The 72,089-nt window shown below is 42.5% G+C and overlaps 1 long non-coding RNA gene across 1 annotated transcript; it reads left to right on the plus strand.

Moving 5' to 3' along the window:
• The first annotated feature begins 1,566 nt into the window (after positions 1–1,566).
• Positions 1,567–45,357, plus strand: LOC108583569. The gene is made up of 4 exons (XR_002519314.2): positions 1,567–3,639; positions 11,718–11,797; positions 43,581–43,674; positions 44,500–45,357. It is a non-coding gene; the product is annotated as an uncharacterized LOC108583569 (long non-coding RNA).
• The last annotated feature ends 26,732 nt before the right edge of the window (positions 45,358–72,089 follow it).

The following is a 72,089-nucleotide window of genomic DNA, read 5'->3' on the forward strand; positions in this document are numbered from 1 at the left end:
TCAGTGAGCTGCAGATGGCTGTGGGCCGCCCCTTTAGTTCACCACAGTCTGCACTATTCCCTGTTTTCCTCTAGACATTGAAGCAGAGCATCCCTTGCCATTGACCCTATAACAAACATCAGCACAGGTGAATGGATACAGATGAGTGTAAAATATTTTTATTTACCCACACCACATCTCAAACTTTCTTGGGGGGAAAATATAAGTCATCTTTACTTCCACAAATACTCCCTCCCATTTTCTTGAAACACAGAATTCTCTTTAAGTGTATGACAGGCAGTGAATCATGAGGCTGTAAGTCATTCTGCTTCACTAGGATGCAGTCAGGGGTGATCTGCCTGATCCCTCTGGCTAAGGGAGTTATCCAGTTAGCTCATCTAACCAGAGTCCGACAGTTCCCTCTGCTTGTGGCATGTGTGATTCTAGCCCCTTTATGACTGTGAGAATGCCTGAGTAGTTAATTATGCTCTGAATCTTGTCAGCTTTTTTCAATAATTTTGTATGTCAGACATGGCTGAAGCCCTCTTAAGTTTGGCCAAGATATTCTGCTTCTACCAAGAGTTAAAACTGGCTAATTTAAATTTTTTGGGCCAGGCACGGTGGCTCATGCCTGTAATCCCAGCACTTTGGGAGGCCGAGGTGGGTGGATCACTTGAGGTCAGGAGTTCGAGACCAGTCTGGCCAAAATGGTGAAACCCCATCTCTACTAAAAATACAAAAATTAGCCGGGTGTGTGGTGGCGCAAGCTTGTGGTCCCAGCTACTAGGGAGGCTGAGGCAAGAGAATCACTTAAAGTTGGGAGGTAGAGTTGCAGTGAGATCACGCCACTGCACTCTAGCCTGGGCGATAGAGCAAGACTGTGTCTCAACATAAATAAGCAAATAAATAAATAAATTTTTTGAAAAACCAGACAATTACTTTGTCTTATACTTACAATCTGGGCTATACATTTGAGTGCCCTCTTAGCAATAAGCTGGGAACAAAACAAATTTCATGTGTTAGATTTAGGAGTGTCTTTGTTCTGAACCATAGACAACATTGATCATTATCATTTTGTAGGGAGTCTCTGGGATAATCCTATTCTTGGGAAAAGTAGGACTTCTAGAGTAAATCCCACTTGGGAGAAACACTTCCTATGTACTTATTGTCAGTAGAAGATCCTTAGTGTCAAGGGAGCTGGAGATATAAAACTGAAAGATGTGACTTGATTGTAACACAGTAGTGGAATCCCAGGTATCAATGTTGTGTTTGAAATGTTAAGAGTGTTCATCTTCTTTTGCTGCAAAAAAAATGACCACAAGCTTAGTGGCTTAAAATAACATTTGCTTTTTTGTTTGTTTGTTTGTTTTACTTTGTTTTGTTTTGTTTGAGACAGAGTTTCACTCTGTTGTCCAAGTTGGAGTATAGTAGGGGAATCTTGGCTCACTGCAACCTCCACCTCCTGGGTTCAAGTGATTCTCCTACCTCAGCCTCCTGAGTAGCTGGGACTACAGGCGTGCACCACCACACCTGGCTAATGTTTGTATTTTTAGTAGAGATGGGGTTTTGCCATGTTGGCCAGACTGATCTCGAACTCCTGATCTCAGGTGATCCTCCCGCCTCAGCCTCTGGAGGTGCTGGGATTAGAGGCATGAGCCACTGCTCCTGGCCACGACACTTGTTATTATCTCATAGTGTCTGAAGGTCAGGAGTCTGGGCACGACTTAGTTGGAACACTGCTCAGAGACCCACAGGCTGCAGTCAAGGTGCTGGCAACATTGCTGTTCTCATCTGGAGTTTGGGGTGCTTTTCAAACTCATTCCCGGTGCTGCAGGAATTTAGTTCCTTAGGGTCGAAGGTCCCCATTTTTCCAGGAGCTGTCAACAGGGTTATTCTCAGCTCTTGGAAGCCTCCCTCTCACCACATAGCAGTTTGTTTTCTTCAGGCCAGCAAGATCACATCTCTGATGCTTCACCTTCTTGTAAAGTCTGATTAGGTCAGACATACCTGGGATGATCGCCCTTTTGGTGAACTCAAAGTTAACCAGTTGGTAAACTAATCATAAGTGCGATGTCCATGTCCCACACTGAAGGGGAGGGGACATACACTGGCGTGGGGAGAAGGGGCAGACATCTTAGAACCCTATCTGTCATAGTCTGTCTTTTTGCCCCCAACAATTACTCCCTTCCAAGGGTGTCATGCCATTATAACACCAACTCGATGTCCAAGATCTCATCATCTAAATCATGTTCATCATGGTATCCCATTGTATTCACTGGTTTCACCCACACTCAGGGGGAGGAGATTACAGAGGTGTATATACAAGGTGGCACTTTTGGGCACTATCATAGAATGCCTTTGGTCACAGAGCATCTACCTATGACTCTTAAAATGAATCAAACATCATTTTTGCTTGCAATGTTCCAGTCATGGCATATTAGGCCGTTTCTGATGTGCTTGGGAAGCCAAACCCTCAACATCTTTATCTTCCATATGATTGGATTTCCTTTTCCCTGCTTGTTCAGTCACTCCTGAAAGAGTCTGAACTGCACACAACCAGCCTTATCAGAAAGAGGTCCCCAAAGTGGACTTTCTAGGAATGGCAGAAGTAATAGCACATGCACCTGTCCAAGTTGTGGCTGTTAAGCCTGGTGGATCAAAGATAGAAGTCCCTGCCCTCCTCCTAGCAGAGGAGAGAGGATTCTGTGTTTTTGCAGGTGTTTGGAAGTTGGAGCAATAGCCACAAAACTCAACCCTCTTCCCCATAGCATGTATCCACCTCTAGCTAGAGGAGTAAGAAATAAGAGCTCTTATTTCCCCTTTTTGCAAGGATCTCTCTCTCTTTGCTTCCAGGCTGGATTTCGAGAGAAATGAGACATCTTTAAGGCGTGCTTATGGTTTTTCTCATTATGTTTGAGTCTTTGATTCCACGTAAAGGTCATTTATCTTAGGGAGAAAAGCTGATTTCACACTCTCCTGGAACTAGGAAAATAGCCTTTGATCTTATTAATAAAGTTATAGATTGGACTTAATAGAAAACAAATACTGTTGCTTTTTCTTAGCCAATATGTCATATGGATTTCTACAGATTTAGAAATCTAGAAATAACATTAATATAATTTCTATTTGATTTTCAATAGCATATGTGTAGCTGTAAATGCATAGGTGTGTAGATTTTGAGATTAAACTTTTCAAATTAAAGAAATACTATAAATCTTTCTAGAAGACTTAGAAAACTGAGGATAATTCAAAGAGAGAATTAAAATAATCCTAAATACCATCACACAGAAGTAACTATGGTATTTACATTTTTCTGTAACTTTAAAATACATATTTCAGCTTGTATACTTAAAAAGGTTTTTTCTTATGAAAAATTGGAGTAGTCTATAATATGAACACAGTTTTGTGTCCTGCTTTTATGACTAAACATTTTATATCATAAACTTTTCTCCAGACCGTTTTTTTCAAAAATTATTTGAAATTTGGTAGTTGAGTTTTGCATTTTTGATGAATTGGTGTTGGTTCTTGTTTTACCAGTGGAGGCTGGAAATATGTCATTAAAATTATTATCTCTCTACATGATGATGACAATGATATTAAACATAACATCTGAAGAATTACCTTTTTCTCTTTCAGACACAGAGTAGCAGTCTTTGTAAGGTGAGTATTTGCTCATTTTTCATGTATTTAGTATGAAATATGAGGAGAAGGAGGAAATTTACTCTCACTGATGTTCTCTCTGTGGACCAAGTGCTCCCTCATTCCTTGATTGTCAGGGAGGCAACACAGAACAGGATTTTCCAGCATAGGCTTCAGGGATTTGAATCCCAGCTCCACCATTTGGAGGCTGTGTGACTTTGGGCAAGCTACTTAACCTCTCTGTTCCTTAGTTTTCTCATCTGTAAAATGTGGATAAAACCAGTGATTATCTCATAGGGATGTTGTATGGATTAAATGTGACAATAAACATCAAGCAATTTAGATGAATTCTAAAGTAAGAATGGCTGGGCGCGGTGGCTCAAGCCTGTAATCCCAGCACTTTGGGAGGCCGAGACGGGCGGATCACAAGGTCAGGAGATCGAGACCATCCTGGCTAACATGGTGAAACCCCGTCTCTACTAAAAATACAAAAAACTAGCCGGGCGAGGTGGCGGGCGCCTGTAGTCCCAGCTACTCGGGAGGCTGAGGCAGGAGAATGGCGTAAACCCGGGAGGCGGAGCTTGCAGTGAGCTGAGATCTGGCCACTGCACTCCAGCCTGGGCGACAGAGCGAGACTCCGTCTCAAAAAAATAAAATAAAAATAAATAAATAAAGTAAGAATGGTAAATATTTACAAATGTTAGATATTCTCCTTCTCTTTCTTCTCATTATCATCATCATCATCATTTGCATTATTTACTACTAGCTTTTCTCTCTCTCTTGAGTATGAAAACCCTTCAAGAAGCAAAAGTTTTATTGGGATGTGTATCTTGTCTTTTCCTCATCTACCATAGTGTTCTACACTTAAAGTTGCTTCATACATATTTGTTAATTATTTTGTCTTTTTCTTGCTCTACAAATAGATAAGCATTTTTACTCCAAGGACTATGCTCCAGCCATTGCTGTAACAAATCGAACAATTTTGTATACAATAGTTGCACAGTCACACACTTATTTTACAAATTTATTGCTCAATTATACCAACCTATTTTATCACATCATTATGTACATTTATGATGTGCAAGGCCTGAACCGAATGCTTTGTCAGCCACTGCCCCATCAAAAAGCCCAGAGTATACTATGTTTTTGTGTTTAGAATGTGCTCAGTATTTTGCTAGTCTTCTATTTTTAACACAGACATGTCAGAGTTTGCCTACCTGATTAGTTTTATTGTTTTTGGCTGGTAAGGCTCCAGTTTGGAGAACGGTGTTTTTCTGGTTTTACCAGTTTCAGTACTACCTGAATAAAAAGGAAAGTTTACTTGTAAGTGAATTCTGAAATTAAATATTATATACAAATCATGCAGTCCAGGCATGATTGTAAATTTGTTAGCCTAATGGGATTTGCTACAAGCTTCTTCTTTTCTCTTGTGGAGATAAAGGAAAATGAGCACTGAGGTGTCACTGAGTAACAGTGCCATGACCCAATCACGACAAGCAGGTTGGAAAAGTCAGTGCTAACTGAGGCCCAGCAGCATCTTTCTCATCATTCCCCTCCCTCTCACCTCCAGCCCTTTCTTCTTACTCTTCTTTCTACTCCTTACCTCTTACTAACATAAAGTAATGCTCCATGACCCAATACAAGATTATTCATGGAACCCTTTTTGATAGAGAAAGAGGGAAGGAGCTGCTTTGGGGCTCATGACAACTCTTGTTTGCAGTTCTTATTTATAATAGTCTAGATAATGAAATTTCCATAAACTAGCTAGGATTTCTATCCTATGTAAAGTAGTGATTCCCTGCTTTATTTTTCTTCATAGCCTATGACTACCTGAAATTTCATTATATGTCTTGCATTTATTTGTTCATTGTCTACCCCACTGGAATACAAACACCGTAGGTGGAGGGCTTATACTGAGTTTACTGCTATATTCCCAGTAGCTAAAACAGTGCCTGGTTCTTAATAATACTTGTTGAATGAATGAATACATATGCAAGAGTTGACTGGTGTACAATATAAAGATAGAATCCTGTCTCTTATCTCCCTCTTGCTTAAGAAAAGCATGGCAGTGGCAATGAAGACCAACATAAACCACAGAAAGGTGCTATGCTTACCCTTTGCTTCTCACATGCAGCCTGTCAGCAAGGCTGTAAGTTCTGTTTTGAAACTGTCTTGAACCTGACCATCTCTGTTGCTACCAGCCAAGTCTAAGGCATTGTCATCTCCATATGCAGCAATGCAAAAGGTTGTTTACAGACGTTTCTGCCTCCCTCTATTTCAATCCATCCCCTCACACAGCAGCATAAAAGATCTTAAATTCAAATTGCGTCGTGTCAGTATTTACTAAAAATTATCCACACCCAGAACTCTTAGTGGATAATCCAAACTGGTCTCCAGGCCTTTGCAGCCCAGCATGACCAGCTCTTTCCCTGCTCATCAATGTCATCTCATGCTTTTCCACTTGTGGCCTGCCATGCTCCAACCACTTTGGTTTTCCCTCTGTACCTGGCATTTGTCAAGTTCTTTCCCACCTCTAGGCCTTTGCATATGCAGTCCCCTCCATCTGGAATTCTTTTTCCCAAACCCCTTTTCTTCCTTTAGGCTGAGATGTCACCTTTGTAGAGATATGCGCCATCCTCCCCACCTAAATAAATGACTCTCTGTTAGTCTCTGTTAATCCTTCTTTCGTTTATGTTCATTGCCTGTGTTATAGCCTCTGATTGTTTGTTTCCTTCTCCTATCTGTATCCCTAGAGTGTAAGCTGCAGGAGGGCAGGGAGAGTGGCTGTCTTTTTCACTATTGTGTTCCCAGTACTGAGCATGAACCTGCTCATTAAGCACTAAGCAGGTGCTGACACAAGTTTTTCATTGCTGCTGCAAGAAATTGCCACAAACTTTGTGGCTTAAAGCAATGCCAGTTCTTTATTTTACAGTTCCAGAGGTCAGAAGCCCAAATGGGGCTTCACTGGGCTGGAATCAAGGTGTTGGCAGGGCTGGAGGCTCTGGATGTTCTAGGCAGGGGCATCTGTTCCCTTGCTCTTTTTGTGTTTTGGAGGCTGCTCTTGCTTCTTGGCTGGTGGCCTCCTTTCTCCGTCTCTCTGTGCCTTTCTTTCATAGTCCTATATCCCTTGGACTCTTCTGCCTCCAACCTCCACTTTTGGGAGCCTTGTGATTACATTGGGCCCACCTAGATAATCCAGGATAATCATCTTAGTTTAAAACCAGTGGATTAGTGCTCTTAATGCCATCTGTAACCCGAATTCCTCTTTGCCGTGTAATTAAACATGCACAAGTTCTGGGGATTAGGAGATGGACATCTTGGGGGACATCTTATTCTACCTTAATAAATATTTATAGAATATTTGAATAAATAAATGGCCAAGTAGTTTGGAAGTTCTTTGTGGACCAATGGCTGCATTTACATTTCTTTTGGTTGCCTTTTGTGCTTGCTCAAGCTAAGCCGATATTCAGGCTTTGTAATTACTCTGGGCCCTTCCTGATTCTCATAGAGGTACAGAGGACTCAAGGATACGTTTTTCCTTTAATTACCAGCCTCAGAAGAGAACCTGGAGACCCTTAAGGTACTAGGTGAAGAGGGATTTCAAGATCTAATTAAATATCTAATATTCTTTGGAAGGCATGAGATTTATAGATGGTGCCACTGTAATTGGCATGGTCTCTCCTGGAGTGACAAATGTAGACATTATAAACGTTTGTATGTAAGGTGATTCTAACCAAGGTGATTAATTTCTGGGAGATAAATATAGGGAAGCTGAAGACCATGTTTTGCAATCAAGTAGAGAGCGTTTGCTTCGATCTGAATTGAATTCCAGCAATAGAGTAGAAAAAATATGGAGGGAGATATTTCATGAGGACCATATGAATGGTGCCACCCTCATCTATAAGTGGGATGAAGCAGTGATGTGTCTACTGAGAAAAGCTGCAGACATCCAGCATCCCATAACTTTGTTTTCCCCAAGGACAACACAGTAAAGATAGTCAGTTGTACAAGAGGATTTTTTTCTTCCTGGATGAGACCTCATGTTTATCTGTCATCTCTTGGGCTATTTTTAGTGGCTGTGCTTTAAAAACTTAAGGAGCCTATCACCCTGCACCAGGCTCAAGCACAGGGTTGCTATGCAACAGGCTCATCTCCCTGGTGGTTCTCACACTCTTTTCTCTCAGATACTCAGTGAAATGGACCTTGGCTGAAACCAAACAATAGACTGAGACTGCCTCATGAGAATAAAGAGCAACAGCTTTGGAAGCTTACCTGCCAGAGTCCTCACTTCACCTGCTCCCAGTTGTGTGGCCATGGGAAAATCTCCTTATCTCCTCAGGCCTCAGTTTCCCTTTGTGTAAGATGGGGATGTTACTGGTATTTAACCCATGAGGTTACTGTGTGGAGCAAATGTGATTCTACACTTAAAGCATTGAAAACAAAGAGGTTTCACAGAACAGCAGACCACTTTCAATTTGCAAAAAATAAGTTTTGTAAAATCATGGAAATTGAAGAAATTCTATCTGTTAACACTTTGCCCCTCTACCTCTTGTGTTTGTTAGACTCTATCATAAGAGGCATGGTGGCTCAAGCCTGTAATCCCAGTACTTTGGGAGGCCGAGGCGGGCAGATCACTTGAGTTTAGGAGTTCGAGACCACTTGGCCAAATTGGTGAAACCGCATCTCTACTAAAAATATAAAAATTAGTTGGGCCGGGTGGTGCACACCTGTATTCCCAGCTACTCAGGAGGCTGAGGCAGGAGGATCGCTTGAACCTGGGAGGTGGAGGTTGCAATGAGCCAAGATAGCACCACTGCACTCCAGGCTGGATAACAGCTAGACTCCTTCTCAAAAAAAAAAAAAAAAAAAAAAAAAAAATCTATCATAAGATAGTTCTCTACGAAACTATACATAAAATAACAGCAATGTTAGCAGTTAACATTTGTAAGCATAAAATGAGCACAAACATTTATAATTAAACACCAGTTCATGGGTTTTTACAAAGAGCTCTGACTCCTTGGCTTTGCTATGTGAGCATAACAGCGATATCTTGAGTTACTCTAAAAGTAAACAAGGTCCAGGTACCTTTGTGTGTGTTTTAGGGCAACTAGGACAGAGGTCTGGGAAATTCTTTACTGAGCTATGGGTGACATCGTTAATTCTCACCTAGAGCTAATAGCCTGTCATGCTTCTCTGCCAATGGGAATGAACTCCCACATCTGTAGATTTCTTCAGTTTACAGCATCCTTTCACAGAGGCAATAGCGCTTATTGATTGCTTATTATGTGCCTACATAGTGCCATTTGCTTTTTAAAATGTTATAACATTTAGCCTTCACAACAACCTTATGGGAGAGGTACTATTATTATTATTATTACCGAGAGGGCAAGCTACTTACCTGAGGTTACTGAGCTAAGACGTGCTAGATGTAGACTTTGTAATTGGGTCTGCTTAATTCCAGAGGCCATTTTCTTTACCATGACACTGTGCTCCCTTCCGTTTGATAGTCACAGAAACACTGCCCCATGGGCAGGGAAGTTACATTGTGGTCTAAATGTCGGTATTTCTCCAAAACTCCTATGTTGAAACCTAATCCCCAATGTGATACCAACGAAGAGGTGGGGCCTTAATGAGGTGATGAGGTGATGAGGGTGAAGCTCTCATGAATGGGATGAGTGCCCTTATAAAAGAGGCCCAGGGGAGCAGGGAAGTTTGTTTGCACCCTCTGCCATGTGAAGACACGTAGAAGGTGATGTCTATGAGGACAGGCTCTCACCAGACACTGAATCCACTCATGTCTTGCTCTTGGACTTCTCAGCCTCCGGAACTGTGAGTGATGAGTTTCTGTCATTTGTTAATTACCCAGTCAAAGGTATTTTGTTACAGCAGCTTGAATGAACTAAGACAAGTAATATTCTATTTTGTATCAGAGGAAACTGAGCCTTAGAGAAATAAAGTGATCTGAAGGTAAACAGCCAGGCTGCAATGAAAAGCCAGGTTTTGGATGTTTAGAATAGCAGTCTTTTTGTTCTTTCATAATGCTTCATTAGATATATAGGAGAGGCTGGGTGTGGTGGCTCACATCTGTAATTCCAGCACTTTGGGAGGCTGAGGTGGGTGGATCACGAGGTCAAGAGATCGAGACCATCCTGGCCAACATGGTGAAACCCTGTCTCTACTAAAAATACAAAAATTAGCTGGGCGTGGTGGTGGGCACCTGTAATTCCAGCTACTCAGGAGGCTGAGGCAGGGGAATCACTTGAACCCGGAAGGCAGAGGTTGTAGTGAGCTGAAAACACGCCATTGCACTCCAGTCATGTGACAGAGCGAGACTCTGTCTCAAAACAAAAAAAAAAGGTAAACTACTGGACACATGCTCTGTTTGCATAAGACAGATTTAGAAATTGTCCTCAATTCCACAAGAACATGTTCTCTTTGCCATTTATTGAATTCTCCTTGTCTCTCTCCTCCTGTACATATGTTCTTTTTTCTATCACTAGTTGGAAAACTCAGTGGTTTTCTACTATAGGAGAATAACAGAGTAATGCGAATACAAATGAAAAATAACTTCTGCCTCAACATCAGGGACCAATCTGAGGAGTATAGAAATTGTGGCAAATGAGGTTGTTAGGGGCCCTTCTGGATAGCGACTACACAGCGCTAACTGTTGTGTCCTTAGGGGATGCAGCTGTATGTGGCTAAACTTCCCCATTTTTTCAGGAAAAGCTAAAAATCTGGAATTTGACTGGAAATCTCTTGGTTTAAAAATCTTGCCTATGTTGGTTTTTGTTATTTATTTTTCTTTTTTTTAATTACACTTTATGTTCTAGGGTACATGTGCACCACGTGCAGGTTTGTTACATGTGTATACATGTGCTATGCTGGTGTGTGGCACCCATTAACTCATCATTTACATTAGGTATATCTCTTAATGCTATCTCTCCCCCCTTCCCCCACCCCAAGTTATTTTTGAGACGGGGTCTCGCTCTGTCGCCCAGGCTGGAGTGCACTGCCGCCATCTCGGCTCACTGCAAGTTCCGCCTCCCAGGTTCACGCCATTCTCCTGCCTCAGCCTCCCTAGTAGCTGGGATTACAGGCACCCGCCACCTCGTCCAGCTGATTTATTTTATTTTATTTATTTATTTATTTATTTTGTATTTTTATTAGAGACTGAGTTTCACTGTGTTAGCCAGGATGGTCTGGATCTCCTGACCTCGTGATCTGCCTGTCTCGGCCTCCCAAAGTGCTGGGATTACAGGTGTGAGCCACCGCGCCCAGCCCGGTTTTTTGTTTTTAATACTGTATGGACCAAAGAAAACACATCTGCAAACCAGATTCTGCCAGGGGGAGGCCAGCGGTGATTTCTAATCCAGTCTGGCTACCTCATTTTACAGGTCAGGGTGCCATGGAGCAAAGTGACTTCTGTATACTTGGACAGTAAGTGGAAGTCTCCTGACTTCAATTTATATCTACTCCTACTCTGCCATGCTGTTGCATTAATTTCATTATTTCAAGACATTTTGACTTTGCACTGAAAGCAAGCAACACCCTTACATTTAAGTTACATGCAGGGAAATATGAATACTGGAGACATTCTTCAATCGAGTGCCAAAAATTCAAGGGTCTCTTCGGTGATATTTAAGTGCTTAGCAATCATATAATTTCAGGCAACAAGAACAGGCACTAAGAATCCTCAACATAACTTTCCTCCATACTCAACCCCACCATATCATTCCCTGCAGATAATTTGTCTTAGAACCTACAGTGTTTGAAAAGTCATTAAGCCATAAATCAGTTATTCTTTGGAGCACCCTATACTAGATTTATCCAAGTGAAATAATTTCAGTCGTCTGAAACCAGGCGCTCTTGCAGGCTGCAGAATTTTATTATAGTAGAAAACTTACAAAATAGCTCTTTAGCCTGATAAAATCCATGACAATGCAAGTATTTGTTAGTATTTTGATTTAGGGCTTTAATGTGGTCCAATGAATCGATGGAGAAAGAATAACTCCCTTTGAGGACACTCAGAACAACAATGTATTGATTTTTAAATTTTTTTTTTTTTTTTTTTTCATATGCTGCATATCATCTCTGGCCAGGCATTCAGTCCTAGAGGGATAAATGCAAAAATGAAGATTATCAGGAAGAATGGGCAAGAGGAATTCATGCAAGAATTAAGGTAAAGAAGAAGAGGCCCAGTGCTACTGTTCTCAGGAAATAAATGGTGTAACGCTGGTAGGACCCAAGTGGGAAAATCTTCCCTATTGGATAGTTTAATTGTGAAGATGTTTGGCTCACAATCAGGAAAGACCTTAACTGTAGGGTCTCCAGATCCAGGATAATGTCTAGTTTTGTCACTCATGTAATCCCAACCTTGTCATAGGACCTGGTACTTAGTAAGTAAGTGCTCAATATGTATCTCAGGTCTTTTTTATGTTTAACTTATTATGGGATTACTATGTGTTAAGCACATTCTTAAGACTAAGAAAAAGTGCACACGCACATTCACAAGAATTCTGCAAGGTAGATATAATTACCATCTTTATTTTAAAGTCAAGATAAAGGAGGCTGGGAAGGTTAAGAAGGATCACTAAGGCCACACAGCAAGTAGGTAGCAGGACTGAGTGGTCAGCCTCATTCTCAAGTCCATGCTGCTATCACTAACCTAGACTTCCCTGTGTTGAAGATATGTGAGAATGCATAAATGAATGTCTCAAGATCAAGACCTCCATAGAACCCGGGTGTGAGTTTCTCATATCTAGTAGCCTGGCAGATGTGAGCTTATCCAGAGACAATGAAATGCCCCAAAGTTGACATCCACTGCTTGGGAAAGGAAAGGTGGCACCAGATTGTCCAGGACCTCATATGCCCTGCTAATGTATTTGTCTGTAAGAGCTTAGCTTCCTGGCCCTGGAGCTAAGTATAGCCCAGATCTTGCCTAGAATGTTCACCATGTGTCAATTCACTATGTGTCTTCAGAAGGTTACTTAAATGTCCCAGTCCTCAAACTCTTTATCTAAAAAGTGAGACATTGTATACGGTGGTTATGACCATTAAGTGAGATAACATTTGCAAAGTTCTTAGCAGTGTGGCTGATGCTTAGTAAACATGTCTTCTGTTCCTGTGATGGCTCAACATTTACCCAAAGGATGAAGAAGGAGGGAGAAGGAGTGGCCTAGACACAAACTCCTCCCCAGCTTTTAAGGATGATGGGGATGTTGAATGTATTATCAAGTTCCAGCTCTGGAATTCAGGATCCGGCTCCACCTCTTTAGGAGTTTCCTGATGCTCTTGATGAATTCCTGGTTTCTTGACCTGGAAAGTGTGGATTTACAGGAGGATGTCCTAAGCGAGTGAGAAATACTGGGGAAATATTCTGATTGCTGACTCTGCAGACTGGAGACAGAAAGCTAAGTCCTTAGGCCGGGCGCGGTGGCTCAAGCCTGTAATCCCAGCACTTTGGGAGGCCGAGACGGGCGGATCACAAGGTCAGGAGATCGAGACCATCCTGGCTAACATGGTGAAACCCCGTCTCTACTAAAAATACAAAAAACTAGCCGGGCGAGGTGGCGGGCGCCTGTAGTCCCAGCTACTCGGGAGGCTGAGGCAGGAGAATGGCGTAAACCCGGGAGGCGGAGCTTGCAGTGAGCTGAGATCCGGCCACTGCACTCCAGCCTGGGCAACAGAGCGAGACTCCGTCTCAAAAAAAAAAAAAAAAAAAAAAAGAAAGCTAAGTCCTCTGTCACTTTCTCCAAACAGCTTGATGGGAGATGGGGCATTTGTCTCATACCCTTTGTATTCTAGATGGGCTATATATACTCTGGGTCCACTCTCCCCCTGTGTCATGTAGCTCTCTACCGCCACGTAGAATGATGTTGTCATAAGGAAACACATCAGTAGGATGTATTCCTATTGTCCGAACCACCAACTGGTTTGGACAATAGGAAGCCCTTATAGGGGATGGTAGGGAAAGGGGAAGGAGTCAAGAGAGAGCAGTGAGGCTGCTTATTTTTAATTGTTAAAATTAATGCATAGCATAAGTGTACTAGCGAATGAATTTTTATAGTGAATACATATGCAACCGGCACTCCAAATCAAGAAATAGAAATTAACAGCACCCCACAACGCCTCCCACGCCCCTTCGTGGTCATCACCCACCTTTAAACATCAGGTTATCTATTTCCTGTCTCCCTCGCTGCAGGGTCACCCTACACCGTCACTGACCTTTAACTACGGTCACCATTCCTTTCAAAGTAGCCAATTCTGCAGGGCTGTTTTTTCCCCGCGGTTCTGGAAACAATTCCCTTTCTCCTGTTCCCTCTGGCTTGGAGCTTGGCTGCTACGAGCTGCAGGTTTTTTCACTACCTTCTGCCCCACACCCACCCACATCTTCGTCGCGTATTTTCTCTAACCATCCTGTCTCAAATGTTCCATCTGTTTGTCGTTGAGACACCAACAGATAAACTAGGCTAGAATCCTTTCTTGGACTGAGTCAGGGCTCTGCCAATGGTCCAACCGGGAAATCCCCTCAGAGAAGGACGTCACAGCTGGGTAAAATAAATACACAATCTTTCAAACATTGTGGGTTTTTTAGAAAATTAAGTTATCATAGCCAATTTTAAATGGTGTCTTCTGAGGAATCAAAATACATGTGGGCTACCCTGGTTGGTGTGAGGGGATGATAGAGAGCCAAGGAGGTGAATGTCATCACCCGAGCTGGAAATCGCTGAAGAAAAATTGGGACTAGGAGGGTGATGTTGGTTAAGGTGGAGATAAATGGGTGGGCTCCAGAGATACTTGGGAGGCAGAATCTACAGCACTCGTGTTGGATAGAAATGGAGAGGAGGAACGAGGAGGAGTGGCTGAGGGGCCTTCCAGGTTTCCAGCTTGTGTAGTAGGCTGGGTGGTGGTGTCATTTGCTAAGACAGGGCACCTTGAGAAGACTGAGTGGTGGGGCAAAGTTTGAGTTCAGTTTTGGATATATTAACTGTGCTATTTAATGGAGAGGCTAAGTTGTCTATCCACATGCAGGGAAGTTATAGAGACAAAAGAAGTCAGGACTAAGAATATAATTCTGGTGTTTTCGGTGTATAGATTGAACTTAAAGCTGTGAGCATGGATAAGCTCACCTAGCAAGAGGTTATCAACATGGAAGAGATCCGGGTTTGCTGTTCTGGGCTGGGAAATCCCTTTGTCCTGTGCATTACAGGATGTTAGCAGCATCCCTCACCTGCACACACTACATGCCAGTAGTACACCCCAGTTTCATGACAACCAACATGCCTCCAGCTATTTCCAACTGTCCCTTGGAAGGCAAAATTGCCCCCAGCTAAGAATCACTGGCATAGAGTATTGGTTCTGAGATGAGCTCTGTGGTCCTCTGTTACCTAGGTTCTGAGGCTGGCTCTGTCCCTGTCTAGCTGCAAGACCCACGGTGGGCACGTTATTGAGCTTCTCTGTGTCTCGGTTTCCTCCTCTCTGGAAAGAGGCAATAGTAGGGGCTGGCCTTTCATTCCCTTCAACGAGATAAATGAGAAAGCTTGAGAAAATGGCTTAGAGCATCTGGATCGTATTATTTGCAGTTGTTATATTCCCTATGTTACTTATTTTGAGAAGTGGGGAGATGTGGGAGTGAACCTTGGAAAATGCCAACATTTAAGATTAAATAGAAAAGGAGAGGCTGGGCGCGGTGGCTCACGCCTGTAATCCCAGCACTTTGGGAGGCCGAGATGGGTGGATCACGAGGTCAGGAGACCCAGACCATCCTGGCTAACACGGTGAAACCCCGTCTCTACTAAAAATACAAAAAATTAGCCGGGCATGGTGGTGGGCGCCTGTAGTCCCAGCTACTCGGGAGGCTGAGGCAGGAGAATGGCGTGAACCCGGGAGGCAGAGCTTGCAGTGAGGCACCACTGCACTTCAGCCTGGGTGACAGAGTGAAACTCTGTCTCAAAAGAAAGAAAGAAAGAAAGAAAGAAAGAAAGAAAGAAAGAAAGAGAGAGAGAGAGAGAGAAAGAAAGAAAGAGAAAGAAAGAAAGAAAGAAATCGGCCGGGCGCGGTGGCTCAAGCCTGTAATCCCAGCACTTTGGGAGGCCAAGGCGGGTGGATCACGAGGTCAGGAGATCGAGACCATCCTGGCTAACATAGTGAAACCCCGTCTCTACTAAAAATACAAAAAACTAGCCGGGCGTGGTGGCGGGCGCCTGTAGTCCCAGCTACTCGGAGGCTGAGGCAGGAGAATGGCGTGAACCTGGGAGGCGGAGCTTGCAGTGAGCCGAGATCGCGCCACTGCACTCCAGCCTGGGTGACACAGCGCGAGACTCCATCTCAAAAAAAAAAAAAAAAAAAAAAAAAGAAAGAAAGAAAGAAAGAAAGAAAGAAAGAAAGAGAAAGAAAGAAAGAAAGAAAGAAAGAAAGGCAAAGGAGGGCTGGGTACAGTGGTTCGCACCTGTAATCTCAGCACTTTGGGACGCCGAGGTGGGTGGATCACTTGAGGTCAGTAGTTGAAGACCAACCTGGCCAAAATGGCGAAAACCCGTCTCTACTAAAAATACAAAAATTAGCCAGGCATGGTGGCCCATGCCTGTAGTCCTAGCTACTGGGGAGGATGAGGTAGGAGAGTAACTTGAACCTGGGAGGCGGAGGTTGCACCTAGCCCAGATTGCACCACTGCACTCCATCCGGCCTGGGTAACAGTGAGACTCCATTCCCCACCCAGCCACCCCCCAGAAAGAAAAGGAGGAGTCAGCAAATGGGATAGCAGAGGAATAAGCAGCTGGAGGAAAGCGGAGACAATCGGTCACAGGGGAGAAGGGAGGAGGAGTCAGGGAGGCTGTGCAGTAAGCTCTGACTGGGGAAGGGCAGTTTGAGCTCTGGAGGGCTCTTAACCAACTGTACCCCCGACTTGGGCCTGGCAGGAACCAAATCAGTATTACTATATCGAGACAAAGGGATTTAACATGCCTTTATTACATGTATTAGAGTTTAGGATCTGTCTAGGAGTGATATTTATATAGTGCTCTTTAATGCCACTCAGAATGTATTTATGACATTTTGGTAAAGAATTCTTTCTTCCTCTCAGACTGATGGTCATTTGAAAACAGTATAATATGGTTGGTGAAGACACGTACACCATTAAGTGGCATGCCCTGAAGGGCCAGTGAACTGTGTGGACAGATACCGTTTAACCCCCTTCATTCCTTCCTCATAGGTAAGGCAGTGATGAGGGAAGGGGGTGCGGAATGGGCACTTGGATAAAACAATTTAGAAACACAACCATGTTCACCAGCAGAATTATTTCATCTGTGTAGGTCAACAACTTTGGTACCAGTGCCCCATGGAAATAAAAAAAGTCTTCCCTACACCTTGTCTTCCTTCTCCAGCCCGACTGATCTTACATATTTTCTGTTAATTCTCAGCTTCCGAAACACATTTCTGCTCTCATAAAATGAATGGATGTAGGTGACAGAAAGCAATGATTCTTGGAAATTACGAGTATGTTCTCTCTCTCTTCATTCCTCTCTTCAAATGCACATTACGTCATTATTGTGTTCCAGATACTGAATTAGATTCCGGGAATAGAGCAGAGAACAAAGAACACAGAGTCTTGACTGAACTGTCCATATTTTTTTTTAAAGGAAGCAAATGCCTCACAAATGACCCCACATAGATACTTATGAAAATGATAAAGAAAATAAGCAGAATGTGGTGATGAGGAAAGGAAGAGGTGCTTGTTTCCTATAGGATGGCCAGAAAAGGATTCTGAGGACATCATATTTAAGGCAGAATCTGAACAACAAGCCTTGAAAGAACTCGGGAAGAAGGCTGTGGGCAGAGGGAGTGCCCAGGTGGGAAGGTGCTAGAACTCAGTAGCAGTGGGGAAGTAGCTTGAGGCATATTGGAGAGGAGGAGAGAACCCCAGGGATCTGATGACTCAGCCCTGAAGACCACCTGTGAAGACTCTGAAGGGGCAGAGGGAGGTGGCAGAGATGAGGTGGGTGGGACAATTGTGAACAGCCACACCTGTTCAGGTAAGAGCCCAAGGTTCCCTGCCCCCGGGGTATGGCTGAGGATTGAAGACAGGAGGGCAGGTTTGGGAAACATTTTACTCTGTTCCATCTCCATGTGACTACACTTGCTATAGCGGTATTTAAGACTTTTTTTTTTTTTTTCCAGAGTTTCGCTCTGTTGCCCAGGCTGGAGTGCAGTGGCATGATCTCAGCTCACTGCAACCTCCACCTCCCAGGTTCAAGTGATTCTCCTGCCTCAGCCTCCCGAGTAGCTGGGACTAAGGTACCTGCCACCACGCGTAGATAATTTTTGTATTTTTAGTAGAGATGGGGTTTCACCAATTGGCGAGACTGGTCTCGAACTCCTGACCTTGTGATCCGCCCACCTCGGTCTCCCAAAGTGCTGGGATTACAGGCATGAGCCACCGCGCCCAGCCAGGTCCGTGTTTCTAAAACCCAGTTGCAATCATTGAAGTATCATTTTTCATTATATAAGACCAGTTATAATTGCATACATAATACCAATATTATAAACTTTTTTTTCTTAATTTTGTTCAATATACATAGGAAGGAAAATTTTAAACATAGTATTATAAAGAAACTTTACATTTCAACTGAATTATGAGTTTTGTGTTCTTGGTGAGTTTTTACATGTTACATGTTAAATACATGACTTCTGAAACGTAGAAAGCTTGTCTGCAAACTCCCTATAGTCCCTCACCGACATAGTATCTCACGCTATTAATAAAGCTGTAGGTGAAGAGAGGAGATGGAGGGATCGAAGTGAGAGTATGATATATCACACCTGTGTCTGAGAAGCATCACTCAAGTGGCAGCATGAAGAGTAGAGTGGAAAGGAAATTAGATTTTCAAAATGCATTCCATTCATTATCTGCAAAGTTCAAATAATTATACAAATGAGGTACCTTCTACCGTATCTGCAGAGCACGGGAGGAAGTCACAGTATTGAAAGTCTCTGATTTTGTGGTGTTAGAGATATCAGTGCTCTCTCCCCTCCTCCCCTCTGCCCTGAGATTCTTGGAGTCTGCCTCATCTCATCGGTGTTTTGGTAGAATTCAAGATTCAAGAGGCTGTATGATGGGAGGTGGTATCTTTGTGCTAGAGGGGAATGTTACTGTGGAAATAAATATTGGAGGAGACACTGTAGTTCCTGAAGGACCCTGGTGATAAAATCAGCTGAAACCTGTTCCCTGCCAGTCTTCAGGAAACAGTGAGCCTGGGTGGCCTTGCATCAAGACTTTGCTAATGCCTTTTCAGCAGGATAATGGAAAGCCAGAATGGGGCTCAAGGCATGTTTGCCTGCCTTGTGAAATATAGGAAAACACCCTACAGGGCATCTCGCTCCAGGGTCAAATAGACAGATGCTTCCAGAGGCTCAACAGGGGCTTGACGTGGATGAAGTGGAATTGGCAAACTAGAACACCTGACCCATTTAATGGGCCAAATAGTGATTCAGCAGCGCCTGCCTCTCTTCCAATGATGTCAAATGAAATGGGCCTGGTGTCTTTACATCTCTCTTTTTCAAGGAAATTGGGACTTTTTTTCTTTTTTTGGTGTCATCTTACTAATTTTGTTGATTGTCGCCCTTTTCCTCTCCTCTCTTCTCCAAAAAGGGAAAGCTCTGTGGCCCGACAAAAAAAACACCTGCAAGCCACAAACAAATGTTTGGGCCATACATCATAACCTCTGAACTAGCTTACCTTCCCGTCTGATTTTGCATTGTTTCTGACAGTTTTTGGTCTCTGCTTGATCACCTCTGAATGCCAAAGGGCTCACTACCTCAGAATCAGCCCTCTGCACTATTAGACAGAAAATGTCTAAGTTCAACAGAAAATTCTTATGGAAAAAAATAAAAAAGCCCAGATGTCTGAGCCTGGAACTCAAAACCAACTTCCCCACCTGATACGGTTTGGATCTGTATCCCCACCAAATCTCATGTTGAATTGCAATCACCAGTGTAGGAGGTGGGGCTGGTGGGAGGTGACGGATCATGAGGGCAGATTCTCATGAACGGTGTAGCACCATGCCCTCGGCGTTGCCGTAGTGATAGTGAGTGTGTTCTCGTGAGACCTGGTTGTTTAAAAGTGTGTGGCTCCTCACTCTGCTCTCTCTTCCTCCTGCTCCCGCCACGTGAGACTCCTTGCTCCCCCTTGCCTTCTGCCATGATTGGAAGCGTTCGGAGGCCTCCCTAAAGGCAGAAGCCGCTATGTTTCCTGTATAGCCTGCAGAACCGTGAGCCAATTAAGCCTCTTTTCTTTAGGATAAATACCCCGCCTCCGGTATTTCTTTATAGCAATCAGAGAACATACTAACACAGCACCTCAGCCCAGCACATGCCTTAGGAGCTGTCCTCTGGCTTCCAGATTGGCCTGTCAATGTCTCCTGAATTTACCTTCTACTTCCCCAACATCAAGGTTTTGTTCATATGCTCCCCGTGTCTAGAATCCCCTGGGTTCTACTCTTAGATGTGCTAAGTTTAATCACTTATTTTTAAAAGCTAGCAAAGTCATGTCTGCAAAAGTAACGCACTTCATGAAGAAAGCAAATTATATTTTTTGAATATAGTTTAAAAACGTCCTCAAGCTGAACCTTCCTATTTAAACACTGCCAGTCAGAAGCCTGATAGTTTTACAGGAGGAATACAAAATGACAAAATGAATGTTGCATGTAGTTTCAATCCTAAAATATGTACGTATGTGTTTCTCTGTAAGAGGATCAAAAATGAGACTAACTGCAAGAAGTTAGAAGGTGGGAAACTTCATAACTGGTTTGGCTACTGGAAAACATTTCCATGAACTACGTGTTGATTTTTCTAGAGTTTTTCCCTGGTTAGGGGTTTCTGAGAGGTATGTTCTGAGTTGGCAGAAATGTAGCACAGACACCATTATCACCAATCCTCCCGAGTCCATCACAAATGCTGCTAATGGAGCACAGTACTTTTTCCAGCAGAATGTAAGCTCTGCAGGGCAGAAACCACGTCTGCCTCATTCACGGGTACTTTTCGTGCATCTGAGACAGTTACTGGCATATAATATTTGTTAATTAAAATGTTTGAATGTCTAACCACTAAGGTCAGACTCACTTTCAGAATCCTCCCCAACAGGTTTCTCTAGGTGCCTCTGATCAATTGAATTGGAATGTGATTGTCAATCCTGACTTGAAGATTTCTTGTAGGCAGCCAAGGCTGTGGTGGTGGGGGAAGATCTCAGTGCTGGGGGCTGTGTTAAAAGCCTCATAGGAGGTGGGGTGAGGTGAAGAGCTCTGCACCTGTAGGAATTGCTCTCATTGCCCTTCCTAGAAAACAATCCTAGAGTGCTAAGGGGGGCTGACATAGAAGCCTCTTATTGGGGAGTTTGAACACTGTGGCCTATGTTCAAATTCTAAGAGACTCTTAAGTCTCTTCACACACACCATCTCCAATTCCCATTTTCCTCAAAGGAACTGGGGAGATGGATGTCCTGGGAACTATACGGCACCTGGAAGATGAGGTTCCACTACTTAGATAGCTGGTGCTCCTCACCATGCACACAGGGTTCCAGAAAAGTAGGCTGGGGATCCCTTTTCTCATCCCGTAACCCCAACTTCAGATTTTACCGCCAACTGGCTACAGAGCCTGAAGTCTTGAGGTCCACATGGCTGGCAGGTGAGGAGTCTGGGGGAGTTTCAGGGAAGGTTTTAGTGAGGAAGAGCATCTGAGTTGGGCTTTCAACAAGGAGTAGAGATTTGAACAAGCTTGTCCCATGACCTGAAGCAGAACACTAAGGTTGCTAGTGGCAGAAAATAGCAGTAAGTTGGGATCAATGGAGATGGTCAAGAGATGCCCATCTTTTCTGAAAATGCTGACAAGATACTTAAGACTGGTCTTTAGATTTGGAGGATTGGGATGAGTTTTACTGGCAAATAAAACTCTGGTTTGATCTTAAGGAGTAGTGGTACCATTAATCAGAAGTGAAGGCTGGGTACAGTGGTTCAGGTCTGTAATCCTATCACTTTGGGAGGTTGAGGTGGGAGGGTCACTTGAAGCTTACAGGAGTTTGAGACCAGCCTGGGCAACCCAGGGAGATCCTGTCTCTACAAACAAAAATAAATTAAAAATTAGCCAAGTGCAGTGGTGCGTATCTGTACTGACAGTTACTTGGGATGGTGAAGTGGGAGGATCACTTGAGCCCAGGTCGAAGCTGCAGTGAGCTCCGATCACTCTAGACTAATAAGAAGGCAAAACTGCACTCCACGTGGGTGACAGCGTGAGACCCCATCCAAAAAAAAAAAATGTGAAGACCTGCAACATCAGGGATGAAGGACAGTTTAGGTGGCTGGAATTGTGAGGAGTTGGTTGTAGACAGGCTTAGTGAGGCATTTCTATCCAGGGGAGATAGGTACTGTGTGCTTATTTGTTTTACAGACATACCATTAACTATTTTAAGGATTAATGGGAACAGATGACAAACATATTTAGTTTGGAACAAACTGGCTGGGTGCTTAAAAACACAGACGGATCAACATTTCTGTGATTTTTTTTTCTTTTTCTTTTTGACCTCCTGGGTCATGTGATGGATCGTACTGCTAACCATCCAACAGGTAGAATTTGAGGCGCTGAACTTTCTCTCCGCAGCTGGACTTTTCTGCTAGAGACTTTTTCTCCCTGTCACTTGGGGCTTCACCAGTCCCTGCATTATTAGCACAAGCACAGAGGACTGTGTGCTTCCCTTAGCTTGTTTCTGAAGGGATGCAAAGTAGCATTGTGGATGAGATAGGCATTTTCACATTTTTTCAAATAATTTTTTTCCCGTCACTGCTTTTGGCAGGCTTTGTAGCCTCCAAGCAAGTAGAGAACCATCTTTTATTTTTCAAACATCCAGAAGGAGGATTTCATGAAATCGCAATGATTAGCAATTTGTAGTTAGTGTAGTTAGGCTTTTGGACATATAATCAGTGGATGATTATACTACTTCCTGAGGGCAGACTGACTTCTGGAAACTTTTAACATGGCCCAATGATTTGGAGGGATTTGGGAGCAATGAGCTCTTTTTTTGTTTGTTTGTTTGGTGGGTTGTTTTTTTTTTGTTTGTTTTTGAGACAGGGTCTGGCCCTGTCACCCAGGCTGGAGCGCAGTGGTGTGATCTTGGCTCACTGCAACCTCCACTTCCTAGGCTCAAGCAATCTTCCCACCTCAGCCTCTCAAGTAGCTGGGACTACAGGCACACACCACCACGCCTGGCTAATTTTTGTATTTTTTGTAGAGATGGGGTTTTGCCATGTTGCCCAAGCTGGTCTCAGACTCCTGAGATCAAAGCAATCTACCCACCCCAGCTTCCCAAAGTGCTGGGATTACAGGTGTGAACCACTGCATCCGGCTGGGATGAGCTCTTTTAAGAGTGAAAAGTAAACCTTAGGGAATAGAGGAAAATACATTGGTTGGAGAGACCACGGGAGAGCAACAGACTTAATTTACCCATTAGGATCATTTCCTGTAATTAGTTGAAAATGGATTTAGGCTCTATTAGAGTAGAACTATATGAAAAAATTGACAGACATTTCAAAGCAAATGAAAGAAACGTACTTCAAGGCTCTCATTAGAGAGCCAATTATCTTCCATTAGACAAGGTTCAGCTCTAGACAAGACATAGAGGAAGAGGGTATCACCAGTAATCACTGGTTTTGCCACACGTGTTTTCCCCCAGTGGCTTTGTAGACACAAAGACGATGCCAGGGATAGGACCAGAAGCAACTCCACTCTCAGCCCAGTGCTCTCTGCTCCGAGCATCTGTGTACTCCTAGGCAAGATACTGGCCATATATACTCTTCTGTTTTCTAGCTAAGGACCCAGAGCTCTCCTACTTTGTGATTCTGGGGTCTCTTTGGGGAGATGAACCTGTATGCCAGAAAAGATGATGTGTAACTATATTATATTGCATGTAAGATCCAAACAGGAGGAAGGAGGAAGAAATCAAGTGGGGCTGTGATGACTAGAACTTGAGTCAAGTGTATTAGAACCTGGAAGGGTATCAGCGAATGGCTCAGAATCTGCAGACAGTCCTGGGCTCAATTCCTGCTATGCCACCATCTGGACAAGTTAATAAATGACCTCTATCTCTGACCCTCAATTTTCATATATGTGAAATGGGATGACGGGGTTAATTGGCAGAGCTAATTGAAATAATGTGTACGTGTAAGAGCTGGGACAGTGACTTAACAGTGTCCCCTAATATCTGTCCTCCCTTCTAAGTTTCCGAACAGAGTTCCAAATTCTCTGCTACTCCTTCCATTGAGAGGTAGAGTCCAGTTCCCTTCCCCTTCTGCCTGAGCTGGCTCGAGTGCCTTGCTTGACCAGTAGAATGATGTTCTGGGACTGAAAAGGCTAGATCGTAAGAAGTCTTGCAGCTTCTGCCTTGGGTTTTTGGAAAACTTGCTGTTGAACTCTGAGACTGCCGTGCTGGGGAGACCACGTGTATAAGCAGACACAGAGGCCCGAGGCTGCACAGGGAGAGATGGTGGGCAGCGTTGTGCTGAACCCTGTTAACCTCAGTAGGGAAGGCACCAGGTTCAAGAAACTGAAGAAGTGAGCCAGAAAGTGAGACATGGGGTTTTATTAGGGGCTTACCTATGAGAGGGTCCGGTGGTGGTGGGCTAGACAGGAGAACCGCCTAACCTACCGTCCAGTGGCAGTGAGCTGGACAATATCACTGCATGGCCCAGCAGTGGTAGGCTGGGTGGTTATGCTAAACTGCAACACTTGTAAACAGCATGCAGTTTCTATGTAATAGGATTTTCACTTAATACCCTCCCTTTAATGATCTCTACCTGGCAACCTTCATCCAACCCAAAACCCAGGACCTTAGTCCCCTGTATGGCCTATGTTCCATGGGATGTGACAGCAGGAGGTTAGGGAAGGAGTGTGGGGTGGCCGGGAGAGCTCAGATGTTCCTCATAGAGCCTGCCATACAAGGTCATTCTCAGGGTACGCTTGTTATTGCTGTCAGGGCGTTTACCCTGCAGGTAGTTCCAACCATCCAAACCTTAGCCACTGGGTCAAGGCAGCAGAAGACTCAAACATTGTGTAGCAGACACGAGTGGTCTCCTTTGTACCTCACAGAACCATGAAAGATAATAAGAAATAGGGGTGATTTTAATCCTCCAAGTTTTGGTGTGGTGTGTTAAGCATGAAAAGTAGCGGCCTGGATGTTAGCACTCATGCTGTTGAGTTGTGACTCCTTCCTTCCTGGCAGTCCCCACGTACCTCCTTCATTCTCAAATTTGCTTCAATTCTGAGTTTTGCCTGGCTCTAAACACTTGCCTCCATGTTCTCGTTTCACCTACACCGAAATCACAAAGAGAGCATAAAATCGAGAGTGTGTATAAGGAAGTGCCTGGTACTTAGTAAATACCTATTAAAGAGAAAATCAAATACAATTCCTGGAGAATCTGCCAAATAAGTGGCATCATTCAATTAAACCAGTTTAGTAAAACTGGGTGATCCATTTGGCACAGCTTTTGTCGTGACTTAGAATACGGAGTGTGGGTCAGCTTATATCTTTATTTCAGGCCTCTAACCCAGCACTTCTTCTCTCAAATGAGGGAGAATTCCAAGTACATCTATCAAAATTCACAGTTGGATAAAGAATACCCTGGGGTGGATTCCCTCCTGCAAAACCCTTTCTTTGTTTTGGTAAATTACATATTGTGAGAAAGACTTACTATGCATCCTTAGAGAAAGATAGAATATTTTTCACTAGTATGCAATTGATCAGTGATCCATTTGTTTTATCTGGTGGCTTTTCAGTTTATAATGAAAGTTAAGGGCCTTCTTTCTACAAAGATGCACATATGCATGCAAACAATATTCTTCATATACCTATGGAAGGAGTGGAGCTTAGTCACAGACCCCAGAAGCCCATGCCTGCATTGAGAATACCTGACCTAAACAGGATCTTATAATTTAATAATACCTTCTTCCTAGATAGAATGCTCCTAAAATTTTTTTTGTTTGTTTGTTTGATTTGCCTGCTTGGGTCATATGGTATAGAAGAATCTTTCCCCTTTTTCCCCTTCTCCAAACCATCAGGGTTTTTAGTAGAGTTAAGGTTGTTGATATGACTTTGCAAAGCTTTTATACCGCTAGGCTATCAGAGGTCATTGGACTGATTCCTTGCCGCCTTCTTTGTTTGATTTTTCTCTTGGATGTTTCTAGATTTTGCTCCATTTATTAAAATCACACTCAATAGACCTACAAAAGCATCCGCTTGTAAGGAGAACTCATATTTAGCTTGAAATCAGCTAAGCAAAGTCTCCTCCAACCACACTGATTGCAGAAAGCAACGCATAATTAAGTGTTTACTGAAAAAGCCAGCAAACAGGGCCTGGGGGAATATGTCAGAGCAGCTCTGGTCTCCATAGCAACATCCAATGAGCCTTCCAGAATAATGAATGTGTTCTCAGGATCACTGATGCAAAATGACAAAACGGCAACTAAGAAGAACAGAAAATCAACTACATCATTATGTTCAGAGAATTAAATATTTAATATCTCCGCTTTCTCTCCAGCATTCAATAATCCTCATTTATTCCTGGTTGTTTCTAAGTTGCTTAAATGGAGGGCAACTGACATCTGTTGAGTACACCCCAAACTGCACGTCTCAATGCTAGTTACACAGCCTTGTAGAACACATTTTAAGCGATTGGGAAAATGCAGTGTCAAAAATCACAATGGAGTTTTTATTAGCCATGATGCCAGACCGTCCTCTCCCACTGATGAGAATATATTCTGCTTTGAAATGAAAGAAAGCACTCCAAACCTCTTTGGGCAATTTTTTTTTCCTCATTGAGAAGTGTGTTCTGAAATTTAGTGGGCTTGGAAGGAGGTGGGTGGGGTTGAGGAGCTGCCAGTTTTCTGAGGGTGTAAGTGTTCAGTGAATGTTTTCCTACATGGAATCTTGGAGCCGCATCCCTGACTTGAACACTTGGGGCTAAGGAAGCCTCAGCAGCCACGGCCCAGACATCTTTCTCTCCACTTCTTGATCTTCTCATGAGGTAGCCAGGCACCAGTGGGTCAGAGCTGTTTCCTATTCTCAAAAAGGTCATTTACTTTCACTCAGTGACATCACCATCCATGGCAGGCAATCAGAATATACATGTAAAAAACAAAAAACAAAAAAACACTAGCTCAGTGGTTACCAGCCAGTGCTAACAGGAGGACCAATTCAAAAGAAATTATGCAAACTAAATAAAGACAGGGGGCCTGAAGGAAAACTTACCTTTGTTTTCCCATCTCTACACTCGGGAGATTTTTCCTTCAGGATACTTATTTACAATATATTGCTGAAAATTGGTTTAGCATAATGGCATATTTATGTGTGTGTAAGCATGTTCATATATACATTGTAGAATAGTAATACTACTAGTAATCACAGTAATATTATTTATTGAGCAATTATGACTTGTCATGCATTTTGCTGGACAGTTTCACGTTTATTGCATATGATAATCATAATGACCCAGCAATGCATTTTATCCCCATTTCCATATAAAGAAACTGAGATTCAGAAAAGCTAGATAACTTGCCCATGACTAGCAAATGATAGGTGAGAATTCAAATAGAAATTTGCCTCTAGGGCCGGGCGCGGTGGCTCAAGCCTGTAGTCCTAGCACTTTAGGAGGCCGAGACGGGCGGATCACGAGCTCAGGAGATCAAGACCATCCTGGCTAACACGGTGAAACCCCGTCTCTACTAAAAAATACAAACAACAACAACAACAACAAAAACAAACAAACAAAAACTAGCCGGGCGCGGTGGCGGGCGCCTGTAGTCCCAGCTACTCGGGAGGCTGAGGCAGGAGAATGGCGGGAACCCGGGAGGCGGAGCTTGCAGTGAGCCCAGATCCGGCCACTGCACTCCAGCCTGGGCGACAGAGCGAGACTCCGTCTCAAAAAAAAAAAAAAAAAAAAGAAAAGAAATTTGCCTCCAAAAATGGTTTTATAGGAATGTGTACGTTTATATATGTACTTGGGGCACACCTCACAGAGCACGTTTAGGTAGTTTCACGAAGCTGGATGAGGAATCACGCTTGTTAATGCAACACCAAGGATGTATTGCAGCCTAACAAGCCCGTCATCTTCGAAGTGTGCAACAAGTGGTGGACGCCCTGCACCGTGGCGGTTTCCTTTCTCCATCTGAGGATTCCACAGAGTGCTCCAGTGGAGTTCGTTGCTTCCTCTGAGAAGCACTAAAAAGGAGATGGGTAGCGTCCAGTCAAACCGCCGGAGACAAGCTGCAGCTCTTGATAATAAATGTGTGCGAGCCTGGCTGCGTGGAGTCCGGAGCACCGGCTGACGCGTGTTGTGCTGAAACCAGCCTCCGTTAGATGAGAATCACTCTGAATGGGAGTTCTGAAATGTAAAGTTTCCACTGGGATATGACTGAAATGGAGGAGTGTGTGTGTGCATTATAAATACAGTCCTCATCATTCTTTTCCTTTGGCTTTTAGGATCTTGTCTCTCATGTAGTCTCTCAATAGATGACTATAATTTGGAGGTTGGTTTGATGACCTGAGACTGTTATGTAGACGAAAGCCAAAAATTGCTAGAACTGTAATATGCATCATTACTTTTCAGGATTCCCTGTAGCAAAGAATATGGCCTTTTTTTTTTTTTTTTTTTTTTTTTTTTTTTTTTTTTTTGAGACAGGGTCTCACTCTGTCACCCAGGCTGGTGTTCAGTGGTGTGATCTTGGCTCACTATAGCCTTGAACAGCTGGGCTCAAGCTCCCCTCCTGCTTCAGTCTTTTGAGTAGCTGGGACTCTAGGTGTGCACAGCCATGCCCAGCTAGTTTTTCAGTTTTCTTTAGAGACAGAGTCTCACTGTGTTGCCCAGGCTGGTCTTGAACTCCTGGGCTCTTCCACCTCAGACTCCCAAAGTACTGGCATTACAGGTGTGAGCGACTGTAAGGGCTAGAATATTATAATTATGAGCAAGACATATCAACTTCTGTACTCATAGTCATAAAAATTATAGTAAGTATTCAATAAGTGTTAGAACGATGATGTAACAAAATAATAACCAAGGACTTTCTATGGATTATCTCATTTAATCCTTATAACAATGCTTTTAGGTGAAGAAACTGATGCTTAGCAAAATTACGTAATGAGGCCAAGGCCACAAAGCTGATGAGAGATGGAACCCGCAGCATTTTTGTAGAGCTGACAGCCAATTCTAGGCTCAGTTTCTAGTTATTTTTGTAGAAAATCAGAAGTTAACTGGACAGACATTCAAAGCTATCCTTATTTGAAACATATTTCAGTTATGAGATGAAGACCATGATACATTCAATAGATAGGGCTTGTTCTGTGTTAATCAATGCATTCATTGGTCCATGCAATATGATTGAGTAGACAAAATGAGGCAAAGTCTATACTGAGTACCGAAGAGATAAAAATAAGTAAATATAGTCCCTTGAGAGAGGCTGGAAAATCTTACCATAAAAGGCATACACAGGGTATTAGGGAAACCAAGAAAAGGAATGCTTCGCTCAGGTTTAGAAGTGGGAGTGGAGTTCAAGGTAGCTGCACAGAGCCAGTAAGATAAGCCAGAAAGCTGTTGTAAATGTAAAGAGACACAGGCCAGGGCATGGCTGGGAAATGTGGAAGGGTAGGGTAGGGTAACAGTCTGAATATATAATTACTGGATTATTTACTAAGAGACCTAGCATTCGTTTCCCTTTCAACTTCTCCCCAACCATGGAGCAAGAACTAGGTTTGAGGCAGCTTAAAACCAGAAGGCTTTTTGGATTAAAGATAGTTGAAATTCCCAGCATTTTGAGTTGATAAAACAACTCAGAAAACTCACGCTTCTGCTAACACTCTGTTTTCTACAGCACCTTTGTCCCAAGGGTATTTCCAGGGCATTTTTTTTTTCCACACTATAGTTTCTTTTCTTTCTTTCTTTCCTTTTTTTTTTTTTAAGAAAATCCTTTGTCTTATTAAAAAAGACCGTTATGAGAGGCCAGGCACAGTGGCTCACGTCTGTAATTCCAACACTTTGGAAGGCTGAGGTAGAAGGATTGCTTGAGACCAGGAATTTGAGACCAGCCTGGGCAACATAGCAAGACCCTATCTCTACAAAAAATTACCACTCCCCAGACCCCCCCACCAAAAAAAATGACCAGCATGGGAATGTAAAATAGTGCAGCCACGTTGGAAACCAATTTGGCAGTTTCTTAAAATGTTACACATTTAAACAAGTTCAGACCTGGCACAAAGGCTCACATCTGTAATCCCGACGCTTTGGGAGGCTGAGGCAGGAGTATTGCTTGAGCCCAGGGGTTTGAGACCAGCCTGGGAAACATAAGGAAACCCTATCTCTTAAAAAAAAAAAAAAAAAGAAAAAAAAAAAAGTTGGGCGAGGTGGTGTGCACCTGTAGTCTCAGTTACTCTGGAGGCTGAGGTGGGAGGATCGCTTGAGCCCTGGAAGGTGAGGCTGCAGTGAGCGTGATCATGCTACTGCACTCCAGCCTAGGCAACGAAGCGAGACACTGTCTCAAAAAAAAAAAAAAAAAAAGTTCAAAGTATTAAAAATTAGACATAAATTTGCTGTATAATTCAGCAATTCTATTACAAGGTATCTATACGAGAGAAATGAGAACACATGTCCACATGAAGACTTGGACATGAATTATCATAGCAGCATTATTTGTAATGGCCAAAAACTGGAAACATCACAAATCCAGGGAATGGTAAATGCTTAAACAAAATGAACTGCATCCATAAAAGGAATATTAATCTGGAATAAAAAAGGAAGAAAGCCCTATTACATGCTAAAAGGTAGATGAATCTGAAAAACATATGCTGAGTGAAAGAAGCCAGATGCAAACACAGTTTCTATGATGGCATTTATATGAAATGTCATGAAAAGCAGAATTTTAGCAACAGAGGATTAGGGGTTACTGGAGGTGGAAATGAGGCATGTAACCTCAAACTGACACAAGGGACCTCCTTAGGCTAACGGAAATGTTCTAAAACTGGATTATGGTGATAGTTCCATAACTTTGAAAATGTACTAAAAAAAATTAAATTGTACACTTAAATGAATTTTATGATACTGTAGATAAATTATACCTTTAAAAATATTTTTATAATGATCCATAGCCTCCTAAAATTTTCATTTTGGTTAGATGGCATATCTGAAATGTCATTTTAAACATTAACAACTATAGCAGTCATTTTGGCTTCTATAAAAAATACAACTTTCAGAGCTGTTTTATTCTTTGGCTTAGAAAAGAAAAGAATACAAGACTTTAAGATGGCTCAGGAATTTAGTAAGTCATTGAAGCTGAAACTTCCCACCATGTTCATTGAAATTAAAAGATTGTGATTTACAGATGTTTTCCAGTGGGTCTGGACTGTTTGTCAGCGTTTCAGATTCTGTAGAATTTTCTGGGCATGCCATGGAGCAATTAGTACTGACAGCCTTTTTCCATAATTGTGCTATATGCAAGGCTAGCCCTGGAAATAAACGGTGGTGCTCAGCTAACAGCTATGAATGAGCCAACACAAAAGCATGTTACTTTCCTTTGGTTATGTACCAAATTAGCATTTCACAGCATTGCATGTCTTTTTTGAACAGCCATGAAGCAGACATTATGGGAGACGTTTGAAGGAATCTAATTTGCCTCGATTCTAGTTCTATGTATTAAGCCAACTTTTCTTGGATAAGGACTGAAAAGTAAGTAGAAAAATTTAAGTCTAGGAGAGAGAGTTATAAGATCAGCACAGACCATTCTCAAGAATCCAAGCAGGCATCACATGACGTTTCAGACTTGACCTTTCACCTCCTAGGAGAGCTCGGTCTTCTGCTCTCGGCTTCCATAGTGATTAAGAACAAACAGTCCCTGGTCTCAACCAGGCCTACGTTTTGAGTTCTGATTCTGCCATCTCTTACCATCCTTTTTCTTTCTTTCTTTTTTTCTTTTTGAGACCAAGTCTTGCTCTGTCACCCATGCTGTAGCGCAGTGGTGTGATCTCAACTCACTGCAACCTCTGCCTCTCAAGTTCAAGTGATTCTCCAGCCTCAGCCTCCTGAGTAGCTGGCATTACAGGTGCATGCCACCATGCCCAGCTAATTTTTGTATATTTAGTAGAGACGGGGTTTCCCCATGTCAGCCAGGGGTGGCCTTGAACTCCTGGTCTCAAGTGATCCACCCATCTCCACCTCCGAAAGTATTGAGATTATAGGTGTGAGCCACCGTGCCAGGCCTTTTTTTTTTTTTTTTCTTCTGGGATGGGGTCTCACTCCTATCTCGCAGGCTGGAGTGGCAGTGGTAATCTCACAGCTTACCACAGCCTTGATACCCCAGGTTCAGGTGATTCTCCCACCTCAGCCTCCCAAGTAGCTATAGGTGCATTGCTAGTGTTTTGTATTTTTAGTAGAGATGGAGTCTCTTTATCTTGCCCAGGCTGGTCTTGAATTCCTGGGTTCAAGCAATCCTTGCCCCTCGACCTCCCAAAGTGCTGGAATCACAGGCATGAGCCACTGTGCCTGGTACTTCCTACTATCATTGGTGAGTGATATGGTTTGGCTGCGTCCCCACCCAAATCTCATAATGAACTGTAATTCCCATAATCCCCACATGTCGTGAGAGAGACCCAATGGGAAGTAATTGAATCATAGGGGCAGTTACCTCCATGCTGTTCTCGTGATACCGAGTGAGTTCTCACAAGATCTGGTGGTTTTCTAAGGGGCTCTCCCCCACTGCTCACCCTGCACTTCTCCTTGCTGCTGCCACGTGAAGAAGGATGTGTTTGCATTCCCTTTCACCATGATTGTGGGTTTCCTGAGGCCTCCCCAGCCATGCTGAATTGTGAGTCAATTAGGCCTCTTTTCTTTATAAATTACCCAGTCTTGGGTATGTCTTTATTAGCAGTGTGAAAATAATCTAATACAATGAGTAACTGACATTTTTTAATCCTCAGATTTTCTGTCAGAAAACATAATAAGAATTATGTCTGTCCCAGAGGGTTTTGTTTTGCTTTTGTTTGTTTGGTTTTGAGACAGAATTTCGTTCTTGAGGTCCAGGTTGGAGTGCAATGGCAGGGTCTCGGCTCACTGCAACCTCCGGCTCACACCATTCTCCTGCCTCAGCCTCCCAAGCAGCTGGGATTACAGGTGCCCGCCACCTTGCCTGGCTAAGTTTTTTGTTTTTTTAGTAGAGACAGGGTTTCACTATGTTGGCCAGGTTGGTCTTGAACTCCTAACCTCGGGTGATCTGCCCACCTCAGCCTCCCAAAGTGCTGGGATTACAGTCGTGAGCCACCGCACCCAGCCCCAGAGGGTTATTGTAAAGGATTATAAAAATAATTTATATGGAGAGCTTGGCCCAAATTAGGTATCACCAAACACAGGCTATTAGTAACGGTAGTCATGCTGCCCTGTAGAATCGTCTATCAGAGATAGGAGCACTGTTTTGTAATTATAGATTAGAAACATCTAGAATGTGTTCAGATGTGAACTATTTGAGGAAGGAAATATCCTCTTATGTTCTTGGCGTGAAGCACTGTGCCTGTCACACTGTGTTCCTCTATAAATATTTTTCTACTCATTGAGCTGAATGGTGCCTCATTTTATAGATGAGAGAAGTAAGCTCAGAGATGGTGAATGGTTTCCCTAGGTTGCATAATCAGTGCTATGAGGGAATCCAGTATTTCTGGCCCTTTGCCTGGGGCATTTAGCCCAGTTAGCAACACAGAGTGATTTGCTGGGGAAAAGCTAGGAAGTGGGGCAGATTCATAACACAGCCAGGCTGCAGATCAGGAAGGTGCTCGTGTTTTTAGCTGGACCTCATGGTTGGTTGCCTGAACCACTGTCTCCCTAGCACCTTTCAAACCCCGAACCCTATTTTCACTGTGCCTACCCAGGAAAACCTTACCTTTGTATCAGTAGTGAATTTGCCTTTCCTATTCTTACTCCCAGGCTTCTGAACTTTATGGCAGAAACCCATATAACCAGGCAGATGCTGCATTACACATTTTGGGATTCCAGTGCTTAATGAAGTACCTGAGACATAGTAGGTATGTCTTTGAGAGAGTATGTGAATGAGTGAATAAATGAACACGTCTTAGTTCAAAGTCCGGTAGTTGTCTTTGGTCAGCTCCTCTCCCACCTCCAGAGTCGTTGAAGGCAGTAGAAGAGCAGCTGTGAGCCCATTCTCTGGAGTTTAGACCCAGTGGCAGCATTTCCTATCAGCACGCTCTCGGGCAATGCACTTCATCTTTTGTCTTTGTCCTCATCTAACAATAGCGATCTCTTTGTCCTTATTTAAAAACATGGATAGTAAGAGAATTGACTTCATTGGGTGAGAGAGAGGACTGCATGCATTAATGCATGTAAAGCGCTTGGCATATTGCCTGGTACATCAACAAATACTGTCCTATTATTAGTAGTATTATTATTACTCCTATCACCAACACAACCTCTGATTCCCAAACTGGGGAGGAAGATTTTGCTCTTGAGTTGAAGGAGAGACCTGGAGCCTTTAGGTGTGAATGATCTCACATTCTAAGTTCCTACACTCAGATTTTAAACCAGGGAAATACGTGGTCCAATTGGTATTCTAGAAAGAGTACAACTTCAGGGGAGTTACTTCAGAATGAGCCAAAATGTAGAATTATAGAAATTTAGAGGAGAAATAAGATTTGGGGGTCATTTATTACATTTGAGGTTTATTTATTAAATAAGCCAAAATGTAGAATTATAGAAATTTAGAGGAGAAATAAGATTTGAGGGCCATTACTTTTAATGGCGAAAACCCCAATTACTTTTGCAACCTAGTAGCATAAAACTTTCACCATCCTGTTGGGAAAATTGCGATCCACAGGTGAAGTGCCTACCAGTCAGACTCCAGGGTCCGGGCATATTGAGTCCCAGCTCCAAGTATTTAATATTTCTCATGCTGTCATCTCTTAGCACACAGTCAAAAATGTGTCCTGTGCTTTTTAACCTCCTTTGATGCTGGTGGGTCTGTGCCATCCTCCCTCTCGTTTAGTGCTAGTGGGGAGAATGTGTTGTATAATCCTGCCCTCTGCTGGGTAATATGCATATTGCAGCAAAGGGAAGCGGATGAGAAATCCGCCAATAAAGCCAGCCAGATGTCACACTGAACGAGTTTCCCTGTCAGGAGAAATGGCAATCCTGGGGTTCCTTGGGGTGTGTGTGAGGGATTTCCTGGAATTCTGGTACCAGGATGGAAAGCGTAGTCTTTTATTAAAGGAGCGAGGGCCGAGCAGTGGGGGGTGATAATGTTTCTTTCAAGAGGAATATTGGAAGCAGCCACTCCTTTAGCCACCTGTGTAATCGCCATTCTCTTACTAAGTCTCAAACTCTTGCTGTATTACTAAGAGGTGTTTTGCAGGAGTCATGGTCTATTCTAGTTTGTAAGTCTCTGCACATTTAGAAATTGGTTTATCAAGACCCAGGAGAGTGCATGCAATGAATCTACCCTGTGTACAAAAAAATTTGCAAAGCATAGTCAGTTTATAAAAGATGATCAAATTAAACTGGGACTGAATGTAGCTATGAGTGTAACCATTATTATGTCAAGAGAGTGACAGCTTCACAGCGAAGCCTGCAATTCTCCATCACAGCGTTTATCTTGCTTGTTGAGTTCCTTAGTCTGTCTTACAAGGCTACACACTGCATAAGGACATGGATCATATTCACCTTATTTTGCTGCTGTATCCCCAGAAAGTAGTAATAGTGTCATGTACACATGAAATGCTCAGCGATTAGTTCTTGCCCGACCAACTGAAAATCCTGTTGACTGTCTCTAAAGTCATGTTGATAGTTGATAGGTGAAAAGTTCCTTTGTGTTTTTCAATAAATATCTGCAGTGTGGGTCATCGTGTTGCAATTGTTTAGTCTTCAACTGTGACCACAGCCCAAGGAATCCGTAGAACTAAAAGTACATATTTGATCTTAACTTTCTGAGCATTGAGCCTACCAACTCCTTAAAGGGACAACCATGTGAGTAACAAGGCTTAATTTGATTATTTACTGATACAGAATGTGTGCTTTTATTAACTAGGGTTAGAGTTTTGCATTTACTGGCAATGAGAATTTGGGCAACACATTTATTGATGCTAGGTTTCTGTTTCTGTATGTTTCTGCATGGAGATATAAGTGGTATCCATTTCATAGTTTTGTTCTGAAAAATAAACGAGTTAATTTATTTAATTTACTTGGCTCCAAGGCTTATATGTGGAAAATGATCCTTAAATGTTATCAGTAAAAGAAGCAGGAGGAAGATACAGGAAGGAGAAAGAAATAGCTATGGTTGTTTTATCAGATACAATTGATGATTTTATTATCCTTGTTTTATTACCTATTAGGCATAATGGTTGTTAAATCTCATTAATTCAAAAACTTTTTTTTTTTTTAATACCAAGTCTCACCATGTAGCCCAGGCTGGAGTGCAGTGGCATGAACTCAGCTCACTGCAACCGCCGCCTCCCGGGTTCAAGTGATTCTCCTCCCTTAGCCTCCTGAGTAGTTGGGACTATGGGCGCCATGCCCAGCTAATATTTGTATTTTTAGTAGTGGCAGGGTTTCACCATGTTAGCCAGGCTGGTCTTGAACTCCTGACCTCGTGATCCACCTACCTCGGCCTCCCAAAGTGCTGGAATTACAGGTGAGAGCCACTGCGCCCGGCTTCAAACTATTTTTATATAGAGAAACCACATTTTAGGTTTTAAGGTGCTACATTCTCTAGTTGGAGAAATTACTTAAAAATACAAAATTAGCTGAGCATGATGGCGCATGCCTGTAATCCCAGCTACTTGGGAGGCTGAGGCAGGAGGACCACTTGAACCCAGGAGGCAGAAGTCGCAGTGAGCCGAGATGGAGCCACTGCATTCCAGACTGGGTGACAGAGACTCCATTTCAAAAACAAAACAAAACAAAACAAACCAAAAGCAGTATTTCATTTTTTCCTTATTTCAAGAAGTCATGCCTTCTCACCATGGGGAAATTTGAAAACATAGAAAAGCACCAAAGGAAAAAAAAAATTACCATTAACCCCACCACTCACAGTTAACTACTCTATAACCTTTATGGCTTTTTACATTTTATGCAACTTTTATTAAAATCATTCTGCTTTGTAACTTTTCTCACTTGTCATGGCTCCTCTCCCACACTATCAGGAATCAAATTTTAGAAGAATATTTAAAGACTGACAGTACCTGCTTGCATGGGTTCACCATAATAGAGGTAACTAGAGCCTTGTTGCAGGATGTTAGATGGTTCCAGGCTCTACTCTATGACAATGACAATGTGTGAAGCCACCTGATGACCTAAATCCTTGCATGAATTCTTTATACTTGCATTGGAGGTAGCTGTTTTGGCAGTGGAGTTACTGGGTAAAAAGACCCCCGTGAAGATTCTTTTCTCAATTCCACACATGGTTTAATTATCGGAATCAGGTCTCAAATATACATTGAACCTCAAAAATGGTGAGGGATAAAGAAAGATCTTCTGTCTAAACTCCAAATTCTAGCAGGGCGCAATGGCTCATGCCTATCATCCTAGAACTTTGAGAGGACAAGGTGGGAGGATCACCTGAGGTCAGGAGTTCAAGACCAGCCTGGACAAAATGACGAAACCCTGTCTCTACTAAAAGTACAAAAATTAACCAGGCGTGGTGGTGCGCACCTGTAGTCCCAGCTACTCGGGAGGCTGAGGCAGGAGAATCGCTTGAACCCGGGAGGTGGAGGTCGCGGTGAGCTGATATCCCACCACTGCACTCCAGAGTGAGACTCTGTCTCAAAAAAATAAACAAAAATGAACTCCAAATTCTGGGCTTCCTTAACCTTCTTGACTCTCTTGGTCCATTTACCCCAGACCTCTGCTATCCACGTTCCACCCTTCTTAGGGATTTCTGAAGGGCAGTTTGCATCGTTCCCTGCTCCTTCCCTGGGAAGTAGTGACTCTGGGCCATGGCCCTAGTAAATATTTAACAACTGGCTCTCCAGAGAAGTGAGGGATGCCCTCATGCATAGCATTTGCCTTCTGTATTCGTCAGCATTCTGTAGAGGGACAGAACTAATAGGATATATGTATATATGAATGGGAGTTTATTAAGGACTGTTGACTCACACGATCACAAGGTCAAGTCCTACAATAGGCCGTGTGCAAGTTGAGGACCAGGGAAGCCAGTGGTGGATCAGTCCGAGTCCCAAAACCTCAAAAGTAGGGAAGCAAGCCCACAGTGCAGCCTTCAGTCTGTGGTCAAACTCCCGAAAGCCCCTGGCAAACCACTGGTGTAAGTCCAAGAGTCCAAAAGCTGAAGAATTTGGAGTCTGATGTTCGAGGGCAGGAAGCATCCAGCAGGGTAGAAAGATGAAGGCTGGAAGACTCAGCAAGTCTGCTGTTCCATCTTCTCCTGTCTGCTTTTCTCTAGCCGTGCTGGCAGCTGATTAGATGGTGCCCACCCAGACTGAGGTTGAGTCTGCCTCTCCCAGTTCACTGACTCAGACGTTCACCTCCTTTGGCAACACCTTCACAGACACACTCAGGAACAATACTTTTCATCCTTCAATTCAATCAAGTTGACACTCAGTTATTGACCATCACACCTTGCATGGTGTAAATTCCCAGCATGGCCAATTTTAAGCCACCAACATGATATCGCTGAACATGGAGCTGGGAAGGGAAGTGCACAATTGGCTCTCAAGAGCTGGAATGAGCCAGCTCTAGCATTGCACTGTGGGTACCAATGAGTAGACAAAACAGCCACCTGTCCCGTCTTCCTTCCTTAAGGGAGCTATGAAGGCCAAGAGATAAGTTGCTCTTCTCATTCCTCTTTACCTTAGGCCCCCCTCACAGCCTTGAGAAGAACCAATTGTCATTCCAGGTGCAAAAAAAAAGCACCTCACTGTCCCTCTTTACCTCTCCCAAATCTTTTCCGTCTGGTTGTAGATACATTATACTTCACAAAGTTACACATGCTTCCTTTTCATAATTATTGGTAAATAGTTTAACATGCAAACATCTAATTGTGTCAATAACTGAAATCTGCTTATACTAACATGGAAATGACTATCATAAAATCATTTTCTGTTTAGATTGTGTTAAACACACTAGATGGGTTTCAGAAACATTCGTTTGCATTAACAACTTCATTTTACAAATTAAAACAATCAAAACACAAGACAGGTTCCTTAGTGTGTCCAATTGCATTTCAATTTTTTTGTGCAAATATTTCCAGAGCATCCTTGCATATATAAGAGTTCATATTGGGTGCAGGGATGGATACAAAGCTGGGCAATATGAAGTGCCCCACACTGGGCATTTCCTAGTGTCAAGAAATGGGTTAAAAATTTTACATATCATCTATGTGGTTTAGTCTTCATGATGAGCCTGCATGGAAGGTTATTTTCATCCCTGTTCTATAAAAAAGGAAACACGTTTGGGATCAAACCCAGCTCACTGACTCCTGGCTGCAGGTCTGTTTTCTGAGCCACTCAGTATTGGTCTGCTTAAACTGCCATAACAAAATACTGTAGTTTGGTATTGGGTTGTTTAAACAACAGGAATTAACTTTGTTCCATTCTGGAGGCTACAAGTCCCAAATGAAACTCCAGCATAGTTGGGTTCTGGTGAGGTCTCTCTTTTTGGCTTCTTGCTGTATCCTCACATGGCTAGGGAGGTAGGGTTGGGGAAGAAAGAGAGAGTATGCTGCCTAGCTCTGGTCTCTCATCCTCTTCTTATAAGGACACCAATCCTATTGGATTAGGGCCCCACCCTTATGGCCTCATGTGACTTTGTTGTTGTTGTTGAGACAAGGTCTTGGTCTGTTGTCCCAGCTGGAGTGCAGTGGCTCAATCTCGGCTCATTGCGACCTTCCCCTTCTAGGCTCAAGCCATCCTCCCACCTCAGCCTCCCAAGTAGTTGGGACCACAGGTGCGTGCTACCATGCCCGGCTAATTTTTGTATTTTTTGTAGAGACAGGGTTTCACTATGTTGCCCAGGCTGTTCTCAAGCCCTAAGCTCAACCTGTCTGCCCACCTTGGCCTCCCAAAGTACTGGGATTACAGATGTGTGCCACTGCACGCAGGTGATCTCATTTAACCTTAATTACCTCCTAAAGATTCTGTCTCTAAATACAGTCACAGTGGGGGCTGGGGCTTCAACACAGGATTTTTGCTGGTACATGATTCAGTCTATAGCACATTCCAACATGCTTCTTTCCATCCAACAGTTTCAAATACATGTATTTGGGTGCATATGTTTGAAAATGATAATTGGAACTCAGCTCTCTTTCCCCCCAGTCTGTCATCCCATGTGGCTTACACCGTTAAGAAGAAAGATGGGCTTTAATCAAATGTTAAATGGCTAGCAATGGAAACAAAATACTGTTTGACACCCCAACCTGGATGATTCTCAAATGCATTATATGATGTAAAAGAAGTCAGACTCAAAAGACCACTAAGTGGATGATTCTGTTTATATGCCATTCTGGAAAAGGTTAAACTATAGGGACAGAAAAGGGATCAGTGACTCGTGGATCTTTTGGGGGTAGGAATTGGGATGGAGAAAGGAATCAGTTTCAAAGCAGTATGGGAGAATTTTGGCGGATGGTAGAACAGTTCCATATCTTGAGTGGGATGACGGTTATACAACAGAATGTGCTGGTCAACTTGCAGAACTATGCCATAAAATGTACGTTCTGCTTACTGTATGTGAATTTTACTCAGAGTGTCTGGGATTGCTGTCATTCATGTCCTGTCACGTGAAGTCTCGGGATCCAAGCTGCTTATCCTAGCTCTGCCCTTCTGCCTCTTTGGGTATACCTTACAGGGACTCTTCATATACAATTTGTTTTTAGAGTAGCCAGCCACTCAGCAAACATAATTTTTACTTTTCTTTTTATCTGTGTCCTTATTGATTTCTATGTCTGGGAAATAGGCTTGGCACTGGGCAATTTCATTTCTGTTGTCTGGCATTATATGCACAATGCCGTGAGATCAATATAGTTATCCCCAGTTTCCTGATTCAGAACTGCGTCTTGTGTTTCCTTCAAATAACACAGGTGGTAAAATGGTAGAGTAGCATTTCCATCTTGCGCCTGGTATCATAAATGTTCACTTATGGCCTCCTGATTAGTTTGTCTCCTGTTAAATATTGCCAGCATTTCCTTTCACGGCTCAGTGTTGATGAGAATACTACTTAACAGAAACCCCAACTCAAACCGAATATCTCTGTGATCCCAAGAGAATGGCAACATCCACTGAAACTTCTTTCTCCAAGGCTCCCACATCTTCACATCTCATTCCGTCACATGCCCAAGTCTGAAATAATTGTTGTGGACACAGGGTTGCACACATTTTGATTGGCTTAAGCCAGTCCTAAGCCTCACTGCAAGGCTGGGAAATACTGTTTTGTTGTTCAGAAGGAGAAAGTGGAGTGGGCTGCTGGGAAGGCTTCCAACAAATATCTGCTACAGTCCTCAAGCCTGACCAAAAAAAGCTCATTCACTGGCCAAAAATATGTTTCCTATTATCTATGGGTGTGTTGTCAACATCTTTTATTTGTAAAGACGCAGACGGGGTGGGAAGGTGTCTTGTCTAGCACAAGTATCTGTGGTCAGTCTCTGGAGGGGCACCATGAGCTTGCTGGAGCATCATCACTTTCTCAGTTATGATAGAGGAAGAAGGGTTACAAGTTGGCTTTGGAGTGTGGCAAGAGAAATTGTGATCTTTTCTTTCTAAATCCACAAGCATCTGAAGATCTTGCATGGATATAATTCTGGTGAGAGTGGAAAGAAGAGGAGATTTGTGGTCACTTTTGTACAATAATTAGAATCAACATTTATTTAGTGTCTTATGCAGCATATATTTATGGGATTTATAAACAAACAGCATGTGGAGACTGCTGCGTACTGAGTTAAAGATGTAGTTTTCTCCAACCGCGTTCTATTTTCCGAAGATCTCCATTTGGTCTGCATGCCAAATCTGCACACAGCTTGTTGTCTAGAATGGAGTGTTTCATCCTTTACTCCAAATCTGTGACAGAGACAGCTGGTTGTTCTCAATATGTATTCTCTCTCTTTTTCTACAGTCATAATAATAGAATAAATTGTAGAATAAAAAACTACATTAGTCAGTCTCCTTTAAGACTACTCATGGCTATGAGATTAAGTTCCATTCATTGGGATAGAAGCAGAAGGTGTATGTGTAACCTCTAGGAAGCATCCTTAAAAAAAAAAAAAATTAGAGGTGGGGTCTCGCTTTGTCATTCAGGTTGGAGTGCAGGATAGGATTGTGGCTCACTGCAGACTCGAACTCCTGGGCTCAAGGGATCTTCCTGTCTCCAGCCTCCTGGGTAGCGAGTAGCTGGGACTACAGGCACGTGTCACCATGCCCAGCTAATTGTTTATTTATTTATTTATTTTTATGGAGACAAGGTTTCACTATGATGCCCAGACTGTTTTTGAACTCCTGGCCCCAAGCGATCTTAGGAAGCAGTCTTGAAGGAAGGAAATGTGACTTTCTCTCTTTCTTCCTTCCTTCTGGCTGGAATGTGGGCAAATTGGCTAGCGCTGGGGTTATCACCTTGGATCAGAGGGTGAGAATTGTGTGCTGATGTTGGTAGAGAAACAAGATACAAAGCATCTGGGTTCTTGATGAGCATGGGGTCATCATACCAGCCCTGGACTGCCTGTGCTTATGTGTAAAAGAAATAAACCATCACGTACAAGCCATTCCAGTGTTATTTTTCTGTCACTTGCAACTGAGCCTAATAATAACACTGATAGCTAATGGTTAGAACAGTGTCTGGCTTTTAGAAGCTTCACAGAGGGAAGCCTTTACACGGACTCAGTTCATCTTTACAATAACCCACATGGGCTATTGTTACTTTACCCTTTTCATGAATAAGGAAATGTATTCATCCATTCTTGCATTGCTGTAAAGAAATACCTGAGACTGGGTAATTTATAAAGAAAAGAGGTTTAATTGGCTCATGGTTTCACAGCCTGTACAGGAAGCATGAGGCTGGCATCTGCTTGGCTTCCGGGGAGGCCTCAAGACACTTACAATCATGGCAGAAGGTGACAGGGAACCAGGCACCTCTTGTATGGCTGGAGCGGGAGCAAGAGGGGTGGGGGGTAGGTGCCACACGCTTTAAACCACCAGATCTCATGAGAACTCACTATCGTGGTGACAGCACCAAGGGCAATGGTGTTAAACCATAAGAATCCACCGTCATGATCCAATGACCTCCCACCAGGCCCCACCTCCAACACTGAGGAATACAACTGGGCATGAGATTTAGATGGGGACACAGATCCAAACCCTATCAGGAAAGTAAGTCCAAAGTCACACACACACTAAGTGGTGAAATACAGATATTTGAACCTAGGCTATTTGGCTTGAGGGGACCCTGTACTTAATCTCTATGTTGCCTTTAGCTAACACAAATGTTAATACCACCCAGCCGGCTCTGCTAGAGAAATTTGTACAGAGGGAGCTCACGTCTGGCACAGCACACTGAGGAAGTGATTAGATTGGAGTTTCTTTCAGAAATTGCTTTCTGATGAATTGAATGCAAATAATCTCAACCATATGGATTAAATTGCCATTAAAATATACATACGGGTTTAAAAGTGGAGAGCAAAGCATGTAGCCAAATACACAGTGTGTTTCCTTGTGCTTGTAAGACTGGATAATTAGCCTAAAGTGCTGAATGGCTCCAGCACGTTGAAGTTCACCTATTCCTAACTAATTAGGTTTTGTGGTGTTTTTAGGGTATCTTTGGGAAAATTACAGATTGAACAGGACCTTCTCTCAAGCTCGTGAGGGCTGATGTGTGTTTGGTGTTTCCAAAGCTAATTTATTGTAACCTAAGAATCTTACTCTCTTGTTAACAGATTATTTTTTCTTGTTTCTATTTCAGAATTTCAGACTTAAAAATCCCTTAGGAGCTTTTATAAACTGGGGAAAGTAATCTCAAATCAGACAAAATCGAAGGATTCATATTCACATCCAAGGTAACAGAAATCTTGAAAGATTTCATCATAATTCTTGAATTGCTTGTCAATAATTGAGTGAAAAAACAAACCACCCCACAAAGCCCTGTTGTTGGTCAATAATTGAGTGAACGCAATAATAATTGAGCCCTATTGGGCCTTGTGGGGTTGTTTATTCAGTCAATTATTGACAAGCAATTGTTTACTAGATGCTGTCTTCTAATAATGTGACTTTGGGTAAGTTACTTCATATACATTGTCTCTAACTGAGACAACATTTGTACAAGGTTAAAAGTCCTTTGCAAATAGTAGGCGACTGAAAATGACAGTTGCAGTTGTTATCATTGTTTTCAAGGCCCTATGCTAGGCAAAGAAAAAATTAGCATAAAGTTAGAAAATATAGGACAGCCCGGGTGCAGTGGTTCACACTTGTAATGCCAGCACTTTGGGAGGCCAAGGCAGGCAGATCAGTTGAGTTCAGGAGTTCGAGACCAGCCTGGACAACATGGTGAAATTTTATCTCTACCAAAAACAAAAAATATTAGCCAGGTGTGGTGGTGCGCCTGTAGTCTCAGCTATGCAGAAGGCTGAAGCAGGAGAATCGCTTGAACCGGGGAGGCAGAGGTTGCAGTGAGCCGAGATCACGCCACTGCACTCCAGCCTGGGCCACACAGCGAGACTCTGTCTCAAAAAAAAAATAAAGAAAAAAACAAACAAAAAAAAAAAAACAAAAAAGAAAATATAGAGCAAACGTGCTATACCCTGTCTTCATGTTTACAGAGATGGCTACTCATTTATTTATTTAAATGTCACAAAAATGTTTATTCCGCATCTGTTATTTTCCAGCTACTTTACTAGGTACTGAACACTTAAATTGATGCTTGGTTCTGGTCTTAAGAACTCTCCTTACAACCTAGAGTAGAGCAGCACGGTCCAGCAGAAATATAATGTGAGCCACAGACGTAATTGAGATTTCCTAGGAGTCACACGGGAATGTAAAAGGAAACAGGTACAAATAATCTGTTAATTTAACAAACTTGTCAATATATTTTGTTTCCATCACTCCTGTTATCTTTTCAACATAAACTCAATATAAAAAATACTAATAAGGTATTTTACATTACTGTTCTTACTAAGTCTTCATCTAGTTTATATTTTACGAATACAGCACATATTAATTCAGATGCTAGGTTTCCATTGGAAATACTTGGTCTGTTTTAGATTTCATCAAATTTACACCTGAAAAAGTAGCTTTGCATACTCCAGTTGTTCCATACTTTTAAAATTCCCATAAAGGAAATCAAGTATCAGCTTTTATATTTATTAGAATTAAATAACATTAAAAATTGATTTCTGTTGTTGCACTAGTGACCATTCAAATGTTCAACAGCCACATGTGACCAGGTGTTACCGGAATCAACAGCATAGGTCTGGAGAGGGCAGTAACCAGTAAATAATCATAGAAATAATAGTTCAGTGAAAATGTGGTAAGCATTTTGAAGGAGCCGTATGCAGCATCGAGAATGCATGAGCAGAGGACCAGTGCCTGGCTTGGGAGATGAGAACACTTTCCTTGAAAAAGGGATATTTTGACCAAGGTCCAAAGGATGACCAGGAATTTTTCAGATAAAGGAGGCTGAGAAGATCATGTGCAGGCCGGGCACGGTGGTTCACGCCTGCAATCCCAGCACTATGGGAGGCCGAGGCCAGTGGATCACTTGAGGTCAGGAGTTCGAGACCACCCTGGCCAACATGATGAAACCCTGTCTCTACTGAAAATACAAAAAAATTAGCCAGGTGATGAAATGGAAACAATTATAATCCCAGCTAATACTTGGGAGGCTGGAAGCAGGAGAACTGCCTGCCAGGAGGCATGAGGCCGCAGGGAGCCAGACCCCACTGGACTCAGGCCTGGGTGACAGAGTCAGACTCTGGTCAAAAAAAAAAAAAAAAAAAAAAAAGAAAAGAAAGAAAGAAGGAAGGAAGGAAGAAGGAAGGAAGGAAGGAAGGAAGGAAGGAAGGAAGGAAGGAAGGAAGGAAAGAAAGAAAGAAAGAAAGAAAGAAAGAAAGAAAGAAAGAAAGAAAGAAAGAAAGAAAAGAAAGAAAGAAAGAAAGAAAGAAAGATCATGTGCAAAGTCCCTGTGGTAGGAGGGAACATGGTTTAAGAGAGAACAGAAGGAAAGCAAGTGTGGCTGGAATTGAAAAAAAAAAAAGGAGTAGAAAAGGTAATGCTAGTGAGGTTGATAAAGTCTAGGCCATTCAGGAACTTGTGCACTAAAGACCCAAATCCCTACCATATGACCTAAGAGGATTGAAAAATTATTGAAAGATTTTAAGCAGTCAAGTGATTGGATTTGCACTTTAAAAAAAAAATAACTTTTCCCCCTTATTGCATGTTCTCTAGGAGCCCTCAGTAGAATGCTTCAGGAATCATTGACACACATTCATGATTGGCAAGTGAGAAGAAACCCATGCTGCATCTCAGGATTAGGGGCTTCATTTACAGTGTACAATCCAACAATAAAAGGTGGTTCCCCACCCCTGAGGAACTAGATGAGATTAACTCAAGCTTTTCCCGGCCCATCTGGTGGAAGATGAAATTCCCTCTCAATCACTGTTCAAATTCCCAGCGGCTTGTGACCTAAGGGGCCATGGCAGCTGTCTAACACAGAATTATATAACAGAAATTCTGCAGACAGGAGGTGACAGATGTGGGGCCCAACTACAGTGCCTGGTACTGGATGGAGCAAATGTCAGTTCTTTACCCTCTCCCGGACACCTTCCAGAATAGCTGATGTGCTTACTCCCATTACAGTATTTAATCTAGTAGGGAAGACAGACAAACTGTAATTTCTTGTTAACTTTTTGCATGCTTAAAAGATCGGTCGCTAGGTGTGGTGGTTCACGCCTGTAATGCCAGCACTTTGGGAGGCTGAGGCGGGGGACAGCTTGAGCCCAGAAGTTTGAGACCAGCCTGGCCAACATAGGGAGACCCCTTCTCTACAAAAAAGTAAAACATTAGCTGAGTGTGGTAGTGCATGCCTGTAGTTCCAGCTACCTTGGAGGCTGAGGTGGGAGGATCTCTGGAGCCTGGGAGGTCAAGGCAGCAGTGAGCCATGATCACACCACTGCACTTCAATCTAGGCAACAGAGCAAGACTCTGTCTCAAAAAAGTGTGTGTGTTGAGGGGGAGTCTATGCCTTGTGTGTAACACTGTGCCTGGTATATGGTAAGTTCCCAGAGAATAAATACTTAGCAAGAACTGCACACGTGTAGGAGAGACAAAGACATCTCAGTTGAGAAAAGCTGCGAGTAAAGAAATTGAGAAATGAAATCAAAAGGATGAAGTTCATTTTTTTTTTTTTTTTTTGACAGAGTCTTGCTTTGTTGCCCAGGCTGGAGTGCAGTGGCGCGATCCTGGCTCACTGCAACCTCTGCCTTCCAGGTTCAAGCAATTCTTCTGCCTCAGCCTCTCAAGTAGCTGGGATTACAGGTATGTGCCACCACGTACGGCTAATTTTTGTATTTTTAGAAGAGATGGGGTTTTGCTACGTTGGCCAGGCTAGTCTCAAACTCCTGGCTTCAGTTGATCCACCTTCCTCGGCCTCCCAAAGTGCTGGGATTACAGGCAGGAGCCTCCATGTCTGGCCCAGTGCATGAAGTTTGTCATCGTTAAGCAGATTGCCGTTTTTCTTCCTGCATAACTCCACAAAAGACGTTTCTCCCCAACAAGTTTTCTAATGGGCTGAAATTAAGTTGAGGATAGGGACCAGTGTTATAAATAAAATGCTTGTTCCCTGGTACCACAAGGAAAAATTAACATTCAGACAAAAAGTTTTCTCAGCAAGCCAACTTTACTTTCTGCAGAAAGGGTACTGCTCATCAGCAATCTTGCCACGAAAGTACAATGAACAAAGGAAAGGTAGGAATACTTATCCCTTACGCATTGGGTCCTTACTGCTGTGTCCAATCTCTATTGGTTGGAGCTGGACCTCACAGTCTAAGCTAAACCTGATTGGCCACTAACTCAAAACTTTTCTAAATCAGTAGAGGCAATGGAGAACAAAAGGAAAAGAGGAAGTTGCTTGCGAAAGGACTTAGAAAAGTAGTAACATTTCAAAATAATGAAGGGGCATAGGCTGTGAGCTAGAACATGCCTGTGAACATGTCTAGTACAAATATATTGATTAAAGTACAAGGACATAGAATGTACTACATGCCTGTGAGCATGTCTACCACAAATATCTTGATTAAAGTACAAAGACATAGAACGTACTTATTCCCTTATGTCTAACAGCTACATAGGATAAGGCTTAACAAGGAAGCTACATAAGATAAGGCTTAACAAGGAGTTATTAGCAAAACGCAAGAAGGCTTTGAAGAGAGTTAGTCTTTAAAAGAAACTATTATTTCTAATATTTATTATTATTATTATTCTTTAACAAGAAGGGGAACTTTGAAAAGGAACTTTTTACTTTCCATAACCAGGTATTCTACATTAGCACATCTCAACCTTTAACATAAATCACCCACAGACCTTGTTAAGATGCAGATTCTAATGCAGCAGATCTGGTGGACCTAAGGTTCTGCATTTCTAACAAGCTCCCAGGTGATGCTGATGCTACTGACCTGAGACCACACTCAGAAAGCCTATGGCTACACAAAAATCTGCACACAGATATATTTATAGAAGCTTTACTCACAATCACCCAAACTTGGAAGCAACCAAGATATCTTTTAATAGGATATAATAGGGTAAATATGAATAGTTTGTGGATAAACCGTATACATTCAGACAATGGAATATTGTTTAGCACTGCAAACAAATGAGCTATCAAGCCATGAAAAGACATGGCAGAATCTTAAATGCATGTTAGTAAATGAAAGAAGCCAATCTGAAGAGGTTAGATACTGTAAAATTCCAACTATATGACATTCTGGAAAAGGCAAAACTATGGAGACAGTAAAAAGATCAGGGATCACCAGGAATTAAGTGGGAGGGAAGGATGGACAGGTGGAGCACAAAAGATTTACAGGGAAGCAAAATTACTCTGTATGATACAAGTGACAGATGCATGTCATTATGTATTTGTCCCAAGTCATAGAATGGACATAAAGAGTGAACCCTAATGTAAACTGTGACTTTAGATGATCATGGTGTGCCATTGTAGATTCATCAGTTATAACCAATATATCATTCTAGTGTGGGATATTGATAATAAGAGAGGCTATATATATGCCAGCAGTATATGGCTATCTCTGTACCTCCCTATTCATTTTACTGTAAATCTAAGACTTCTGTAAAAAAATCATCTTTTTGAAGAAGTTCTGTATTCATCCCTCCTTCCCTCTCAGCCCCTGGCAATCACAGATTTTTGTTGTTGTTGTTACTGTCTCCATAGTTTTGCCTTTTCCTGAAAGTCATGTGGTTGGTGTTTTATAGTATAAACACACACACGCGCGCGCGCGCAACAGGGAAATGCACATGGTTAATGATTTTTTTGTTTTTTAATGCCATTTTTGTGAAATTCAAAAGCTACAAGCCCCGATGACAGTGGTCTTTGTGCTCCTGGTTCAGAGTGATTTGCAAGTCTCATTCAAAAGTCCACTAGGGGGAGAAGTTTAGCAGCGTTGGAACTCTTCTCATCAGCCAGAAGTGATTTTTTTTTTCCTGTTAAGAGTCCGCTTCTCAATAAACAAAAGATCACTCTCAAAATTAAACACTCCCATGCCAGATGGCTTGATGTGTGTGTCCGAAGATTTTCTTGAGGCACGTGTGAATGAACGTTCAGCAGAAGCGTGGCGGGCGTCCGGGAAGAGCTGATGCATCCATCCCACGGACAGCCAAAGGATGGGCGTCTGGGAGCAAGAGCCTAAGCATCCCCAAGCATCGCGGCTGCGCGTGTTTATTCACAATGAGTGAAACAAACTCCTGGACTGTTTAGGCATTGTTGAGGAGATTGCGTTAGGCTCCCAGAGGGCTTCTAGGAATGCTGCATACGCAGCGGGGTTGTTCTCAGTACAGGTTAGGGGCAGACACCTGGCAGTGCTGAGGGATTCTTCCTGGGGCAGGACAAGTGTGCCAAGAAGCATATGCTATCCAGAGAGAGGGCACCTTTACTCACTGTAGGCTTTTAACTGCAATGTGTAATTGGAATGATGTTCTCAGTGCTAACCCTCCTAAGATGATGTTTGTCATACTGCCAGAGGATTAACCATCAAGGAATAATGTTTTGGAAGCAGTGGCCCTAGACAGACATCATTTGTAGACACTTTTCTCAATTTCTGCCATGGCTGTGTGCCATATTTCTTTAGTTTCCTTTAAACGGAGTCATTTTACTTAGGATAAAATAAGTTATTTTCAAAAGAGGCATATAGCTATTATATTTGGGAAAACAAGTTCCATTTGCCATAAATAGAAAGCATGTGTAAAAATAAATTTAACAAAGACACAACCATATTATTAAACTCTAGCTAGAGACTGTGGCCTCCTCAAGGTTTTGAAACAGATCTGCTCCCTAGTAAACAAGGGAATTAGGAAGTACTAGAAAGAGGTGTAAAAGATGTTTCAGTTCCCACATGAGATTTTTTTTTTTTTTTCCTCGACAAAATAATCAAGATGCCTGAAAGGCTGAGAGATACAGAGCCAGGGACAGAGTCCTACTAACCTAGTGTATTAGTCCATTTTCACACTGCTATAAAGAATACCTGGCCGGGCGTGGTGGCTCATGCCTGTCATCCTAGCACTTTGGGAGGCCAACGCAGGTGGATTACCTGAGGTGAGGAGCTCCACACCAGCCTGACCAACATGGTGGAACCCTGTCTCTACTAAAAATACATAAATTATCCAGTCATGGTGGTGTGTGCCTATAATCCCAGCTGCTCAAGAGGCTGAGGCAGGAGAATCGCTTGAACCCAGGAGATGGAGGCTGCAGTAAGGTGAGATCGCGCCACTGCACTCCAGCCTGGGTGACAGAGTGAGACTCCGTTTCAAAACAAAAATAAAAAAAAGAAAAAGAATGAAAAACTGATACTCAAGAGTGGGTAATGTATAAAGGAAAGAGGTTTAATTGACTCACAGTTCTGTATGGCTGGGGGGGGGGCTCAAGAAACTTACAATCATGGTGGAAAGCAAAGGGAAGACAGGCGTCTTCACATAGCTTTTTCTTTCTATGTGATTCCAAGTTACTTAATGTCTGTGCATAGCCAGCCATCCTGCAATCCACCTAAAACCACCTAACATACCGCCAGTGGAACTCTAAGACTTGGGTTAACACAGCTTTAAATAAAAGAGATGAAAGCATCACCTGCCAGAATGCTCTTCCTCTGCTGCCCCAGAGGTGAGAAGCTGCTCAAGTCCTTCAAGAAGAAGGAAGCTGCAGATCTAACCCCAAAACTGTGTTGTCGAAAATAACAGACAAACTAGAATTGAGAAGCACCCTGTTACCTGGCTAGCAGTCTGTATTTCTCTCTGTTTTAGCATCTCCAAATAAAGATATTTGAACTAGTTTTGTTGACTCTTCTGGGGTGAACAAACTAAGTAAGGTCTCTTCACTAAGATTGCTTAGGAAGAATTTGGACAAAGTCTGGTCCTCATTTCATCTCCCCTATCAGTCAACATGCTGTTTGCCACTAAGCCTTGCAGTTTTTGCAGTCTGCTCCCTGGTTTTCATCCTAAATAATGCTGCCCTTAGTCTAAACTCTCATTTGCTGTTGCCTGAACATTAATAATGCTTCTGGCTGGGTGCAGTGGCTCATGCCTGTAATCCCAGGACCTTGGGAGGCTGAGGGAGGTGGATTACCTGAGGTCAGGAGTTCAAAACCAGCCTGACCCACATGGTGAAACCCTGTTTCTACTAAAAATACAAAAATTAGCCAGGCGTGGTGGTGTGCGCCTGTAATCCCAGCTACTTGGGAGGCTGAGGCAGGAGAATCGCTTGAACCCAGGAGGCAGCAGTTGCAGCGAGCCAAGAATGTGCCACTGCACTCCAGCGTGGGTGACAGAGAGACTCCGTCTCAAAAAAAAAAAAAAAAAAAAAGTTTCTCTGACCTCTCCACTAGTCCATCATCCACAGAAAATGATCTTTCAATCACATTTTTCACTCTGGTCTTCCTCTGCTTAAAGACTCCGTCTCAAAAAAAAAAAAAAAAAAAAAAAGATTTCTGAGTAACTTGCTCAAAGTCATGCAAACTGTGAGTGGCAGAGCTGGGATCCAAATTCAATTGTCTGGTTCCAGAGGTCATAATTTATCACCATATGAGTCTTCTTTACTAAAGAATGTAAACAACTGACATTTTGTGAAGAGGTATTTTGTAGGCTTTCAGAACCCAAATATTTCCCAGGTATAAACATAGGTATTAACAAATCAATATTCATTAAGCATGAGATTAATGTGGACACTGAGTGGAACTGAGAAGTTTGGGAGGTAGGGTGAGCTCCTGGCCTGGCTGAATCCAGAAACCAGGTGATAGGGTTTGGCTGTGTCCTCATCCAAAATCTCATCTTGAATTGTCATCCCCATAATCACCACGTGTAAAGGGAGAGGCCAGGTGGAGGTAATTGAGTCATGGGGTTGGTTTCCTCCAGGCTGTTCTCATGATAGTGGGTGAGTTTTATGAGATCAGATGGCTTTGTAAGGGGCTCTTCCCTGTGGCTCTTCACTTCTCTCTCCTGCCACCTTGTGAAGAAAATGTATGTCTTCCCTTCGCCTTCTGCCATGAATGTAAGCTTCTTGAGGCCTCCCCAGCCATACGGAACTGTGAGTCAAGCCTCTTTCCTTTATACATTACCCACTCTTGGGTAATCTGTATAGCAGTGTGAAAATAGGCTAATATACCAGGTTTGTAGGACTCTGTCCCTGGCTCTGTATCTCTCAGCCCTGCTTAAATGTGTGTTGCTCCATTTTTGAACAGATCTTCCCCTAGTGGTAACAAGATGGCTGACAGAAGCTCACTAACCCCAGCAACTTACAGGGAAAGAGATGACTCCTTGCTTGCTTGTACTTGCTAAAGTTCTGAGACTGAAATCTCTTTAGCACGGCAAAGGTCAGGTGATGATAATGAACCAATCACTGCAGTCAGGGAAATGGGTTCTGCTGATTGGCCCAACCTAGATCACGTGCCCTCACTTGGAATGGCGTGGGATTAGCCCCATCTGAAACAAATGGATACAGGCTGGAGGAAGGCAGTTCTCCAAAAACAAACTGAGATGCTCTTACCAGGGAAGAATGCGGAGAAAAGGAGTGTAGATGCTGGGCAGGTGAAAGCAACAAGTGCTGGTTGTACCCACTGTGTGCTTGTGATTAGTTATATATTGTGTGGCGCGAAGAGACATTGAAAACATGTTTTGCTCCCAAAGCATTATTAATCGGGTATCGGGTAACAAGAAACATGAAATAATTAGATAACAAGTGAAAGATATTATCTCCAGTTTATTGCTCACAATAAACAGCTAAACGAGGTATAAAAGGCATTCAAAAAGGGACGAGTCATTTTTGAGGGTCAAAATCACTCGAGTTACCGTGGAGGAAGGAGAGTCTTGAGAAATGAGTGGGAAAGGTGGGCAAAGGAAAGATTTCAGCCTCCACGGCCTCCTCTTTTTGCCGTCACGCCCGTGAATATGTTATCCTACATGGCAAAGGGACCCTGCTGATGAAATTAAGGCTCCTGATTAGCTGACAATCAGTAATTGGGCAATTTTCAGGTGCTGAGTCATCTAGCAACCTCTCCCTACAGCTCTTTCCTGGAAGATTCCCTTAGCAGGGGTATGGATGAAAGGAAAAAGACCACTAGCTTCAGCCGAATGTTTAATAAAACATGAGTAAGATCCTTTTGAATCGGACGCCAGGGGAGACCTAGAAATCTGCGTGTTAAGGTGACCTTCCCAGGTTGACTCTAATGCACATTAAACTTTGAGAACCATTGGCTCGTGAGGTCAAGGGGATAACATTAATAATATAGGACTCTACAGAATATTGCAACTTGAGTTTCTGCTCAAAAGTTCCTCTGCTCCCTTTCCCTTCAACTTCCCTTTCTACTTACCTGCTTTCTTTGATCTATTGGTTGTGCGTCAAATTTGCAAATGGTCAGCGGAGGGGTTAGGGGTGAGACTGCTGTGTGGTAGAGGCATTTAAAATGGATACATGATAGTGGTTGGTGGAAAAAACACTTGAATTCTTGGCTTTTCCCATCTCAAGCCCTACTTCTGTTTTTTTTTAGAATGGGAGTTTTGAGCCTGTGGGCCATAGATAATTTTAGATGTTTTTAGATGTTCTGGAAGTTGGGTTTCAAACTGTGTGCTAATACGTTCATGAGAATTTTAGGTGGAGGGATCTATGGCCCTGTCAGTATCTCAAGGTGGTTTCTGACCCTGAGAAATACAAAATATCACCACCTTGGAGACATATCCTTGGGGAACAAGGTCTCTTCGTTGAGACTGCTCAGGAAGAACTTGGACAAACTCTGCTCCTCATTTCATCTTTTACTTAATTCGTTTTATTTTTGAGTAAACTGGAACTCTGAAAGTCCAAGCTGCCAGCCCAGCACCTTTCCTGTGTCCTGGGATTATAGAAATATGAAAGGAATTTGTTTTGCTGAGTAATTTTGAGTAACTTGAGCTGTGTATTTGGGGGAAAAAAGAAAAATCTATTAAGCAGTCCTGTGCCCTATGGCGTAGACAACATTTCTCCAACTCAGATGTCCCCCCAAATTGAAATCACTGTTACCCTGGTGGTCCAGGAAGTGGCATGCCTGAGTTTGAGAGAACAAGACTCATCACTGGGGTGATCTTTAATAGAACTCTTTGTTGAACAATGGTTTTTACCCCAGAATGTGATCACAGCTGTTTTATTTTAGCTAATGCAGCATTTCAAGCAATTAAATCCATATTCCTCTGTGGCTATTTATTTTCACGAAGTAGTTCTCAGTGTATTGTCATGAAAGAATTCTTTGAGACTTGCAAAGTTAAAACAGTATGTGGAAATTCTTTTTTCTTCTAAAATAGCCACATCTGCTTCTTCAAGTTGTCTTCCCTGTGTTGATGTCTCATAAGGATGTCAAGTTGTAATCTCTAGGAGTTAGGTTCAATGGGAAGAAAAGAGATTTATTCTTAAGGGATTATAGAATAAATATTATGGTAAATCACAACCTAGCGGAATGAAAAGGATCTATTTCTTTTGACAGCAAAATAACCCAAAGCATATAGGTAATGTTGAGATCTTAACTGTTACAAAATTAAAAGTTATTATTTCCTGGTGGTGAAATTATACACTATATGAATAAAAGATTTGATGCATCTGATTGTGACTCCCTTTTCTTCCTTGTCGTTATATATTGTGTATTTTATTCCATCATTCAACAAATGTTTATTGAGCTGCTACTATATGTCAGAAATGAAGAAGATGGGTACAACTCTTGACCTTGTTCATTTTCTATCATTTCTGGAAAGACAAAGAGCAAGCCAATAAAAACAATGAATAGAAGAATTATAGACTATGGTATGTACTAGGAAGGAAATAAGGGACTAAAGTAGAAAAAGAATTGGGAAAGATTACTTTAAAAATACAGCCATGGAGCCTCTTTTGAGGACTGAATGCTTAAACTGAGGCTTAAAAGAAGAGATGATTCTTAAAGGAAAGATTCATATATTCATGTGAATAGCGGAAAAGGGCATTGTACATAGAGGAAATTGCTCATGCACAGGCTTAAGATGGGAAAGAGCTTGGTGTGTTTGAAGAGCTACAGGGTGAGTGACATGGGATAGTGAGATGAGAATGAGTGGAAAATGCATATTATTACTCTCATCCTATTGAAATGTGATCATACTCTTGGGTCTGAAATTACACGGGCATAGTTAGTGCCATCTGGCTTGTCACTGCCTAGGGATAAGGCATGTCCCTCCAAGCAAAATCCAGGCTGTAAAGAGACTGTGGGTGGGTGGGAGTAAAACAAAATGGTAGGGTGCTTTAAGAAGGGAGCAGACTGAGTGATTGGTTTTGGTTTAGCAAAGCTGCAGTGAGCACAGCAATCAACCTGCAGGGCTCACACAGCCAGCAGTCACCCAAGATGCCAGAGAAATTGTTCCAGTCATTGGGGCTATACAGGAGCCCCTACCAGGGAAACATGACGATTTTACATTGTTTGTGTTTGCTATATTGATGACCTTTTTTGTTTTTAAATTAAAAGAGAAATAACCTAATTTCATCACCAGTCTCAACTGTGCTAAAGAGAAGCAAGGAAGGGCTCCCACTCATTGCATCCTTACCAAGACTTGGGCTAAGGAATAAAGAGGCAACCTGAGATGGTGATGGCAGCAGGAATCAGAAAATGGTGAGGAGAGAACGAGATTTAAGGTCTGTTCTGTCAACTTCCCTCCTCTTCCTCCCCTGAGTCAGGTTATTACTCTAATACATGTGGTTTATCAAAATGATCTAAAAGCATTGGGTTGGACACCATGCTGTCTATTCAATTCACTTTCACTGAGCACTTAACTCCAGGCAAAGCCCTGTGACAGGTAGCTTTGGAGATACTAGTAGGAGTTGCATACTAACTTTCACTTCAAAGAGCTTGAAAACATTAGGAAGAGTCATCATGTATATAAATAAATGCTGTGATAATTCAAAACAAGAACATGTTATTTCTGGAGGGTGGAATCTGGAAAGGTTTTATGAATGAGGAGGAATTCCAGACAGACTTTAAATGATGACATTTGGGTGACAGGAGAGCTGGAGGAATCTCAGAACATGATCATAGACTGGGCAGTAAGACTTGGTCATTGGTGTATGTGTGTATTGCTGGAGTGGCGAGGAGGCTTTAAAAATGAAAGCTAATGCTTCTGGGGCTTAATACCTAGGTGATGGGATGATAGGTGCAGCAAACCACCATGGCACATATTTGCCTCTGTAACCTGAACATCTGCATACATATCCTGGAACTTTAAATTAAAAAATAAAATAAATAATGAAGATAGTCAAGATCATTCCCAGAGATTCCAATGAACAAGGCCTATGAATCTGAATGTTCAAAGCACTGCCCGTGAATCTGATCCAGAGGGTCCAAGAACCACACTGGGAGAAATGCTGGTCTACAGGAGAGAAGGCAGACTTCAGAGGTAAAAATTCTCGAAGGGCATTTGTGTGGTGTAAACCTGGAAATACTAGTAGAGCCACACACACATAAGTCTTACATTCTCGGTGCTTTATTTTGCAACATAGCTACCATTTTTTGAGGAGTCACTATAAACGAGATCCTCAAAAGAACATTGTGAGAAAGTTATTATAGTCTCACTTAAGAAGAGGGCACCTAACCTAAGATGTGGTTAAGTAATACATTCAAGGTTCCCCACATAGTAAGGGGAAAAGCTGGGGATTCATACCCAGTTGGTGTAATAAGTAGTGGGTATGGGACGTCAAAGTGATTAGAACAGATTTAGGATGAAAATTGACTGCATAAGAGAAGAAACTGGTGGTGAGACTCTATAGTGTAACAGCTCGGACAGACAAGGGTTAGGTACAAAAGATCTGCCCCAGTTGCAAGAGAAGGGAGATGTTGCATGAATCCCTACAACTTTTGGTCGATGAATCACATGAGGTTGAGTAGAACGACCACACTTATTAGTGTCTCAAGATTTTGGCAAAGCAGTAGAAGTCTTGCATAACCACTTACGGAAACCTTTTCCCTTTGGTACTCCTAGTACTTGGTTATTGTGTGTGTCCATTAAATATGATATATTTACTCCCAAGTCTTTCTGGTGCACAGTGAAACAATAAGTGGTTGAAATCAGAACCCCTGGGATCAAATCCTAATACACTACTTACTCTCTGGGTGATACTGTGCATTTGTATCTTTTTATGCCTCAGTTTTCTCATCTGTAAAATGCAGAGATAGTAGCTACCTCTTCAAACAATTGATAATGGGGTTTAAATGAAATAACAACTATTAAAGCCTTGGAACCACCTCTCATACAGAGTAAGCACTCACGAAGTGTTAGCATTTACCGAATGCAACTTTTTTTTTTTTTTTTTTAAAGACAGTCTTGCTTGGTCACCCAGGCTGAAGTGCAGCGGCGTGATCTCGGCTCACTGCAACCTCCATCTCCTGGGATCAAGCAATTCTCCTGCCTCAGCCTCCCGAGTAGCTGGGATTACAGGTGCCCACCACTGTACCTGGCTAATTTTTGTATTTCTAGTAGAGATGGGGTTTCGCCTTGTTGGCCAGGCTGGTCTCGAACTCCTAACCTCAAGCGATTCACATGCCTCAGCTCCCCCAAAGTGCTGGGATTATAGGCATAAGCCACTGTGCCTGGCCTGATTGCTACTTTTAAATTCTATTTTGATTTTGAATTTCTTCAATTTCCAGGATTTGTGAAATGGGGACGTGCTTCTTGCTAGGTTTATAAGCCATAGGCTTGTTTGTTCACTGATGACAGAAGTTTCTGTGTCAAGTGTCTTGTCTTTTGAAGAGCACAACAATGGACAGTGATCAAGAGGAAATATCTCTGCTTAATTTTACTGCTTTTGCAGCATCTAAGGGGTGTTTGAAGTGGGTTGGTAATTCAGTCCAAGAAGAAAATTGGAATATTAAAGGAGAAACCTGTTGTTGCAATTACATCAGACTTGGCTCTTCCAGTGACAATGAGATGCTCCATCATGGTAGGATTTCCTTAAAAAGCGAACAAGGCACTGCTCAAGAGAAGGAAGGAGAATATTTTCTTTTTAATCATATGCCTAGCAATGTCTCTGGGGCTGTTACGGAGGTAGCTTTTATATACGATTCACATAAGTTTAATGACTAAAGGTTGTTATTGTGTTACTGTTTTTCTCCCTCCAGAGGAAGTAATGCAGCAAGTCTGTGTTTGAAGATTCTTCTCATTAGTCTTTTTATTTATTTGGAATTGGTGCCATCATCTACATAAATCGTGGCAATTCTAAGAAGCATGGCACTGAGTATGGCTGGCTGTGAAGAAAATATGCGAAATTATTGAAAGAGCAGCTTTGCATAGTTAGGAAGAGGGTTCTACTCTGGAGTTCTCAGAGGAAGTTAAATTTATGATGGAGGCAAAAGGATGAGACCGAGCCAGATCTTTAGACCTTAGGGAAGCATAATCCAGGTGGAAGGAAGAGTTAGTGCAAAACCGTGAGCCTTTGCCAGGAAAGATTTGACACATTTGAGGCGCTGTAAGAAGTTCTGTGTGCTTGTGTGTGGTGAGCAAACGAGAAGATGGTGTGAGTGGAGAAATGCCAGAAGCCAGAGGAATAGGGCTTTGAAGTCCATGATCTCCTTCTGAGTAGAATTGAAGCTGTTGAGCACTTCTAAGCAGGGCTGTAAGATATTCTGATTTATATATTTTAAAACAGTCCTCTGATCTAGTGGAGAATAGATTAAAGACAAAATTAGAGACAGAGGGTCAGTTGGGAGGTTAGTGCTGTCTGCAGTGGACTATAGTAGATACTAAGTGAACTTTGTTAAAAAAAAAATACTACACAGTTTATTTTCTCTTGGGTGCTTGAGTTGAAGGAAAATTGTGGATTATTCTAAAGTTAGTGTGTACATGAACAAAAGTAATTATAACCCCTGAAGAGCTACAGAAGCTTCTTAACTTTTCTGGAAATCATTTCACAATTCTGAAAATTAGACCCAGCACCTGTGTGTGGGTGTGGAAGCTTCTCTACAGCTTGGCGTGTCTAACCTGAGAGCAGAACACAACAGTTTGAGAGTGCATTGAAGAAAGTGAATAGCCTGGTCTCTCCAAGAAGGGAAGCGGCTGTCAGTTAAAGGTCATTTACTTAAAAAAATAAAACCAGAGACAGAGGAGTCTAGTGCAAGTGGGTGCAGGATGCTGAAAAAATAGAAATGTCAATGTTGTAGTTACTGGCAGGAGCTGAATCAGTTGTGGGGGAAAATCAGGACAAGGGGCACCTACTCTTCAGGGGCAATAGGATCCATCCTGCACGAGGCCCAGGGCATGGACATGACCCAACCTGAGGAGCCTACTCAGCAATAGACAGGGACTAAGCTAATTTGGAAACTTCTGACACTCCTAGAATAATTGCGAGTCAGTTTGGCCAAGGGCAAATGACTGCCAATGGTGAAGTCATTTTGCAGAATTTTCCTTGCTTACCAAAACACTACAGCTAGAGGAAATAAATGAAATTTAAGCAGTATATTGGACTCACAGAGAGAAACTTGCAAGGTAGAAAATGAACCCACTTAAAGAATCTTAGCTCTTTTTAGAAATCCATGGAATTAATGAAATCCAGCCCTCTCTCCCTAGTTGACCTCAGTTTTCCTTTTTTCAGTCCACGCCTGGTGCAGAGTATCAGGTTTTTAGAAGTATTATCTGAGCCTACTTAGAAGTTAATTCATTCTTCTTGCTCACATCAAGGAAGCTAAGATCAATGAACAGGCGTCATTGGGAGATATATTTTTACTCGGAACTGGGAAGAATGCTTTAGTAATTGTAGCTGCCTGGCAATGGAACAGACTGCCTTGGGAGGCAATAATAATACCAGGTTAACATTTACTGAGCACATACTATGTGCCAGACACTAGGCTAAGTGTTTCACGTGCGTTATCTTACCTGGTTTATAGCACAGATCATTTTACAGAGAAAAAAATCAAGGTCTGGAAGAGTTAAGGCTGGTGCTTAAGGTCACACAATTGTACATTTTTATCTCTGGGGTAGGGCGGTCGTTGGTAAATAGAAACTGCGTGTTTCAAAGAATAAATGAAAGAATGAACTTGATTAAATTCAAGAAATGTTTTTGAAAAGCTATTATGTGTCAAACAGAGTGTTAGGCATTTTGGGGTAAACAAAGACCAATATGATCCAGATTATGACTGGAAGATCCTTCCAGACTACTAGGAACAATTTAGCATATGCTTTCTAATTTATAAAACTAAACATTTACAAAGTTCCAGAAAATGTGGGAGTATTTGGTTACATCTTCAGGTAGAAAATAATTAGGAAGGGCTACCCGCATGAAGGGGAACATTGAAGGATCAAGTGGGAAGGGAATTGAAGACAGGTTGGGGACCACGTGGAGTATTCCAAGCTATGGAAAACATTTTATTCACACGGGTATGAGGAATTCACTAGTGCTTTTTCTGGTAGGGAGTGATCCAAAAGCATCAAGAATTACCTGCTAGCTGCAAATGAAGAGAGCTACTTAAAAGGAAGAGGTAAGGTTGGCCAGGCGTGGTGGCTCACACCTGTGATCCAAGCACTTTGGGATGCCAAGGCAGGTGGATCATCTGAGGTCAGGAGTTCGAGACCAGCCTGGCCAACATGGTAAAACACTGTCTCTACTAAAAATACAAAAAATTATCTGGGCGTAGTGGTGCATGCCTGTAATCTCAGCTACTCAGGAGGCCGAGGCAGGAAAATCACTTGAACCTGGGAGGCAGAGGCTGCAGTGAATTGAGATTGTGCCACTGCACTCTAGCCTAGGTGACAGAGGCCTCAAAATCATGGTGGAAGGCAAGGGGGAGCGTTATGTCTTATATGGATGGCGGCAGGCAAAGAGAGAGGTTATGCAGGGAAATTGCCGTTTTTAAAATTGTCAGATCTCATGAGACTTACTCACTGTCATGAGAACAGCATGGGAAAGACCTGCCCGCATGATTCAGTTCCCTCCTGTCGGGTCCCTCCCACAACGTGTGGGAATTTACGGTGAGATTTGGGTGGGGATACAGCCAAACCATATCAGGCATGAACAAGACAGATTGAATCCTTGCCTGCATGCAACTTCTATTTCTGTGAAGAGATGATCACACACATAATTAGTAAATTACAATTGCAGCAAGTGACATAGAGGAAGAATGTTAAGAGTGTCCAGCTCCTAATTGGGACTGGGCCAGGCTTTCATGAGACAGGAAATTCAAGTTGAGACCTGAATGTAAGTAGGTTAGTCCTGGCATACATATTTTAAGTGCTGAGTTTCCTTGTACTTTCAATAAAAACAGGAAAAGATGTGGGCCCTTTAGGGTGTTTGAACCTGTAAGCTGCATCCACCAATGAAATTCTTTGTGCAGATATAAAATGTCTTGATACAGATATTCATGATGGAAGGTGTTGCCCACATGTATGTTGCTAATATCAGCTCTTGCTTCTGCTGACTTCACCAACTGCCTTGTTAGTTGGCCTTAGGTTGCCTGGGTTATTCTTATATTCTGAAAATGTGCTTCATTTTCTCCAAAGCAATGACTTGGGGGAGACCAGAAATGATACTGTGGTAAGAGAATGACATAGGAATGTAGAGCTGAGGGCTGAGATTCTGGCTGGAGATCACTCAGCCTGCCCACAAATCTAAAAATGAACAGTTTGACTGTAGTGCTGGAAAATATCTCCTAATGTCTTGGCTTCTGTCAACAGAAAAGAGAAAGTTAAAATCATGGATGGCAGCAATTTTATTAATTCAGGAATCTTAGCACTCTAACACTGCTCATTTTGCCCTAATGATTAAAAAAATCATTTCACAGTGAATTTGTCTTGAACAATGTGCAGCTTATTGAAAAGGGAAGAAAAGAGGGAAGGGGGAGCAGAATCATAGATCGAGGACACATCAGGGACTCTTGAGAAATGCTGTTGTTCTTGTGGGAGACAAAGCTGGAGTGGGCTTAAGCGCTTGTCTGTTGATGCCACTCTGTCATTTTTCATTGCATGTTGCTGTGCTGATTTGATTGTTGGATGCTGCTTCTTAGAATGTGGAAGCATCTGCCAAGGTTGATCCAAGGAACTTGGAATTGTGCTGAGCCTCTTCATCACTGTGATCCAGACATCTCAGCTGCCTTCAGTTTTCTGACTGAAAAGCTCACATTTTTGCCTGTATAGATAACTAGACCCCCCAAGGGGGCTTTCAGTTAAGTACAAACCCAATAAAATACCAGCCACTGAGGAGAAAGGGTGACCTCATATTGAAGTCTTCTATATTTTCTTTTATAAAGACATGAAATAGGGCTGGATGTGGTGGCTAACACCTGTAATCCCAGCACTTCGGGAGGCTGAGGTGGGAGGATTGCTTGAGCTCAGGAGTTTGAGACCAGCCTGGGCAAAAGAGCAAGACCAGGTCTCAAAAAAATAATAAAAAATAAAAAATAAAAAAATTAGCTGGGTGTGGTAGCATGCTCTTGTAGTCTCAGCTACTTGGGAGACTGAGATGGGAGAATCACTTGAGCTCAGGAGGTCAAGTGGGAGGTCACTTGAGCCCAAGGCTGCAGTGAGCTGTGGTCATGCCACTGCACTCCAGCCTGGGCCACAGAGTGGCAGAGAAAACAAAAGGCATGTAGTAGATCTGCTGAGATCTTCCAGGTATCTCTTTCACGGCAAATTCTTCCCACAGGTGACATTTACCTTTATTCAATAACATTACCTGAGCGTCTACAATATGCATGATTATGCGTTGGATGTGGTGAACAGTGCAAAGATACGTAGACCTATTTCTCCCAAGAGCTTCTTGAAGGCAGGAAGTAAAGCAAACACAGATCACTGTACTACGAGGTTAAGGTAGGTGTTCTTACAACAGAAAACCTTTCTCAATGACCTATCACTTGCAGGGCTATATGTGGGGCTCAAAAGACCTCAGAGTTGTGGTCAGAGAAATGCTATCAAAACACTCCAGGATGTGGGGCAGCAAGAATTCCCTTCTGGCTGTGGAAAAGTGGAAAGGTTCCTTGGAGGTGGGGACCTTGAGCTGGGTTTCAAAAAGTGGAAAGCGTTTTAATGGGCAGAGATGATGAGGTGGATAATTTGAAGGTGAGAATATGGCCTGAGCACAAATAGGGATGAAAAAGATTTGTGTGTTTGGCAAAGGGTAAGTGCCCAGCCTGGCTGGGAAGAACTTTTCTACAGAGCAATGGGTTATCTTTTTCATACAACTCTTCCTGTTTTTTGAATGTTTACTAAGATATCACATAAATAAAAAAAATATGTACACATCACATTCACAGCTCATGGAATTTTCACAAACTGCATACACCTATGTGATCAACACCCAGATCAAGAAACTGAACATTATAAGCATCTCTAGAAGATTAGAAGATTCCCTCGCTCACTCTCCCTCCATCCCTCAAAGTAATCTTTCTCCTGACTTCTAACAGCCTAGATGAGTTTTGCTTGTTTTTGAATATGATATAAAAGTAATTACACAGTGGGTGCTTTGTAATGTGTCTGGCTCCCTTGCTGTGTATCACATTTGTGAGAGCAATGCTGTTGTTGGGTGTACTTGTAGTCTGTCTGCTTTTACTACCATACAGCATTGCACTGTTCTTACCCATTCCACTTTTGTTGGCACTTGGGTCATTTCCACTTTGGGGGAAATTGTGAACATGCTGCTATGACCATTCCTGCACAACGTCGATTATTAATGAGTGGGTTGATGTATTTCTGTCAAGTAAATAGCTAGGAATGGAATTTCTGGATGGTAGAATTGAAAATCCCCTTTTAATGACAAAAACATCTATCCCACATGATTCTAATTATACTTTCAATATTCCTAGGTTGGGAAATATACAATGATAAATATCTTGTGAACTCAATAACATTTTAGAATCCACTGGTACATGACTAATTACAGAAATATCTTGATACGCGCATGATGTATTTTGTCTGCAGGCAAGGGTTAGTGTGCATATGGACACGCAGATCCCATGCAACCACTGAGTCCCCAGTTGGGAGCCATAGACTTAAGTAGATGGTGGCGTGTGAGGCCAAGGAGCGATCATCAGTTTAGTTTGCTAGCATTTTTGTTGTTCTGGGCCAAGACTTTAGAGAAATGTCGTGGGGGTTTCCCCCTACACTTTTTCTTTTTCCCTGAGAAACCACATGTGCTCCCTAACTGTAACTGTTGCATTGTCAGGAAGATAGCATAGTCAAATGGAATAATGACAAGCATTGGAGAGGAATCTGGGTTTGAACCCAAAACCTACCACTTACTGTGTGACTAGGTAAGAAATGAATTGTCATTGAGCCTCAATTTACTCATCTGTAAAATGGAAATGAGAATAACTCTTTAGGATATGGATCATGAAAATCAAATAAGTTAATGTATGCTAAGTGCCTGACATTGTGCCTTCTCACTGAATGGTAGGTATGGCTACTGATTTGATTATCATCGTCACTATCTTTTCCTACCTCTGCGTGTGTCTTCTCCTTTGGGTTATGTTCTTTCTCTGGGCACGTAATACCCACATAGTGTAGTGATTGCCTCCTCCCTGTTAGTGTCATAACTAAGGAAAACCACTTAGATTGCTCAGTACCTTGGGCCCCAGGCATTTTTCCTTGTTAGATCCCCAAACATGCATTTTGTGTCCAAGATCCCATTTCATCAAGCTTGCTGGTGGACAGAGCAAATCTGATAAGTTCATTGTAGCTGGAGGGCTTATGGCTGATAATAACTTCCTATGTTCTCCATCTCCCTAGTCAGTTGCCTTTCGAGTTTTTCATTCATCCAGAGAAATGAGTTGAGTGATGATGGACTTTTTGGTCCCATGACTAGTTTCTGAGGGAGTTATTTTTGGTTAAAGAGAACCTTTTCTATCTGCCTCTTAAAGCATTCTTTGTAGGAGACTGATGGTTAATTTTATGTGTCAACTTAACCGGGTTAAGGGATGCCCAGATAGATGGTAAAACATTATTTCTGAGTGGGTCTTTGAGGGTGTTTCTGGAAGAGATGAGTATTTGAATTGGTAGACTGAATGAAGAGCCACCTGTGCCAATGGGGAAGGCATCATCCAATTAATCAAGGGCCCAAATAGGACAAAAAGGCTGAGGAAAGGCAGACTCACTCTCTGCTTAAGCTGGGACATCCATCTTTTCGTGCCCTCAGACATCAGTGCTTCTGGTTCTCGGGCCTTTGGACTTGAACTGGGACTTTTACCATTGGCTTCTCTGGTTCTCTGACCCTTGGGGTTGGACTAGGACTATATCAGCAGTGTTCCTGGGCCTCCAGCTTGCAGTGAGCGGACTATGGGACTTCTCAGCCTTCATAAACACATGAGCCAATCACTAGTAGTAAGTATTTCTATATACTTCCGTATGTCATCTTGGTTCTGCTATGTGGAGAATCTCCTTACCAGTACACGTATTTCCTATGTAATCTTCAGGGGATACTTTGTACCTGAAGGGTTATGGATATTGTATGGAGCCAGTGGAATGTCTATGGGGAGGAGGCTTGGCTGAAGGTATCAGAGGTGGAAGTGTAGAAAAGAGCTAGTATTTTTCTAGCTCTTTTCTATACTTCCAAGGAAGTGGGAGGCCAAGGAAGATGGGAACAATGCCTCCAGATGGCATCTCCTACCTTTCAGAAGTAAATCTGGTTTCACAGCCAAGCAAGGAGAGAGTCAGATGGTTTGGTCATGTGTATGGGTTTGGGGTGAGACAACAGGACAGTGGGAAGTTTCTGGCAATGAGCCTGACAAAAGCTGAGGATCAAGAAGGCGATGAAGAAAGAATGAGTGACAGGTCACACCCTCATGGGACACTAGAGCAATGCTTCTGAGGAATGGATTTCCAGGTGACCATAACTTTGGACGAAGAGCAGTCAGAGTTGTGTTTTGAAACACACAACTGTGGATCCAGTCAGTTCTTAAAACACTCAGAGCTGAACAGATGGATTCTAACAACTTACTCATCTGATGATAATGCCTGTTCCGACTGCTAACCAACTGCTCTTGGTCATCATCGGTCTTCTTGGAGGTAAAGGAAAGGAGCTGTATTTTTCCTACCTTGATAGGTATTTCTCTCTTTCTCAGCTCTTTAATGCCAAGTTGCCTAGAGCACCCCTCCGCCGAACTGGGCTCCCTGCCTCTGTGAAAGCAGAGGCATCTCCCATAAGATTTCAAGCATAAATGCTCCCCATCCACATACCAGAAGTGTGTACAATTCAAATATAGGGAAAATCACATCTACCAAAATACGGTTTCTTGAAAATCCTTCTGATAAGAGTAACCAGAAAATGCTTACCTGCCTGCTTGATATCAACTAATAATTTAAGAAAAAAACACATATGAAAGTTGTTTTTTATAATTTCAGAGTTTGGAAATTAAAGGGGGGAAGAAGTTGCCGAGAAAAATGTGTCAGGTTTACTGACCCTCAACGATCTGGAAGACAGTTTGAGATCCTCGGCCAAACATACAAATCTCTGGCTAGGTTTTTATACCCCTGCTATCGACAGCTAATTTCTTGAGCAAATTTATTCACTGTTTAAAAAAAAAAAAAAAATTGGCAGTCCGAGCCCCCTCAGATGTGCAGCCTGTTGAGAAATTCCTGAGTTCAGCTTTCTTAAGCATTTCTGTTTCCTTCTTAGGTCTGAAAGAAAATTCTAGCAACATGACATAGTGTTTTTTTGTTTGTTTGTTTGTTTGTTTGTTTGAGATAATTTTGCTCTTGTTGCCCAGGCTGGAGTGCAATGGCGTGATGTTGGCTCACTGCAACCTCTGCCCCCCAGGTTCAAGCGATTTTTCTGCCTTAGCCTCCCTAATAGCTGGGATTACAGGCATGTGCCACCACGTCAGGCTCATTTTGTATTTTTAGTAGCGGTAGGGTTTCACCATGTTGGCCAGGCTGGTCTTGAACTCCTGACCTCAAGTGATCCACCCACCTTAGCCTCCCAAAATGCTGAGATTCCGGGCATGAGACACCGCGCTCAGCCATGACAGTTTTTGACTGTAACCTTTCACCAGAGGGCACATGGTGGAGAAGCCATTCTTTCTGAAGATAAGGCAAAATGTGTTGTCTCTAACACAGCCTGCTTTCTTTCTTTTTTTAGGGGTTACAAGGAAGAAAATGCTGAAAATCTGGATTTTGACAGTAGAATTTAGCTCTTTATCTCAGGAGGAAATGTCTATGGCTGTTTAAAACTTGGAATCTTAACCTAGAATCTGATTTCATTTATAAAAACTAAATCATTTATTTAGTGTCTGAACAGGACCTTACATCTAGGTCATTGTTCTTCACTTGGATTTGTAAGTAACTCTTCGTTTGAGTTTCCTCCCAAAGCAGGCCTTGAGACAAGTATTCCTGTGTGGTTAATTCATTAGGAAGTGGATCCAGGAAAAACAGGTGAGGAAGTAGAGTTATGGGCAGGCAAAGGAGGAAAGCCAACCAGTGAGGCACTCATGAGCAGACTTTCTGCAATGGGCAACCAGGGCTCACTCCCACTGGAGACCCTCTGAGAATCTATGTAGGGCACACCCCACCATGAGGATGGGAAAAATTTTAAGTACATTTATTTACCAACTCTCATCATGCCCCTTTCCCACAGCAAGTGTACAGGAAATCCAAGGAAATTCTGACAGTGACTGCAAATATAGGCATTGGAGGGGAAAGCTGCCAGCATGCTGGAGACAATCGGGGCCTGGGGAACTTCCATGGGCCAAGGAGATGTATGAGGCATCGGCAGACTGTGATTCAGTCCCTGTAGACAACTTATGTCCTCTCTAAACCCTCATTTCTCATCTTTTACAAGAAGGAATTGGAATTTCCAAACTGGGTCTCCTGAATGACAGATGCTTCTTAGAAAAATTGTTTCTTGGTGAAATAATGGCATTCATAGCAACCTGGATAGAATTGGAGACCATTATCCTAAGCAAAGTAACTCAGGAATGGAAAACAATACATTGTATGTTCTCACTCATAAGTGGGAGCTAAGCTATGAGGATATAAAGGATTAAGAATGATACAATGGGCCGGGCGCAGTGGCTCACGCCTATAATCCCAGCACTTTGGGAGGCTGAGGCGGGTGGATCACGAGGTCGAGACCATCCTGGCTAACACGGTGAAACCCCGTCTCTACTAAAAATACAAAAAAAATTAGCCGGGCATGGTGGTGGGCACCTGTAGTCCCAGCTACTCGGGAGGCTGAGGCAGGAGAATGGTGTGAACCTGGGAGACAGAGCTTGCAGTGAACCAAGATTATGCCACTGCACTCCAGCCTGGGCAACAGAGTGAGACTCTGTCTCAAAAAAAAAAAAAAAAAAAAAAGAATGATACAATTGACTTTGGGTACTTAGGGAAAGGGTGGGAGGGGGTTGAAGGATAAAAGACCACACATTGGGTACAGTGTACACTCCTCGGGTGATAGGTTCACCAGAATCTGAGAAATCACCCCTAAATAACTTAGTCATGTAACCAAACACCACCTGTTCCACAAAAACCTATTGAAATAAAAAAAAAAAAGGTTACTTGGTCAAATAGTTTTAGAAGTGTTAGATTAAACAACATTTTTAAAAACTGCAGGGCATCTTAGAGCCTGTAGCCAAGAGTGGGAGAGTGTGGATGGTGTATTTGACCATGGGATTCTCACTCTTGTTGTTTTTCCAGACAACACCTGTGAATGTCTTGAGGATGTAGCGGTTTGTGGTATATGGTTTGGGACAAGCTACATTAGGTTACTCAACTCCAGCTCAGCTCTCTGATTGACAGAGTCAATAATTGCAACTCTGGAACTTGGTTCAGAGGAGATGTGGAACGCATCAGATGGGTTCTAGGCTTTCAAATCCCATTTTCATCTCTTACCTGTTGGACTTCTGAGTTCACTTTCTTTTGATAAGAGCTTTCTGCAATGAGAAACAAAATTTAAAAAAGAAAAACAGTGTATCTAGGAGAAGGACCTGGGAAGTCACGTCGTGGGCTTGATGCAGTTGAGTGTAGGGTCAGAAGAAAAGGAGACTGGACTCTGGTCTCGGCCAGACTGAGGCATTCCCACCTGTGCTGTCAAAGGGCTCCTTTACAGCTTTCCTGTGGGTGTTTCCAATCTTCCTTATCACGCTTTAGAATTACCTGAGGAGCTTTATTTTGTTTATTTATTTATTTATTTGTTTATTTATTTATTTATTTTTGAGACAGAGTTTCGCTCTGTCACCCAGGCTAGAGTGCAGGGGCACGATCTCGGCTCACGGCAAGCTCCGCCTCCCGGGTTCATGCCATTCTCCTGCTTCAGACTCCTGGGACCACAGGTGCCCGTCTGGTTTTGGTATTTTTTGTATTTTTAGTAGAGGCAGTGTTTCACTGTGTTAGCCAGGATGGTCTCGATCTCCTGACCACCTGAGGAGCTTTCAAAGTAAGACCTGTGCTTGAGACTTCCTCCCAAAAGGACAGTTTATTGTTTTTAGTGTTTCTGAATGTTGTCAGAATAGGACGGACCAGAAATGACTTAAACTGTGATTTTATTTTTAAGACTCCCAGGATGTGATCTTTCCAAGGGAAGGGAGAAGGTAGCTAGCATTGGTGGCTACTCTGTTAGAAAGTAGCTAGAAAGTATGCTGCCTTGTATTAGAGTTATTCTTATACCAACTGGGTGAAATAAAGCTGTTTGGAGCCTAGGGAAATGAGATGTGAAACAGCTTTACAATGATTATGAAATTATGAAATGCAATGTAATGTGCTGGTGGCTTTTAAAGCAACATCTGTATTTTAAAGACTGTAACCTGGTTTTCCAAGGATGGAGATTTTAACACAGAGTTGAAGAAGTCAGGCAATGCTTAATTGACCTGGTGACACCAGATAACAGGGTCTGCAAATCCATGGTACTTGTACTACTTCTCTTCATCTCCATTGCTATGGTAGACATAACTACTCGATCTTGTGTTCTTTCCCAGTAAGCCAGTGATTAGGACTTAGTGCAGATCTCCACTCACCGATTGTTAGAAATTGACAAGCAAGGAGCTTAAGTCCAATTTATCCTACTACATTCTAGGTAGGATTTCTTTACTGGTATTTTAGAAGGTTAAATTTCCCTGAAACTCACTTATAGCAAAGTGTTATCTTAAGGTCTCCTTGGGCTTCCACAGTAAAATAGCTCACTATTTTTAGATTTCCCTAGATGAACATTCCCAGCAGTACAGCGCTCTCTGGATGTCTCAGCACAACTTTTGTTCTGATTGAGAGCCAAGGTTGGGAGGCTTTGTCTATACACTCAGCTATGCGATTTAAGGCTCTGTTGCCGACCCTGCTGGTAAGGGATATGCAGTGGAAAGCATGCTGACATGAGTAACCACAGCCTAAAACAAGGACCCAGTTGTGTATCTATTTACACATCATTGCTCAGTGCTGTGTCCTCAAATCTTTGACAGTACAATGAGGTGCATCTCTAAGTTTGTTTGGAGGACACCTTGTGTTTCCAGCCTCGGAATAGTGAGAGATTCCCCAGACAGAAGCTTTAGGGACAAACAAAAAAGGCAGGAAGGGAGAACAGCCCAGAAGGGTGACAGAATCTTATACCCACTTCAGGAAAGGACTTATTCCTCACCAGGAGCAAGGACTTCTGCCTTTAAGCACGATTCACTTCGTCCTGAGTCCATGACAACATGAAGGATTAGATTATGCAGATTTATTTGGAAATGTCTATTTCTGTTCTTAAAACACAAAATAATAAATTTTCAGTAAAAGTGTACAGAAACCTGTGGCCTGAAATAGTCACCTGGAAAAACAAATCCCTCTTTAGTTATGGGTTTTCAATCTCTTAAAAGTAGAAAGTGATTTTAAGCATTTCCACCATCATCATTACTGATAAGAATATCTGTGTATGTACATGATATTGTATATGATACTGTGATCAGATTGATGGGTAGTTATCTGGGAGGATAATCTATACTCTGAGTGAAAGGAGAACAGCATTCTAGGCTGTTTCCATAGGCTCCCAAACCAAAGACTAGTCTGTTTTTTTCTCTAATCCATTTTTTTCTGCTTATCTGCAGGAATTAGATCAACAATAGTCAAGTGATTGCCTCACATTTATGCTCATCAACCAGCCTGTGGGAACTTGGAGCTAGTGTTCTATATAAAGAAAATGTGGTGAGAACTCTTAGCTGGAAACTTCAGGCACTGATTTTGGCTGATTTAAACAGAAAAGAAGTTTTATTAAAAAGTGTATTGTTGAAAGAGCTGAAAACCAGGCCCAGATTTATACAGCCAGAAATAATGATAAAAATCATACCCTAGAACTAGTCTGGGGTAGTGGGAGGAAACACTCAAAGCCTGAATACTTTGACTTGTACCTCTGCAGTTGTGCCCTGAGAGCTAGTCTGCAACCTCAATTGCTACCAGAGATAGCCCTGATTCCTGGCACCTCTTTTTCCTGTTTTTGTGTTTTTTGAGATGGGATCTCACTCTGTTGCCCAGGCTGGAGTTCAGTGGCATGATCGTGGCTCACTGCAGCCTCAACCTCCCAGGATAAAGTGATCTTCCCACTTCAGCCTCCTAAGTAACTGGGACCACAGGTGCATGCATACCACCAAGACTGGCTAATTCTTAAATTATTTATAGAGACGGGGTCTCACTATAAGTGAGACTGTTGCCCAGGCTAGTCTTGAACTCCTGGCCTCAAGTGATCCTCCTGCCTTGGCCTCCCAAAGTGCTGGGATTACACATGTGAGCCATTGCACCTCGGCCCTCTAGGTCCAGTTTTAAAGTCCACTGTGGGTGTGTCTGAATGACAGAACCT

This window comes from Papio anubis, chromosome 18, assembly GCF_008728515.1.
Source record: "Papio anubis isolate 15944 chromosome 18, Panubis1.0, whole genome shotgun sequence".
NCBI lineage: Eukaryota > Metazoa > Chordata > Mammalia > Primates > Cercopithecidae > Papio > Papio anubis.